The following is a 72089-nucleotide window of genomic DNA, read 5'->3' on the forward strand; positions in this document are numbered from 1 at the left end:
TGTGCACATTCAGGTTGTTCTTAATCTCAGACATTTTCTTCTTTTATGAGTTTAACAATTGCCTCTTCTCCAACTGTAGCTTTTCTCTCTGGATCTTCTTTTATTCACATGTTAGTTTGTCCAAGAGAGATTCTCCAAAACCCTATTATTTTCTCACATGATGGTCTTCTGCTTGTACTTTTGCTCTGTGTCTCTTTTTTTTTTTTTTTTTTTCCGAGATGGAGCCTTGCTCTGTAGCCTAGGCTGGAGTGCAGTGGCACGATCTCAGCTCAGGGCAACCTCTGCCTCCTGGGTTCAAGGGATTCTCCTGCCTCAGCCTCCTGAGTAGCTGGGACTACAGGCACGCGCCACCACGCCTGGCTAATTTTGTTTTTGTATTTTTAGTAGAGACGGGGTTTCACCATGTTAGCCAGGATGGTCTCGATCTCCTGACCTTGTGATCCGACCACCTCAGCCTCCCAAAGTGCTGGGATTACCGACATGATCCACCACGCCCAGCCTGCTCTGTGTTTTATGTAAGTCTGAAGTTAAGTTTAAATGTGAATTTATACTGTGTTATATAATGTTCTTTTTTGTTGTTGTTTTCTGTTTTGTTTTTTTGGCCCAGGATCTCATTCTGTTGCCCAGGCTGGTGTGCAGTGGTATGATCTCGGCTTACCACAACCTCCACCTCCCAGGTTCAAACGATTCTCCTGCCTCACCCATCCAAGTAGCTGGGATGACAGACATGTGCCATCATACCTGGCTAATTTTTGTATTTTTAGTAGAGAAGAGGTTTCACAATGTTGGCCAGGCTGGTCTTGAACTCCTGGCCTCAAGTGATCTGCCCACCTTGGCTCCCAAAATGCTGGGATTACAGGTGTGAGCCACCGTGTCTGGTCAATACAATATGATATAATGTTATTTTAATGTTGCCTCTGAAATTTCCTATAACTTGTGGAGCTACCATTGCCACCTCTGCTGCCGCTGCTGTTACAGATGCTGGGCTGGCCACCCCCTCAGAAACCACCGTACCTCGGACTTCCCTGAGGCGCGCCCATGAGACCCGGCCAACCGCTGGGTATGCACCCTGCCCACCTGCCCTGGGCTGCTGCTCACCATACCCACCCATGTGTGCACTGCTGCCTGGCATATGCCCTCTGCCTATGCGCAGGCTGCACTGGCCCACAGACATCATCACAAAACACAAGTCCAAAGAGGAAGTCATACTAAGAATTTCAAGATGGTCACAGAAGAACATTAAGCCATGCAATTACACAGGTGACGCTGCCACGAAGCCAGCCCTGTCTGGGAGCCTGGGCATACAGCAATGGTAATTTCCACTTTCCCAGCCTCTAGTCACTAGTGGTTTGAATTGAAGTGTTTAATGCACTTTGTATTGCCAAGCTAGTAAGTAATTTGTCTTATCAATCTTCGGTTACAGTCTCTCCTCCTAGAAACAATAAAGGCTTTGTACAGCTTTCTAAACCAGCAATTGCCTCTCCTCTTTCTAAACAAGTTGGCTGTCTTTCCTAGGAAACCAATGTGAACAGAGCTTTGAATAGTCACTAATGACTTAAATTAGTTGCTGGGTCTTTCTGAGTCCTTAATTTTCTCCAGGAGTTATTAGCTCAGGCATAGAGAAACACCAGACTTATCTAGCCCTTGAAATCACCATGGCCATAAATGCAGTTCATAGCGTAATTCAGAGCGCCAATTCTGAAGCAATCCTGCCTATTCAAATCCTATTCCTACGTCACCTTTCCTACTGGAAGCCTTTGGCATAAGCTATGGTTTGAATAGAGCCCCTCCAAAATTCAGGTGTTGCCAGTATGATAGTATTAAGAAGTGGGGCCTTTAATAGGTGATTAGGCCATGAGAGCTTCTTCCTCATTAACAGGATGAAGGCCTTTATAAAAGAGGCTTCACATAGCATTCTGCTAGTTCAGGCTCTTTGCCCTCTACCTTCTACCATGTGAGTATGCAGCAAGAAGGCCCTCATCAGATCCTGCCACCTTGATCTTAGACTTCCAGCCTCCATTACTGTGAGAAATACATTTCTGTTCTTAAATTACTCAGTCTGTGGTCTTGTGCTGTAGCAGCACAGATTAAAACAGCATGTTATTCACCTCTGTATACCTGTTTTCTTGTCTTTAAAATGAAGACAATAGAATATCTTCAAACATAAGGCTTGATAAGTGTTTATTACACTCCAGTTCTAAATAAATGGGGTTCAATCTTTTAGCTTACATCGGTGATGTTCCTAAGAAGACAAAAATGCTAGCTTTGACTTGCATAACTCTTTCTATTAGATGTGGAGGATGTTTACTATTGCTTTCTGAAGGGGTCTGCAAAACAGCAGAAATGGGAACCCAATTCAGCAAGGTCATTACAAATGTACAGCTGGGTGAAGGCTGCTGCAGAATCAGCTGAGGGAGGGAGGGAGGGATCGTGTGTGTGTGTGTGTGTGTGTGTGTGTGTGTGTGTGTGTGTGTGTGTGTGTGTGTGTGTGTGTGTGTGTGTAGGTAGGCAGGCATGCATGTGAAGATAAGGTTCTGAGTCTGCGTATCATCTACCCTGTGCTTACGTGAAAGAAGGCCCTGGGTTTCCCTGTATGTATCACCAACAAATACGTGCAGCTTTCATTTGATTACTGGAATTGCCTCCTCTTGTTTACCTCTCAGTTGTCAGCAGAGCTCCAGTGAGACAATACAGATAAGTAATACAGAACAGAGCACCTCCTCTTACCCACACAAGACAAACAGCAGGCATTTTTTGAGTGTTTTGTTTTGTTTTAAGTGAGATGAGGCTTTTCAAACCCACCTTATGTAATACTTGGTCATGGATTTGAAGTAGAAGCCAACAGCAAGGTTCTGTAAAAAGGAATTAGAATTTAAAAAGAAATTCACATTGAAGTTTCATCAGCTTTGCTAGTATGGACTAAAAGGTTAATTCAGGTTAATTCATCAACCCTAGATGCTAATAGAAAGGCATGTTAAAAATTGATTTCTTCCTGACAGACTTTATAAAATATATGTGTGACCTGTTACAAGGAAATCAAATTATCAAAAAAGCTGAAGTTGTAATAGTTGGTCAAATTCTCCCATGAGATTTGTGTTATAGCGTAGTATTTGCAGGTGTCTCTGACTCTCAAGGAGTGGCCTCTAGAAATGGTCATGAAACTTGTGTCCTACCCATTCCCGTCTCCACGGGCCTAAGCCTGTTCTGCCCCCATCCAGGACGAGGCCTGGCTGTCCGAGGTTGCCCCATAGAGTGCTTATCTCACTTTTTGTTGCCTTCTGCACCAGCTGTATTAACATCTGATGAAAAGCTGAACAAGGAAAAGAGAAACCACGTTGGGATTCAAACCACAGAGGGAACGTTATACACAGAACTGGTTATGCGGTGGGTAATGGAATTGCTGAGAAGCCAACCAGGGATGATAAGGAAACACTAAGAGTAGCAAACAGTGGAAAGCTACTACTTCCCCTGGACTATAGGATGACAGAGGACAGAGGATGTGTTACTGGGCTCCCAGGAGTCAGGGTCACCTGGGAGAGGCTCCAGTGAGACTGGAGGCATGAAAGAGATTCAGCGCCACATCTCAGACCAATTAAATTGGAATCCCTGCCATCAGTGGTTTTTAAAATTCCCCAAGCGATTCCAAAGTGCAGTCAAGATGGAGAGCCGCTGCTTCCAGTGCCTAAGCAGAATCTGCATTGCCAGATCAACTCTGCCCCAGACTGAGCAAACATGGGGAGAAGAGCTATGGCCATGCCATCACTCAAGGTCCAGAAGCAGGGACCAAATGCACCAATAGATCAGAAAGCCAACCTGTTCACAGGTATCTTTGAAGAAATAACCAAGAACCAGATTTGATTCATAGAACTTTTCTTCATAAGTGACTTCTTAGTAATTGCTCTATAAAAAAACTACTTTAAAGAGCCATAATTTTGCTTAATGTATATTGAAAAAAGTGATTACATGTAACACTGTATGCCACTTACAGTAAACCAGTATTATCTAGCACAATCGATGAAAAAGTCTTTTGAATATATATAAATTGACTGGAGTAGAATATCCTGCTTAATAACTCTATTAACTTGCACATATTAAGTGTGTGCTAATTATTTGTCAAATGAACTAATCATCAAAGGAAGATTCATGTACAATGTGATATTACTGTGATTTTTATTGTGTTTTAATTCCTTGAAAATTGATACTCTATGATAATACATATAATGAATCCTTTAACGAGAAACAAACATCTTCATATGGTCTTTTTAAAAAAAATGACTGAGAAGGCCTTTTAAGATTTTGTACAGCCCTGGGGTAATCACCATGAACACCAATTATCATCATGAATATTGTTAAAGAGAAGTGTGATTGGCAAAATGCCAGATAATAGAGTTCAATGGAGCCCCAGGTAACTGGAAAAACAGTTAACTCCTTTTAAAGAACTACCTGTAATAAATTCCTATGCCCTTTTCACTAGGCATTTATTCATACAAGAAATGTTTATTAGGCAGTTAATATGTGCCCTGGGGAGTAACAAGGCAAATAAGGTCATTGCCTCAGAGCACTTTATAATCAAATGGAAGGGATTAAACAATCACACAAGTCCCATAGGAGGTGGTAGGTGCTAATTCTAATGTTTAGTGAGGTTTGGGGATGACCAGGCCAGGGGACATGAGAGGAGAGGTCTGAGAACAAATACCAGTTGGGAGTAGGATGCAAAGACACTCATGGAAGAGGCAAGTGACCTAATCAAAATGGTGCTTGCTGTAAGGCTCTTGATTCGGTTACTCTTCTAACATGTTAAAAATAAGAAAAAAGCAGATAATTTTGTCATTTTTTTCAAACCAGAAAACCAATTAGGGATTATTGGAAAACTCTATGCAAAAAGTGTAAAGAGGACAATTGCAGCAAGCACCCAGATGAAGGGTGGATGCTGCAAATACCACAGTCAAAAGAAGCCATAGCATTTCACACCTGAATGTCTCCAAGGGTTGATTGGGGTAAATTAGGGAAACAGAAAGGAAGAGCCAATTAGAAGGGAAAGATAATGAATATTGCCTTTCAGATCTATCTGGTTGAAGGCTGAATAGATATCCAACAAGAGACATCCACCAGGAATGCACTGAACAATTCACAGTTTACAAAGTACTTTTACTATGATACTATGTAACCTGTATGCAAAAATAAAACACTTGTGTCACTCATATTCCAAAATATTTTGAACAGAAGTATGAATTTCTTGGTTAACACAATATCCTTAAAGGCCTTCAAAAATAGCAGTGCAAGTCACCTGTATGTACATCAAACATGTACAATTTTCACTTCACTTTCACAAAAAAAATCACAATGGCGATGATGATGTCATCCAGGCTTTTAGGTTTATGTTGAAGAAAACTAGATGCAGTGGCCATCCTGTATGTGTGTGCTGAGCCTGGCTTGGCACAGTGTAGATTCGTGCTTTGCTGTCAAGGGCTGGAGAGACAACAGAGACAATAGTCTATTTTGCAACTCTACTGCAATTGGGTTGGTAAGAGCCCCACAGTTTGCTTCATAAGCATGATAGCATTTCATTGATTCTTCTTTTTTCTCTATCTCTTTAGAGGTCACAGAAGTGGATTCAGTGTGAGAGAGAGCCAGATGATAATAATTTACCTCTGGACAATGCTTTTACATTGACAAACTACTTTCTCATACGACATTAACACCCTGAAGCTTTCAAATAGCCCTGGAAGGTGGGTGCATTACAAATGGACGCACCAAACACAGAAAAGAAATGGTAATTAAACCTAGGTCTCAGGATATCTCCAGGTGAGAAAGAGCAGGTCTACCACTGGCTCAGACAGTTTGTTCCAGAACTATTATTTTTTTCAGACTTCAACCTGCCCAACCCAGCAATCTCCCTTCAAGACTAGTTTCGTTCTTTGTTCAACATATATTTTAAAATACATTTTTAATGATAAAAGTTCCAATAAATTTAAAACATTTGCCTCCTAATTCCCATCTTGTCTGTGTTATCAGTAAACATGTGTATTATTATGTGTATTATTGTATATTATGTGTATTATCACACAGATCTATTTTTTATTTTTGTTATCTCATATTGAATATACATCACCAGAAGATGCTTGAGCATATAGGATGTTTTCAGCATAAGGCTCTGGATTTAGTTACTCTTCCAACATGTTAAAAATAAGAAAAAAAAGCAGATAATTTTGTCTTTTTTTCGTGTTTTTTATATTAAAGTTATTTCCAATTTTAAAAAGTATGGTCATTTGGACTTTGAAGTCTGTTTTAAAAATTTTAAATTGTAGTCATCTGCACCTAAAATGTCTATTTCACAGAAAACCGAACAACTGCATGTTCTCACTTCTAAGTGGGAGCTGAATGATGAGAACACATGGACACATTAGGGGAGCAACACACACTGGGGCCTGTCAGGGGTGGGGCTGGGGGAGGGAGAGCATCAGGAAGAATAGCTAATGGAGGCTGGGCTTAATACCTAGGTGATGGGTTGATCTGTGCAGCAAACCAACATGGCACACATTTACATATGTAACAAACATGCACATCCTGCATGTGTAACCCGGAACTTAAAATATTAAATAAAAGTTAAAGAAAAAATAGGTCTGTTTCAAACAATGGTTATGCATTTCAAGTGAGAATTTGTTTGTTAGGATATCGTCTCTTAATGTTTTAATTGTGTCAGCCTTAAATCAGTACCTCTTTGTCATCCATAGCACTTGCTGCATTCTGACACTTTCTATGATACCATCTCAATAACAACAGACTAATAGTTCTTTGCTCTCTGTCTCTTGTTATCCCTATTAGAACAAATTATATCCCTCAATCAACCACAGAGGGCCCTTAGCCCCTTGCTACTCAAACTGTGGTCCACAGAACAGAAGCATCATGCGCACTCTTGGGAGGTTGTTAGAAATGCAAACCCTTGGGCCCATCCTAGACCTCCAGAATCAGAATTGGCATTTGACCAAGATCCCCAGGTGACTCATATGTATGTTAAAGTCAGCGACGCACTGATTAGATCACTGGTTCTCAAGTTCAGCTTCTCATTGCAATCACCTGGGAGCTAGCGCCACCACCCCCCCCCCCCCCCCCCCCCCCCCCCCCCCAAAAACCGGCCTATTTAGTCTGAGGAATTTTTTAAAACCCAGGCGATTCGGATGTGTAACCAAGGTAGAAAAGCACTGGTCCTGATTAACTCCCTCTTTATAGACAAGAAAACAATGAGGCCCAGTGGGTTAGGTGACTTACTCTAGGTTATAAAGCAAATTTGCAAGTAGAACTAGAAAATGGAGGATCTCTATCCGGTTTAGGGCTTCCTCCATAATATAAGCGCCTGCTCCTCCCAAAACCTGGGCCCGGGACCTCTGTTGTTGTTCTTGGAAGCTGGCATATCCCCGCCTTGCCCTTCTATTCCACTTTCTCAACGCAGGCATGTTCTGACTTTCTGGACACACTTGAATTCCTTGCCTACAGTTCTCCTCTGTCCTTCGCTTTCCTCCCCTCCTCCACTGGGCCCACTCCCACAAGCCCTGAAACCATCCCCAGACTTTTCAGCCTCTTTGTACAGTACCTTCCTCGTATCCTGGAGGAACACTTCCCGAGCTTCCCCTCCAACGGTTGGCTTCTCCTTCAACAGTCCTCTTGACGCAAGCTGGAAATGCTTCACTCCTAAGCCCTGGAATTCCGACATTCCTGTTTCTAGTTCAATTGCCTGTGCGCTGGTCTTTCTCGCCTTCTTATATTCACTGGATCTGCCCTTGACTACACCCTTCTACATAGCCCCATGGTTCTCCATGAACAGGGTGTCAGAATCACTCTGGAATGATTCCTTGCCAAGCCGTGGGTGCTGCCGCCATCTTCTCCCAAAGGCACTTTCCAAAGTGTGGGCTGGGAGGGGAAAAGACCTGGTCATCTGCGTTTGGACAGCACAGCTGAGGCTCTCCCCAGGGCTGCAACCCATTAACTAATTTCTGGTTTCCCTCATCTCCTTCTCTCTGTGTGAGTGAACCCAATGCAGCCATGTTGCCAACACTGCAGCTCATTCTGTCAACCTGATGGTCATAGGAACCCCGCACTGTGTTTATTTTAGTGGATTATCAGGCCCATAACAGGTACAGTTAAAAAAAGAACATTTAAAATGGTACCAATTTGGAATAAAAGTTGTTTCAATCTCATCTTGTCTTTTACTAATAAAATATCTCTATCAGACCCATCCCTCTTCCTCTAATTATGTCTCTGTTGCGTCCTCTCTGGCTTACCACTACTGCCCCCTGTTGACTGAAATGTTGTATTTTGAAGCCTTGGGGCTACTTACCAGAGATTCACATTACTCATAATTTAAAGGGGAAAATATGGTTATAAAACCAATATGTCTTAAATGCAATACTGTGACCTTGGAACACTATAGAATTTGCCATCTAACATCTTGGCTATAAATTATCCAAAGCTTTGATTCACATGAAAAACCAACTGAAATGCCTTAGGCAAAATTTATGGTCATGTCCATAATTAGACAACAACTGGCATGATATCGAAAGGAAACTGAATTTTACAAACTGATCAATTGAGATTTTAAACAGAAAAAAAGGTCAGTCTATTCCAGCAGTTTATTAAGGGATAATGTTTCTATTGAAGATAACGTATACAAAATAAATTAGGTCATTTAACATTAATTCATTTTACCATAAAATAAACATATTGAAAAATTATACTAAAATCAGAAAGCCTACCAGAGATTTTTGAATCTCATAAAAATTAGTTAACGAGCCTTCAATTATTTACCAACCAAATAACAAATATACACATTTTAATGTTTTGTCTGTGTCATTAGATTATTTCAAAAGAGCAGATGGTACAACATATTGATACAGAAATATCTTCTGCCAAATTATCTTCAGAATTCTATCAATCCAACATTTGTAAATTTTGAATCCAAGAAGATAATTTGGTATTATTAAGTAAATGTGTGACTTCATTTTTCTAAATTTAGTTTCACTAAGAGTATTCTATGAAAATGTATATTCAAAGTCACAAATAAAATAACTAGAAGACTTCAGGATGAATCATTTTGACTGTAATAGTCCCTAGTTTTACATTATTGAGCTCTAACTATCTGATTAACAAGAAATCACATGCACATTAAGAGTAAGTAGTATGAGTCTAGGAAACGAAATAAATGTCTGGGATAGATACGCAAGGTATTGAATATTTTCTATGTTCAGCACTGTGCTAAGATAGACATTCCCATTTCAAAGATGAGGAAACTGAGGTTCACCAAGGATTGTGTTACCCAAAGCTACCCAACTGTAAGGTCATTTTGAGCCTGGTCTTGTTCTTTTTTTTTTTTTTTCTCTGCCTTTTTATCTCCATAATATGTATGTTGAAATTGTTTTCCTCTCTAACCCACTAGGTAAAAAAAAAAAGTCAGAGTTCGGGGGACTTGAGCAGTAGTCACCAAGTCTTTTCTGGTGTGCAGAAATCATGTAAAACAAGATTTCACCATATTGTAGGTGTCCTGTTGCCATTATTAGTGGCATTTCCACCCTTCGCTCAAGGTTCCCTGTGGGTTTTCTTGACCTCTTTCTCCTTGATATCAGATAATGGGTGTTTAACCACAAAGATATGAAACAAAGGCATTCCAGGAAATGTCCTGCAACCAACAAAACTCCAACAATATTTAGTGGTTATAAAAATGGAAAAATGCAATGGGTCTGAGGGGAAAAGCTACACATTCTAGGAAACTAAGTATTTGGAGATGACCTAAAGGGTTCCTCTAAAATAGTGTTTCTGTTTACAGATAAAGAACTCAGCCTGAGACAGAAAGATTACTGACTAGTTGAAAGACAGGTGGTTAAGGAAGACAAAAAGTTACAACCTTTCACTTAGTGATTTGTCTGGAGGCGATAACTTAGGACAGCAGTAAGTTTTACTGCCTCTCTACCTAGTAAGACAGGTTATCATTCCTTCCTCTGAATATATAGGATGGAGCTGTGTCATCTAACACATCGCCATTGCTGGCTGACAGTTGATCTCTATTAAACCAGTCTCTGGGCACAGGCGATGGCAGTGAGCTAATTCTGCCTATCATTTATTCCGTCATTCATTCCTACACGTATTCAATTAATCAACATTTGTTGAACAATATTATGTAAGAGATACTGTAAAAAAAATATACATACCAGACAAGATGTGGTCTCTGCCTTGCCCTCTAGAACCGAGGTCCTCCTGTCCAGGATGGCTAACATCCTCCAAATTAACATGTTCCTTTCCAAGTGCAAATTTCCAGCAGCATTGCTCAATATTAAATATTAAATGGAGATGTTATAGAACAATCTAGTTACTTAGAACCAAAATTACTTACTACAAAAAAACTAAAATATCTCAATAATGTTTATATCGATTACATGTTGAAAATATAATATTTTGGATACACTGGAAATAAAATATAGTATTAAAATTTATCTCTTCTATGCCTTTTTATTTTTTAATATGACTACTGGAAAATTTAAAATGAAATACATGGTTTGCTTGTATTGTATCTGTTGAGCAGCACTGTTATAAATAATTTAAAGGAAAACTTCCAAGGCTCTAATAGATTCTTCTTGTTATTATTTCAGAGATAGGTCTCATTCTGTTGCCCAAGTTGGAGTGCAATGGCATGAACGTAGTTCACTGCAGCCTCGACCTCCTGGGTTCAAGCGATCCTCCCACCTCAACCTCCCGAGTAGCTGGGACTACAGGTGCATACTGCCACGCCTGGCTAATTTCTAGAAGTTTTTGTAGGGACAGGTCTCAGTATGTTGCCTAGGCTGGTCTCAAATTTCTAGCCTCAAGTGATCCTCCTGCCTTGGCCTCCTACAGTGTGGGGATTACAGGCATGAGCCAACAGGACCCAGCTAGATTCTAATTGCTGACTGTGGAAGTCAAAGATAAAATGATGTGTCCCTAATGAAACTGGAAAACCGTCCTTCCAAACCAGGGCAAAATGAATGGGGGATAAAGGCTCACCTGGAATCAAAGGAATGCTGCAAATGCAGGGCGAATACAAGTGTGTAGGAAACAGCCCAGACACCTCGGGGAACCACAAGTTGGCCACTTAGCGCCCCTGTAGAATTGGCCCACAATGGAAGAAGAGGTGTAGGCATTCTGGAGAATGGTTTCTGTATTATATGTACACCAGAATTCACGAGAGGAAAGCATCAGAGAGGAAGACTAGAGTGGGAAGAACGTGGCGCCCTGAGACGCGGTGGAGGAAGGAGTGCAGTTCGCCCCACGGGGCCAGGAAGTCCCCGCCTCCAGCGCCGCCGCCTAGCCTAGCGGTCCCGGGGCTGACCCTAGAGGTGCCCTCCCTCCTCTCGTTCACCCCGAGCCACCTGCGAAGTTGTACCCGACTCAGAGTCAGCATGAGACGGGTATTAGAAGGTAGCTGGATGGTTCTCAGAGGGCGCTTCTCTTCGCTGCTTTGGCTTCTGTTTTGTCCTTTTCAGCTCTCGTGTATTTCGCTGTCTCATCTCTGAAATTCTCTCTGCTCCACACGTGGCCTAGCCTGGGTCAACCTCCGGCTACCATCTTCCAGCGGCCTGGGTCAGGCCCCTTGCAGTCACACCCATTTCTCCACTGCTCGCATCACATCTTATGTGGCTTAGTCAACTCAAGTTTTTTTAATTAAAAAAATAATTAGCTAGCAACCACTCATATGATTATGAAAGAAGGGAAAAAGTTGCAGGCAGATTTATTATTAATATAATACTTTATCAAACAGCAGAATTACTTCTCTTTGCAGTCAAGGAAATTAAAGTAAATGTGCAACACAATTATTTTTAAACAATATTTATCAACATTAATTAATAAGAAACTAACAAACAGGAATGGTTAAATAAGTTGTGATACATTCCTCTGGTGGCATACTCAACAACTATTAAAAATCATGCTTTTGAAGACTAATAATGACAAAGGAAAGTTTCATAATAAAAATTAATAAAGATACTAACTATATACAATATGATCTATGTAAAATAAAATACATAGGAAATGTTAATAGTGGCTATTTCTGGGTTCTGAGATTATAGATAATTTTAGTTTTTCTTTGCATATAGTTTCTGTGTTTTAAAAGTTTTTACAATGAACATATATTACTCTTATAATCAGAAAAATATATACATAAAATAAACTTGATTCTCTAGCATCCAATTTTAATAAGTCCAGTTTAAAATGAATACCACCAAAAGCTTAGCATTCATGAAAAAATCATACCACCTCTAAAGATGATACATTATACAGTACAGTATATTATTACACACTATGACCCTGTGTCAGTGAGGTTAGTGATGCCTGTTATGACATTGGTTTACCTTGCCTGATACAATATTGACTTACCTATAAAGCAACTCCAGTGTAATACAGAGACTTCCCTGTCTGAAAATCAGCAAGACTTATTTAAGGGGCATTAAAGGATGAAACCTAATTAGCCCTTTCTAGATATCACTAGCACGTTTCAGTGTAAAAGTTCAAAGTAAAACTAGTTCAAAGCTACTTCCACAGAAGTTAACAGCAAAAACATAAAATAAACCTCAGAGATCACGAAAACAAATCCAGTGTTATTCAGACCAGATTGCTTTTGAACCTATTAAGCATTTGTAAAACTATCAATTCAATGAATTACAGTACAGCTAAAGAATAGAAAGTAGTATCACTCTTCATAGAATGAGTGATTAGTTCATCCTTATGCTCCAGGGAAAGGTCATGTCATTCATCCCAATGTCTACTCAAAAATGGTGTATACTCAAATTAATCGTAATGTTGCACATAATAAGCACTTTTTCCTCCTTTCCTCCACCTAGAGTCACTGCGGTATACCGTATTTCACAAGTGCTTCATGCTTCCTGAAGAGCCCAATATCACAGGATGCATGTTTATTTTTCTGCAGATACTTATCAAAAGTTTCCTATGTGCAAGGCCCCCAACAAGGTACCAGTGAGACAAATCCCTCAGGGACCCAGGGTTTAGAGAGGGCCTCAAAAATCATATAAAATATACATTTCCATAATTTGCTCTCTAAGTTTGTCATTAACCAGATACATAAATCAATACTAGTATTTGATAGAAGCATTGCTTTCGAAAGGAACATTCCAGCCTAGGGCCCTCTGTCATCTCTCCTGTATCTGCCATCTTCTTTTTCACAGGAAACTAGATTTGACAGAGGGGAAGCCACTAGGCATTATTATGGCAGTTGAGAAATGGTTACTTGGTATGTAACTTTCTATTCGAACTCTTGCAATTATTATTTCCAGAAAAACATTAAATTTAGAAGTGGGTACAGATGAAAATATTCCTAATCTTGTCATTCAAATTTCTGCACAAATGTTGCATTGGTGTGGTTCCTGTTTTTCATGCTTTTACTAGTGTGTTACAGAAATTATAGTGCCTGTCAGTTTTTAATCACCCAAAAAGGAGAACAAATTCAGGCACTATTCACATTATTCAATATTTTACGATCACCTATGCCCATTTCAAAACCTCTGTCATAAGCCACAAAAACGTTTTCTGGAAGTCAGATGTATGAAATGTACAGTTCACAACACTTAGAGGTGCAAATGATTAACAGCTGATGTGTCTGCATAATTATTTCAAAACGAATGAATAGGAAAATGTTCAGAACTATTTGTAACGTCTTCTGCCTTTCTTCGAGTAGTAAAATATAAGGGAGAGAGAAACAATAAAAGCCAAAAATAGAAAAGCTATGAAAGCCACTAAAGGCTTTCGGGTGTGGAAAAAACTGCACTCAGTACACATGGTGAATTCTTCTGGACAAAATTTCTCCAGAGTTTCTGGGCCCGGGAAACCATTGCTGTCAATAATTTTCCTGTAATGTTTCATGGATGGCTTGGGCTCAAACTGATCTGCAGCAAAGCGATAGAGGCCAAACCTCGGGGCTGTGCGATCGTTAAACGAATAAGCAAAGTATCCGCAAAGATTGATACCATCCAGTATGTGGGCTGGAAAAACAAAAAGACAGAAGAGTAGTTATTACATACGTTGCACACAACACATCCCTTTTTTTTTTTTTTTTTTTTTTTTGAGATGAAGTGTCACTCTGTCACCAGGCTGGAGTGCAGTGGCACCATCTTGGCTCACTGCAGCCTTCACCTCCCGAGTTCAAGTGATTCTTCTGCCTCAGCCTCCTGAGTAGCTGAGATTACAGGTGTGCACCACTACACTTGGCTAATTTTTGTATTTTTAATAGAGACGGGGTTTCACCATGTTGGTCAGACTGGTCTTGAACTCCTGACCTCAGATGATCTGCCCGCCTCATCTTCCCAAAGTGCTGGGATTACAGGCGTGAGCCACCATGCCCGACCTTTTTTTTTTTTGGAAATAGCGTCTTGCTCTGTCTCCCAGGCCGAAGTGCAGTGGTGTGATCATGACTCACTGCAGCTGGACCTCCAAGCTCAAGCAATCCTCCTGCCTCAGTGTCTCGAGTAGCTGGAATTACTGGTGTATGCCACCATACCCAGCTAATTTTTGTGATTTTTAGTAGACACAAGGTCTCACTATGTTGCCCAGGTTGATCTCAAACTTCTAGGCTCAAGCAATCCTCCCGCCTTGGCCTCCCAAAATTCTGGGATTACAGGTGTGAGCCTCCATGCCCAGTAAGGTTAAATCTTTATGTATTCCTTTATGTACATGAAACAGTTAAGACTGCCGTGGAGCAATCCAAGATGTAAGATGAGAATCTATGCTTGCATAGATCCAGAGTAGGGGCTAGGGATTTCTGGTCTTCCACTTTTAGCTACACTCCTTTATCTTTGGAAAACTGCTAGATACCTCTTGGACTGTTTCAGTGAGGCACAAAATGGATAGCCCTCCATTCCAAGGGTAACAGTGTGTGTTGATGTTGGAGATTTCATCAAGTGTCACGCCCTCTGGTGACATAACCTTCAGGAGATTGCCACAGCTGGGACTCCTTACCTTTGAGAGCTTCGTTTATGTAATTCTGCATATAGTACACCCTCAGCTGGTCGTCCTCAGCATGCAGCCCATCGTCGATTCCGTTCGATATTATGTACATGGGGAGGTCTCCGTACTTGAACTTCAGCCAGTTGAGTACTTTGCGCAACCCCCAGGGCACCACTGCCACCTGACTGGGGGAGCTGAGCCACGTGATGTCGGTCATTTCTTGCACTTCTAGGTAATCATTGTATTTTATTGGATCTTCTTTTTCTGAGTCTACAAGGATGGTGGTATAATGGCTTAAAGCCAAAAAGTCAAAGGTACCCTGGATTAGCTTTTTTTCATCTTCAGTGAAATAAGGAAGAAGAAAATTGTTTCTTTGGTTCAGCCAGTCCCTCATCACCCATGGATAATCTCCAGAGCCGAAAATCGGCTCAGCCAGCCAGCCAATGTCAAATTCCAAAACTCTCTCGGCCACTTCTTTGTCCTTTTGGGAGAAAGGGCAGGCAGGTTCTATCCAATCGGCCTGCAAGGCTATGGATATTTTCCCATTCTGAGCATGCCTAAACTTTTCATTATACACATGCCAAGCCAGGGCATGGGCCTTCAGGAGGTTGTGGCCGGCACTGTATGTCATGTTCCTTGTATACGGCTCATTCATCGTTATCCAAAGCTTGACGTGATGGCCGAGCTCTTGAAAGCACAGTCGGGCATACTCCGCAAAGGCCAGGGCAGTGTAGGGGTTCTCCCAGGCACCCTGCCTGGCCAGGAGGCGCGGCAGTCCTTGGTTCGGGGCCACAGGCTGCCACAGGGCCACCACTGGGGTGATGTTGACACGGACAAGCTCGCTGACCATGCAGCGATAGTACTGCAGGATGGTGTGGTTTACCTGAGACTGGTTACCCAGAGGGAGAATCAGGGCCCAGTCCAGGGAGAAGCGAAAATGCGTAACGTGCATTTCCTGGAGTAAAGCGATCTGCGGCTGGATGGTGGCAAAGTCAACACAGTAGGATTTCCTCTTCTTGGTCACAACCCCATCCACTTTAATAAGCCTTTTACTGTGGTGGACATCCCACAGGTAGACATTCGCGTCGGTAAACTGAGACAGGGTGGTGTCCACCTGCAAAGGGCACAGTGACCATGAGCGTCACCTGGACAGTCCTGAGGAAGTAACTCAATGCAATTATTTTGGCAAAACTAGCCAGGAATATCAGCAAAAATAGAAGCCTTTCTAGCTAAGAATGTGACCTGTTTTTCATCAGTTGTCAGCTCCTGAGGAAGACAATACTCCACTTTCTCATATGCACACTCGCTTTACCCGTAGTTCTAACTCTCAAACCGTTTCTTTAATGTTACCCCCAAAAGTCTGGATTTGGTCACTTCAGATGACAAATGCTAATGAGTCTCTCACACTGCTGGTCGGTGTTATGTAAGCAGAGTATTTTTGGGTGTTTTTCTTTTAATATAAGAAATCACTAATGGCATGAGACTTTCAAATAAAAAAAAAAAAAAAACTAGTTGAAAAAAAGAGAAAGTTTAAAATGTGAGAGTTAGCCAGGTGCGGTGGCTCATGCCTATAATCCCAGCACTTTGGGAGGCCGAGGTGGGAGGATCACTTGAGGCCAGGAGTTGGAGACCAGCTGGGGCAACAAGTCAAAATCCCGTCTTAGCCTGGCATGGTGGCACGGGCCTGCAGTCCTAGTTACTCGGGAGGTTGAGGTGGGAGGATAACCTAAGCTGGGAGGTCAGGACTGCAGTAAGTCATGATCACATCACTCTATATCAGCCTCAGTGACGGAGCAAGACCTTCTCTCAAAAAAACAAACAAACAAAGAAAAAAAAACAAAATCAAATTTAAAAAACTGAGTAAGTAAGAAAATGAAAAGATATTTATAATTAAATTGTGCTTAAAATTACGCTCTAAATTGAGGTTTGCTATAGGGAGAGGGAGTGCTGAATAAACGTAACTCTTACCTTTTGTTGGGTTTAGGGTCAGTGACAGAATCTAACAAATGCAATCTGACTGATGGTAGAAAGTTCAAGAGAAAGGCCAGGCGCGGTGGCTCATGTCTGTAATCCCAGCACTTTGCAGGGCTGAAGTGGGCAGATCACAAGGTCAGGAGTTTGAGACCAGCCTGACCAACATAGTGAAACCCCATCTCTACCAAAAATACAAAAAGTAGCTGGGCATGGTGGTGCACACCTGTAATCCCAGCTACTCAGGAGGTTGAGGCAGAAGAATCACTTGAACTCAGGAGGCAGAGGTTGCAGTGAGCCGGGATCATGCCACTGCATTCCAGCCTGGGCGAAAGAACGAGACTCCATCTCAAAAAAGAAAGAAAGAAAGAGAGAGAGAGAGAGAGAGAGAAAAGAAAAAGAACAGAAAGTCCAAGGGAGAACGTGGAAGGAAAGAACAACATTGTCATCCACCCATAGTGGAATTTTTAACATAGTTAAAAATTTTTTCTAAATTATTCTTCTGTAACAATGATGACAATTATAGTTCTCAATCATATGTTATAAAATCCTCCCAAATAAAAATACGCATTTAGGAAAAGTTAGCAAATTATAAAATCAAAATCACAAAACCATTCCTTTTTGTGGAGGGAACGCAAACTGAAAAATCCATCTGGAAGAACTGAACCCTAAGCCCTTGTTCCCCTCTGAAATAATCCTGTTAGAACAGGTTCCTTGGTCTGATGCCCTGTATAAAAGCAAGGGTCACAAACCGTAGCAGAGTTTTTGTTGCATTTTACGGGCCTGTTGCAAATGCACTGCTATTTCTCTGGAGAGGTAAGTGTGTTTATAAAGAAAAGTCATTAAAAACAGCATGTCAAAGGGAAATTGCCTTTTCTGGAGAACCGTCCCTTGCAGAACACTCACGCATGAACTTCCCCTAATGCTGTCAGAAGTATTTTTCCACTGTGATGCACCCCACAAATCATGTTTCCTCAGCTTTGAAGAAGAGAATATTTGCACGCTCTTTTGAAGTATTCAGAGTTTGAAGGAATTTTTTGGATTATTTTTATAGAGCTCTGAGTTGACTAAACTCATAACTTTTTTTTACCGTGATTGTTCCAAAACAACAGCTTTTATTCAGTCCATCTGAAAACAAATATGAAAGACTACGGTATCATTTCTGGAGGAAAAAAAAAATGTTTCTTGAAAATATAGGACAGGCCGGGCGTGGTGGCTCACGCCTGTAATCCCAACACTTTGGGAGGCCGAGGCAGGTGGATCACGAGATCGGAAGATCAAGACCATCCTGGCTAACACGGTGAAACCCTGTCTCTACTAAAAATACAAAAAATTAGCCGGGCGTGGTGGTGATCACCTATAGTCCCAGCTACTCAGGAGGCTGAGGCAGGAGAATGGCCTGACCTCAGGAGGCGGAGCTTGCAGTGAGCTGAGATCGCACCACTGCACTCCAGCCTGGGCGACGGAGTCTGTCTCAAAAAAAAAAAAAAAAAGAAAGAAAGAAAAAGAAAACACAGGACATTTGAGGCAAAATTCCACCTAACCTCCATTAATTTGTTCACTTAGGTTTTACTAAAAAATGAAATAGTGAAGTTGGACCTTTCAGAAGGAATGGCCATTAAAACATGTATTTAGTATGCATGGGAGAAAGTTTCTCCTCACAGGGACCAATGTTAAAGAGGCTCTATGTCCTCAGTACATAGTGAGTTCGATATTTATATTAACTATGAGTATCCGTGGCTATGGAAAAACAAACCTCTCAGCCGAGAAGGTAGGTCCAAGTAAAGTGACAATCCACGTGAACAAGCCTAAGGTCAGGGTTGTGTGCTTCTTAGGACATTATTTTTCAAGTTGTTCAGGTGGAATGCATGCCTCAAACACTGCAAGTTTCAAATACTAGCCAGGAGGGAAAAGATGAAGTTCAGTGGTTTAAAAATCACTTCTCAGGATTTTAATATAATGTCTTAAAGCTGCAGAGTACTGTTTGTAAGTGAAAACACACACACCTCAGAACTGACATACAAAGAACTTATTCTGACTGTGTCAGTTAGGTTGACATACTCAACCTGTGTCCAGTTAGCTTGAGAAGGGTACTGTCAATATAACACAAAGCCTGAGATGAAAACCAGAAGAAGAAAATAGCAGTTGCAGCCTTTCCCCACCAGAGAGCTTCCAGAGAAGCTTCCATCTGCTGTGGGTTTGACAGTGACTTAATTTTGTGTTTGTTGAGTTCTGCACAGGAGGAGACTCTGCCAGGAGCAAGGGTGCGGTCCCCAAGTTGATGAGGAAAAAAGGACAGTGTGATCTGAGAGAGAGACCACTGGGGCCAATTAGTGGCTGACCTTAGGTCAGATTCTAAAACAATAGCTTCTAGAGTATAGTAGGAAAAGGAATTATCTCCCATCTCCCTTGCTATTCACTGCTATACTTACTGCTTCTGACCAGCGTTTCTCTTATCCCTCAAGGAAATAGGATGTACCCTTAAGACTTTCTCACTACTTACCAATTCCCAAAGCCAGCACACAGCCCCCGGATGAGGAAACAAGCAGGAGAAGTAGGGCTCCCTCCGACACCCCCACCTTGTTCTGCATTCGTTCCCACAATCTGCACAGCAATGCTGGCTGGGAGACTGTGCCGCATACAAAGGACTGAATCTGCCAGACTCAGGCTGCTCTCTGAGATCCACGCTCAGCAGGGAGCAGGGAAGAGCGAGCACAAGGACCAGGGACCATCCGATCTATCCCCAGTCCCAGTAAAGAGGAGGAGGAAGGAGAACTGCAGAAGTCTTCTTCCCTTTCTCCTTCTCCCCTTCTTCCTCACCAGCCTCACTTCTCCCACCTCAGATCCACTCTGAATCCCACAGTGGAATCTACTCTGAGGAGGGAAATTAGGATAAGGAGATTTCAAATAGCAGGGGGCTTGGAGAGAAGGAGAGAGTCGGAGCAGGGCAGAAAATTACACACTAAACAGGAGGGAGCTCAGAAGCTTTTCTCCTGGGCTCACATATCCTGGCATAAAAGATGATACATCCAGTCATTTTTTTTTTTCAGCGACGAAGTCTGGCTCTGTGACCCAGGCTGGAGTGCAGTGGTGCGATCTCGGCTCACTGAAAGCTCCGCCTCCCGGGTTCACACCATTCTCCTGCCTCAGCCTCCCGAATAGCTGGGACTACAGGTACCCACCACCACACCTGGTTAATTTTTTGTATTTTTAGTAGAGACGCAGTTTCACCATATTAGCAAGGATGGTCTTGATCTCCTGACGTGATCTACCCACCTCGGCCTCCCAAAGTGCTGGGATTACAGGCGTGAGCCAGTCATCTTTTAAATGGAAGGGGTGAGGGTTTAAGTCTGAGACTGCCTGTAAAATCAACTGGATGGTCTGAAAAAGAAGAATAAACCCAACCAGCAAAAAATGTATTAAGGATAGTGTTAATTTATTTCCTTATAAATAAAAGATTTCAACTTGATATTTACAAGAAAACAGCAACCCATTTCACATTCTTCCAAGCGTTTCCTTTCAAGCTGTGATCTGCAGAACCAATGAATTGGCTACCATAACCCAAACATGTCAAAGCCAACTGCTTGTCTATGAACACTGAACTCTGGCCCTGTGTTGAGGGCTGTTTTCACACTTGGGACTCTATCAGCAGCAATCCCCCAGCCTCACCCTTGTTACCACCATGCCCGCTTCACTCCATTGCATCATTTGTGCATACATTGTTTTCTCTCAGTAGATTCCTTTGCTCCTTTGAATGCAAAGGTTGCCCTTACTCATCTAAGTGTACCCTCTACCTGCACTCCCCTTAACCAAGCGACCCAAGCAACTAACACAAGGCTGTGGAGACACTAGACATCCAATAAGTGCTTACTAGAGTATCCAGTCAAATGCTGGAAAACAAGTCCCTCCAAAATTTGGGAAATTTAAAAGAATGTTAAGGGCTTACTACTGAGAAGACGCTCAATAAATATTGGTTGATCATTTTGAAGAAATTTCATATCATTTCAATGACTATTGCTAAAAAAGACATTCTGACCAGCGAATCACTGGATCTAGGGTTTACTTTCTTAGGGTATCTCTACACATTTGTGGAGCCCACAGTTGTGCCTCTGGAGGAGTCTGCCTAATGTTCCTGTCTCAGTCTCAGCAGCACCACTGAAACTCGGAGGCTTTGGAGTTCTGTGTTAGATCCTGTTCGTGAAAAAACTCAACTGCCTTAAAAAGGATCAAAAACCACAACGTGAAAAGAGAGTGTTTTATCTTTTTACTGCCGTAATCGGATCTTAAAGATTGATATGTTTTAAATTTATTTCTCTTTGCATCTAACTTAAGATGAAGATAGGAAGATTTCTGGAGAGCAGGGTGCAACATTCCAAATTGTATCCTTAGTGTGCTCATAAGGAATTGTTTTTGGCTCAAAGAACGGACAATGTGCCATGACAATCAGCCTAGGAAGGAAGCACTACTTACTAGTGATAGGGCTTGGTGAGACTGCTGATAGGTTTTGCCAGCTGACTTACTTGAATGTAGTTGTCAACAATTCCCCAAGCAAAGTCACAGGGAAATGTCCCTTCTAGGGGCTGATTTTCAGGTAAAGGAGGGAAGCCATTTTTCTCTATCAGCTTTTGGTAGAACAAGGCTGAAGACTTTGGCAACAACATCTTTTCCTGGCTTAGAAAGTCGACATAGAAGAGTCCACGCCTGATGCTGTAACCTCTGTGCCACTCGAAACCATCCATGAGGGACCACGCGGTGTACCCGATGACATCCACCCCATCTAGCTTGATGGCTGCAAAGGGAAGAGGGGACAAGAGCAACACGACCCTTCGCTGGGCACTTGCATTATGATTCAAGAGCATCTGAGCGCTCTCCTACTTAAATAAAGTGTAATGCTTCTTGTTTGGTAAGCCAATGATTTCTCTTCTTGACAAAAGACTCTAATCAAACCTATATAACTCTACAAATAAATGCCCTCAAATTAGGCCTATCAATATGTTTTTCTGGATTTCTGAGCACTTTGACAGAATAGTTCCTTATTTATAATACATGTTCTACAGGGCTGGAAAGATGTCTTGTACCACTTTCCATCCTAGACACCCAGCATTGTGTCTGATGCAATAAATAAATAAATGAAGGCTTTAAAAGCATGATCTATTTATACTGTTTTCTCTAGGAAACATGGACATTCCTTTTCCTTTAAAGTGTTTTATTCAACCAAAATAACAAGAACTGAAAAACATGTGCAGAGAGCTAGATATCCTGGGATTTATGTTCAGTTTAATCTAAAAATCTAGATTAGTAACTCTGAAAGTTAAGTAATTACAAATATTATAACCCAGTTTCTCATTGACAAATGGGTTTTTAAAAATTAATTCAAGTTCCTCAAGACCCCAAATGAGAAAGGTGTTACATGAATGCATTCCTACTATTGCCAAATTGAATGTCTCCATTAGGATTTAAAAATATAAATTCACATAGTTCATGTTAGATAATCTTAGAGATTTTTTTCCAGAAGACTTTGGCAGGAAATGAGAACTTTACCCAAAATCATACCTTTTAAGGTTTCCATGATGAACTTTTTGAGGTAATACATATATTTGGCATCATCTCTCTTAGTGGTCCCTGAGACAAACCAGCCATTTTCCACAATAAATATTTGAGGATGGTTATATTCAAGGTCAATCCAGGAAAGCAGTTGTCTCAGGCTGGGAGATTCTAATTGGCGGAATTTCATGTGAGGGTCCAAAAGTTGAAAACTCAAGGTTGGTCCAAAGGAAAGAGCAAAAAAGTCAGCAGTTCCTTTGATGAACTTTTTCTCAGGTTCAGTAAAATCAGGCAGAAGAGACGAAAGGTTATTCTTCATGCTCTCAGGATAGTCACCATCAATAAATATGGGTTTGGCAAACCAGCCTAGTACAAAGTCCATAGATTTTTGACATTCTTTGATGCTATGGTCGGTCATTCTTCGAGGACTGATCCAATGAGAGCTTAGGGCGATGGACACCTGGCCTCCCTGAGTGGGACGGAAAGAAGTATTGTAGAGATGCCAGACTTTGGCATGAGCCTATGAAAAGAAAAACCATGGCGAATTTATCTCTAGTTGTGAGGAGAAATGCAATATAATACTTGAATCCCCAACTCAAATGATAGGCTTCTCATCAAGCCTAACTTAATGACTAATAATGTAAAAATCAGCTGGAACCAATAAATTAATTCAAAGGTAGGTCATCCCACAGTGAGGTGCTACCAGGACTAGAGTTATTTCCATTGATTTTTAGCAGTCAGTGGAAAAATGTAAATTCCTTGGGTTGAGTGTGTGTTATCCACATTTTGAAAAGCTAATGAAATAAAAGAATTTGTTATAATATCTTACTATTTAATTGACTTTGGATTATGTACTTTTTAATTTACGGGTTTTGTGAAAAGAACCAATGCTACATCTGTGATCACACCAGGAATTTCTAAATAGGATTATATTTTTTATCCTGAAACTGGGAGTTTTCAAAATGACTCAGGTCATTGGAGTTAATTTACTGTTTCAGAGTCATCTCTCATAGCTAAAATTCTAACAAGCAATCTTCATTCTTCCCTAAGAAGAATCAGTACAATAAATTAGAGAACCCACTCCAGTATCTAACCTTGGCCTACCCTCCAGAACTCTGGGACAGTTCTGGTTTCCCACAGACCCAGGGTGCAAGGCACAAGCCAAGAGCAAAAAACAGCAAAATACAGCTGCAAGGAGATCAGATGTCCATTGTTAGCATGCAGCAGGAGTTTCGTACAGCAATGAAAAGGGCTTTGCATCCATAAAACCAACTTTATACTCCCATAAATTCTTACTGACTTCTAATATCTTATTTTCATTTGTTTCCTTTTTATCTACAAAGAAGAGTGAAAATTATAGGGGTTTTTTCTCCCCTGCTTGAAGTGAGTTTCTCTTTCCCTTTGAATTCCTTGATTTACTCTCCCAATTTTCCTACAAATACAAGTGTTGTTTATCAGCCTTTATTCCCCTAACATATCCTCTTTGAAAACTCCATTCTAATTCTCTGTTTGACTCCATATATTCTCCAGAATGATCATGCCAATTTTCATTCCACTCCCTGGGCCTGCAGAATCTCCTTTGTTCATTGAGCCAACTAGCCTCTTCAACATATCCTAAACATTCCTCTCTTGGTTCATTTCAGTACAGGCATCCAAGAATGGCCTCATCAACATGCTCATGGGTTCAGCCTAACATTTCAATGGAATAAGATAGTTTATGGCTAACTTTTCTTTTTAGTTTCGTGGTGAACATATCTCCTATGTTTCATTTCACAAAATGTATTTTTTCACGACCTGAAGCAGCTATCTATATGCTAAGAAGGAAACGGAGAATCAAATGTTGATCAAAAGAGTACTGGCACTTGCTTATGTGATCTAAGAAACCAGGGTCTTAATCGTGCCACATTTCTGCTAGTTTTATGATGTCTCCTATGCTTCTCCATCTTCCCCGTCACACCTCCCCAGGCCTCCCTTCCTCATTGAAAGGAAACCTCATGATGTTAACAGTTAAACAGAGGCTGGGCATGATGGCTTGATGGCTTATGCCTGTAATCCCAGCACTTTGGGAGGCCGAAATTCCAGCACATTGGGAGAATCCCTTGATACCAGGAGTTCACAACTAGCCTGTGCAAATAGTGAGACCCCACTTCTACCAAAAAATCAAAAACTTAACCAGGCATGGTGGCGTGTGCCTGTAGTCCCAGCTAGTAGGGAGGCAGAGGCAGGAGGATCACTTGAGCCCAGGATATTGAGGCTGCAGTGAGTTGTGTTCACACCACTGGACTCCAGCCCAGGTGACAGAGAAAGATACTGTCTCATAAAACAGAAACAAACAAACAAATAAACACAACAGTTAAACATAAAATCCATCAAGCAGTCCAGGCTAGTAATCAGCAATTAACCTATTGAGACCAAAAACCAGGGGACTTTCCTAATTTGACCCCATTTGAGGCCTATGAACAGTCATGTCCTAAATCTACCAGGCACCTTTCTGTAGAATAAGTGCTGAACAGGGAGTGCAAGAGTGAAAGCAAACAAAGAATGTATTAATCTCGGTCAGTTTTGCAAGAGCTGAAGTCACACAATGGAATTTTTATAACTATAGACCACTCTTCTAACCTTGAGGACTTCAACAAGGCTCAGAGGAGGAGGTTTAGAAAGGACATGCTCAATGACCTGGGCCATCGGGAAAGACACAAATGGTCTCTCATGGCAGATAAAGTTCCTGCTCAATCCCTCTTTTTTGTTTGTTTTGTTTTAAGACTGGGTCTCACTCTGTCACCCCAGCTGGAGTGAAATGGTGTGATCACGGCTCACTGCAGCCTCTACCTCCCACGGTCAAGCAATCCTCCCACTTGAACCTCCCAAGTAACTGGGACTACAGGCACCTGGCTAATTTTTTTATTTTTGGTAGAGACGAAATCTTGCTGTGTTGCCTTGGCTGGTCTTGAACTCCTGGGCTCAAGCGATCCTCAGCCTCCCACTTCAGCCTCCCAAAGTGCTGAGATTACAGGCATGAGCCACCGCATCTGGCCTCCTTCATTCTTGAGTTGGCCACATTCCTTAATCTGGGCAGGTAAACCTAACTTTCCTGTGCCTCAAAGGACTGCTGTGAGGATGGAATGAGACAACTTATATAAAACTCCTAATGTAGAGTTTGCAACAGAAGGATCTCCATCCCTTCTCTCTCTCGAGGATGAACAAACCAAAAGGAAGAATATTACAGGTGGAGGAAACAACCCCTGCTAAGGAATTCAGCCCACAGTAGTGATGTGACATACTGATAAAACTTGGGGTTTGGAGTAGAAGAGACTTAGGTTTAGATTCCCTACTCCTCTAACTACGACTACTGTGGGCCTCACTTACTGCTCTGTACAAGTAGGAATGACATCTACTGTCCTATAGGGACATTGTGAAGATTAAATGACATAATGCAAGTGAGAGTGTCTGTAGTTTTAAGTAGTTGATTATTTTACAGAGGAATAAATTTGCAACATTAGAAAGCATTTTAGATATCATTTGGATTAACTGCTCACCTCATGCCAAAACCCTGTTGAATCGTATTTGATTCCTCTTTACAGAGTCCCAGGTGGTCAGGGACTCTGACTTGGTGGTCAGCCCAGGCATGGCACTGTCTCTAAGAAATCGCTGCAACCCCATGGACCCCCCACACTGTGCTGCATGCCCCTCTTCTGGGCACCAAGAATCTCACACATGCTTCTCTCACATCATTTACTGCAGATAATGAGGCGCGTCCCACCCCTGACTGAGCTCCCTGGGGAGTTCCCTCACTCCCTCCCTGGCACACGAAGGCCCCCATTGTCTGTTAAACTGAACTGAACCAGCTTCACCACCTCTTCACGAGCCAGTACACTCCCTTTGCAGATGGTAGATTTGACAGACTAAATATTATGAGGCAGAGTGTGGGAAGGTCACTATTGAGGATGTTGCAACAACTAAGGATGATTAATAGGGAGATGGTTACATATGGTCTTGCAATGCTTTCTAATTATTCCTGGTATGTTAATCTTACAGGTTTGTTGTCTTAAGATTGAGATTTAATAAAGTTATTGACAAGGACTCAGTGAAGTTATTAACTGTATGGCCAGGAACATTCATCTAAATACTATTTTTAATAGCCAAACATTGAAAACAATTGAAATGTCTAATATTCAAATGTATTTACAATGTATGAATGTTTTAATACATGACAGTATGACTAAAGAAACACCAGTATTCAGGATAATGCAAAAGAATATCTATTAACATGTAAAAACGTTTCTAAAATACTAACTGAACAAAAAAAAAAGGTTATAAAACAGCAAGTAGAGTTCAGTAGCATTTTGATCTGGACGGATTTATAACTTGTTAAAACCTGTTTTGTGGCAGGATTGTGGGTGGTATAACTCACTTCATTTTACCTATCTATGTATTTTTTTCATTTTTTAACACAAACATGCATTGCTCTAGAAATTAAAAAAATAAAATTCAAAAAGGGAAAATGGCTCATAGCAGTTGGATGGCAGGCCCGCTTGATGGTTATTAAAAGTCTCTGCTTCGTCTAACCCTGCCTACCTGTTCTCTAACTTACCCTATGGTCTCTGCCTGAAATGCAACTCCCAGGCACACTGAACCCCACTTGAAGTTCTAAGATTCTCTAGGCTTCCATGTTTTTGTAGGTACAGCTCTCTAAGGTATGTTTTACCTATTCCCAGTTCCTTCACCCTCATCCCCACTTTGAAACTCAGCTTAGACGTCGCCACCTCCAGGAAGCGTTCCTTGATATCTTCCCTCTCCCTAGCACTGATTAAATGTCTGTTCTATGTGTTTCCATGACGGTCCTCTAGCCAAGACCTTAACCATATTTTATTGCATTTATTTAAGTGTCTGTATTGTAGGTGTTTTGAAGGCATTGAGTCTTTTATCTCTTTGTCCTCAGATTCTAGCAAAGTCTCTGCAACACAGCCAGTATTCAATAAACAGATCTAGAGGAATGAAGGCTGGCATTAAGAACCAGATCAAGGGGTCTAGGACAGAAGCAACATTTTTCTGGGCTGAACCCGGAAAACTCTCTCATAAGCTACTCTGGTTCTTATTTTGCTTCCAAAACCTTTTACTTTCAGGCACATACCATTAAAAAAATAAATTAGAAGGAATTTTATATGGCAGACCTCTGAGAATAATACCGTATTATCTCATAATGTGCTCATGATCCACTTTGGGGTATAAATCTCTCTGGTATGTGATGCCCTCCTTGCTTCCTTCTTACCTTCCATTTAGATTTTGAAACATGGAGTCTGAAAAAAATCTAGAAGAAAAATGGATCTGAAATTCCTGCTTACCAACTAGCTAGTAGCCCTAAATTTTGGAAGTCGAGGAAAATAATTTTGGAAGTCAAGGAAAATACTCTGAATTCCACAGAACATATAGACATTTTCTCTTTGGTTAAATTATAAGCTCCCTGTTATTTGCCTATTACTATCCCTCACAGAACTCAACACAAAGTTTCACACAAATAAGCTGCTTTTAAATGGTGGGTGGAAGGAAACAGGCGATGAACCTCAGGTCCACTCCAGCTTTCTGCATTGGGTCGTGTTCTAGGTATGGTTGAGGAAAATGAAACCCACGCAATACACAGCAGTATCACTGAGCTCAAAAGGCAGAAAGCAATGATGAGGACCCTGAAGCAGGTCAACATCCTAGAGAGAAGAAATCTACATACAGGAAGGGCCCAGAAGTCTACATGAGATTTCCCAAGGATCCTTGGCTGTCCATGCACAGGACAAGATTTTGTGAGGCTCAGTAAAGAAAAGCAGCCACAGGTCTGGGAGATGAATACCAAAGGTTGGGTAGGGCTGGAAAATACTGCATTTCAGAATAGCTAGAGTAGAAAAACGCAGCTGAGCACTTCAGGCATCCAGCTGAAACTCAGGAAGGTCATCACCTGAAAAGAAAGAACAAAGCTGGAATAGACCAGCTCTAACAAAGACTAAATCCACATCAAGTAAATCTGTTAATTTAACTTCTTGGCAGAACTAAATACAACACCCTTTAAAAAGAGACAGTATTGACCAGGCTCCCTATAATGTCTCACTCATAGCATACAGAGCATAATAAAAATCTACCAGATATGTGAAAAAGCAGAAAAGTGAAACCCTTAAGGGGAAAATAAAGAAGTATTCAAAATCAACAGAAGCCAAGATGTCCCAGATATTGGGATTAGCAGAGGACTTTAAAATAGCTACTATAAATATTTTCAAGGATTTCAAAGAAAAGATAGATATAATGAACAAATGGAGAATAACAACAGAGAACAACAACCGAAGAAAACATGAAAATTCTAGAACTGAAAAGCAAAACAAATAAATAAATTTTTGAATGGGATTAACAATATTAATTCTAAATGGACCATATAATAAGAATAAATAATGTAATCCCTAAAACTCACAAAAATATTAAAAGGTTTCTCTAAAAAGCCAATAAAATAAGAAAAATGAATTACCAAAAAATCTGATTTTTCCAAAAGATGCAGAAATAAAGAATGAAAAACAAATGGAACAAAAAGAAAACAAATAGCAGGACTGTAAACAGAAACCCAATCATCTCAATAAATATTCAAATACACATGGACTAAATGTTCCAAGTACAAGACAGATGCTATGAAAGTAGATTTTAGGGGATGGGCAAGGTGGCTCATGCCTGTAATCCCAGCACTTTGGGAGGCCGAGGCAGGTGGATCACGAAGTCAGGAGTTCAAGACCAGCCTGACCAATATGGTGAAACCCGTCTCTACTAAAAATACAAAAATTAGCTGGGTATGGTGGCAGGCACATCTAATCCCAGCTACTTGGGAGGCTAGGACAGGAGAATTGCTTGAACCCGGGAGGTGGAGGTTGCAGTGAGCCGAGATCACGCCACTGCACTGCAGCCTGGGTGACAGAGTGAGACTCCATCTCAAAAAAAAAAAAGAAAGTAGATTTTAGAAAAGTAAGCTTCAATTACATTCTGTGTGCAAGAAATATACTATAAATATAAAGTGATCATGTAAAAGAAAAAGAATGGAAAGAGACATATTACGCAAATAGACAGCATTAAAAAGCTGACATGGCTTTATTAATAACAAAATGGAGGCTATAAACATTACTATAATTCAACTAGAGCTAACGGACATATATATTAATAGAACATGCCATCCACCTAAAAAAGGCAGAGTATACATTTTTTTCTCAAGTGCACATGATACATTTTCCAGGACAGATCACATGTTAGGCCAGAAAATAAATCTTAATAAATTTTAAACTATTGAGATCATGAAGAGTGTTGTTTCTTACCACAATGAAATGAAACTGGAAATCAATAACAAAAGAAAAACTAGAACATTCATAAACATTCAGACACCAACAAATTAGATAAAAAAGATGACCTGGACAAATTCCTGGAAGCACACATATTACCAAAAGCGGCTAAGGAAAAAATATAAAATCTAATCTAGGTGTAAAAGAGATTGAATCAGTAATCAAAAACTTTCAAACTAAGAAAAGCTCAGGACTAGTGGCTTTAATAGTGAATTGTACCAAATATTTAAAGAATTAACACGACTCTTTTCAAGCTCTTCAAACAACAGAAAAAGAAAAAACATTTTCTAACTTAGTCTATGTGGCCAGCTTTATTTTGATACCAAAGCCAGATAAAGCCATCATAAGAAAATAACAGTCATAGCTCAATATCCCTTATGAATATAGATGCAAAAGAATGCAACCAAATACTAACAAAACAAATCAAGCAGCACATTTTAAGAATTGTATAGCACAATCAACTAGTATTTATTCCAGGAATGCAAAGATGGGTAAACATAAAAAAAAATCATTGTAATGCATCACATCAATAGAGTAAAGGGGGAGAAAACCCATATGATCATCTCAATTAATGCAGGAAAAGCATTTCACAAAAATCTGAAAGTCTTTCATAATAAAAACACTCAGAGAACTAGGACTAGAAAGGAACTTCCTTAACATGATGAAGAAAAACATTTATGGGCCGGGCGCGGTAGCTCACACCTGTAATCCCAGCACTTTGGAAGGCCGAGGTGGGTGGATCACCTGAGGTTGGGAGTTCGAGACCAGCCTGACCGACATGGAGAAACCCTGTCTCTACTAAAAATACAAAATTAGCCAGTGTGGTGGCGGGCGCCTGTAATCCCAGCTACTCGGGAAGCTGAGGCTGGAGAACCACTTGAACCTGGGAGGTGGAGGTTGTGGTGAGCCGAGATTGCGCCACTGCTCTCCAGCCTGGGTAACAAGAGCGAAACTCCGTCTCAAACAAAAAAACAAACAAACAAAATTTATGAAAATCTACAGCCAACATTACAGTGAACGGCTGAGAGCTTTCCCCCTAAGATCAGGATCAAAACGAAGATGCCTGCTTTCGTTGCTCTGTAACATTGTATTAGAAGTTCTTGCCACAGCATTTAGGAAGGACAAAACTGGCCAGGCGTGGTGGCTCACGCCTGTAATCCCAGCACTTTGGGAGGCTGAGGTGCGCAGATCACAAGGTCAGGAGATCGAGACCATCCTGGCTAACACGGTGAAACCCCGTATCTACTAAAAAACATACAAAAAATTAGCCTGGCGTGGGGGCGGGCTCCTGCAGTCCCAGCTACTCTGGAGGCTGAGGCAGGAGAATGGCGTGAAACCGGGAGGCGGAGCTTGCAGTGAGCCGAGATCAGGCCACTGCACTCCAGCCTGGGCAACAGAGCAATACTGCATCTCAAAAAAAAAAAAAAAAAAAAAAGAAAGAAAAAAAGAAAAAATGAAGGAAGAAAACTATCCAAGTTAGAAAAGAAGTAAAACTATCCCTATTCACAGATAACATGATTCTACATATGGAAAGTCCTAAAGAATCCACAAAAATCTATTGCAGAAAATAAACGATTTCAGCAAAACTACAAGGTACAAGATCAACACACAAAAGTCAGTTGTATTTCTGTACAATAGCAATGAACAGCCCAAAAAGTAAATTAAAACAATTCCATTTATAATAAATTCCAAAATAATAAAATATACATAGGAGTACATTTAAACACTCTCACCATTTCTACTTACGTTGTACTGGAGGTCCTAGCCAGTGCAGTAAGGCAAATAAAAACATAAAAGGCATGTTGATTGAAAAAGGAAAAAAAAACAACTTTGTTGTTCATTAAAAACATGATTGTCTATGTAGAAATCCTAAGGGATTAAAAAAAAAAACAGAAAAACTATTAAAATGAATAAGTGAATTTAGCGAATTGGCAGAATATAATGTCAATACAAAAATCAGCTGCATTTGGCCAGGAGTAGTAGCTCATGCATATAGTCCCAGCTACCTGGGATGCTGAGGCGAGAGGATCCCTTGAGCCCAGGAGTTCAAGGCTGCAGTGATCACGCCACTGCGCTCCAGCCTGGGTGACAAAGCCCCTGAATCACTGTTGTGATTCCCATCACCATAGACTGATTTTGGGACTTTACGTAAATGGAATCAAACAACTATGTAAATAAATGTACTCTTTGTATCTGGCTAATGATTGATAAGTTTCCAAAAATCAGTGGCTACTACACGAAGAATAGGATCTACGAGGACAAAAGGGGAGAAAGGAGACCAGCTAGACAGCTATTGCAATGGTCCAGGCAAAAGATCCATGGTGGTTTGGACCAAAAGACATAGTAACAAGTGGCTAGATTTAGGCTATCATTGAAGGCAGAATCTGTAGAACTTGTTGATGAATTGGATGTTATGTGTGGCATGTGAGGTGGGGAAAAGGAATCAAGGAACTCAAAGAAAACAAAAAATAAGGAGTTGGGGAAGGGAAGGGATCCAGTTCTGTTTAGGTCACAGGTCTGACTTTCAATGAAGATGCCTGGTACACAGCTGAGTATATGAAGCTGAAGTTGGAGAAGACATGGATGGTATCACCAATCACCCAAATATTTTTCAGGAGTAATACTGAACGGACTGCTTTTTGTTATCTATCATTCCTTAGATTTTTTAAAAATTGAAATGGAATAATTCTTAAAGGATTAATTTAATCCTACAAATAATCTTAATTAAATGGACTGAGACCAATGGTGGAAGAAACGAAATGCAGCCCATAAACAGAAAATAATTCAAATAGCTCATTTATGTCTTCTCCTTACTCAAGAAAAGGGCCTTCCAGATGTTACCTTAGTTCTGAATTAAAGGTGCACGCTTTCAAACAGGTCAAAGGATTGAAAAAATTTTAGAATGTACTAGATATTTATTTTCCTTTTCTTTCTGGCACCCTATTACCTCAACTTCAAGAAGAGTATCGGGATTACATGCCTGAGCACTTCCTTAAAAGTCACTGCTACTATGTGGTGTTTACGTAAGCATGCCAACTAGCCTGATGTTTGTGTTCACAGACCAAATTATTCCTCTTATTTCTATCGGCACTATGGTTTATAAGCTGCAGTTCCTTAAGACAGAATTTCAAACAGCCTCCCACAAAACAACCACCTAATGGAACACATAAATAATTTACCAAAAATAACTATTTACAACTTTATCCACAAAAAATAGCGTTAAAAGTTCCTTTTGTGCAGTTCCTTAAAAGTTGCTCAGGATTTAACCTATGCAAGGGGGCTCATATTTGCCTTCCCTGACACCTAGTTAGACAAATATATGTGAACAGGCAGCAGCTTGGCACCGCTACCTGCTTTGGACTTCTTAGCAAATCAAATAAGTTGCATTTCTAGCTCTGAGTACCAAGCCTTACAGCCTTCTCCAAAGTAACAGGAAGACCGATAGAATCTCATATAAATGTAAACAGCATCACTTCCCAGCCCAGTTGTTTTGCTACAGCCAGGTCAGTTTCTCATTACTCCTCATCCAGGGCTGTACCTACATTGGATGCCAACCTACTAACCCTGAAGCTGCATTCTACTTTTCCTTCATTATCCATATCCCTTTCTGCTTTCTGTTTTGGTCTTGTCTCTTCTAAGAAGCAGTTCCTAATGAACCCCACTTACTCTTAGTACTATCTTCCCCAATTATTAACTGAAAATTCTCACTTCTTCCAAATTTGGCTCAATTCCCATCTCCCCTGTGAAGTCCTGTTTGGCTCCCCAGATGCATCAAGCATTCCTTTCCCAATGCGCCCCATCCACAAGCAGGAGTAAATACCATGCTTCTTCACAGTTCTTCCTAAGTTGGTGGCTCTTCACCAAGATTGTATTATACTCTCCCGCGACAATAAAGTTGAATGGAAACAACTTGAACATCCAATAATGTGGAATTATTCATTCATTTATCCTTTCACTCAAATATTTATTAAGTAACTACTATGGGCCAGTTGTAATTCTTAAATTAGTTGAAACAACCTAAAGGGTTAACAAAAGAGATTAGTTAAAATAACCCAGGAATAAGACATTAAGTGAAATAAATTATTAGCAACTAATGATCAGTGTTGATAAATAAATTATAGTTTATTTTATGAGCAATAAATGATCACAATTGACAAATATAGCTTATTAAATTATAGATTATAGTTACCTATAGACCATGTACAGTATTACCTAATTTTGGAATCATACGTAGAGATGTAAAATAAATTTACATGCCGGGCGCAGTGGCTCACGCCTGTAATCCCAACACTTTGGGAGGCCAAGGCGGGCGGATCACGAGGTCAGGAGATCGAGACCATCCTGGCTAACACGGTGAAACTCCGTATCTACTAAAAATACAAAAAAATTAGCTGGGCGTGGTGGCGGGCGCCTGTAGTCCCAGCTACTTGGGAGGCTGAGGCAGGAGAATGGCGTGAACCCAGGAGGCAGAGCTTGCAGTGAGCTGAGATTATGCCACTGCACTCCAGCCTGGGCGACAGAGCGAGACTCCGTCTCAAAAAACAAACAAACATACATAAGACAGGATTTTAAAGCATTTGTACAGAGAGAGCAGTTATAGTCTCTATTAAGTAGGACTATGGGCATTTATTATGTTCTTCTGCTTCTCCGATTTTCTGACTTCTACGTAACAAAATATGTATTGCTTTTTAAATAAGAAAACATAAATGTTTTAAAACTGGAATTTTCAAGTTTGGAAAATTTTCTAGTTCAAATTATTTACTATGTTGTTTTTCTAAGTTGATGACGTCTCCTCTGCTTATTTAGCTATGTTTTCATTTTTTCCCCCACAGGATGGATGGCATAGATTGCTGCAACTGATTTAGTCATTCACTTCTCAATGATGATTTATTGAATTCCTAATCTCCTATTGTTATACCTTTCAGTCATTCCAATTTCTGAAAAAATATTGTTAGAAATGTTTTAAAAATTCCTGGCATACCAAAATTATCAATACTGGGAAGTCTAGTAACTGGGATTTATTTTTCACCAAATGGTCTACTTGATTAAATTATTCTCCACCAAAATGTTTTTGACCATGTTGCATTTCATCAAATCATCTGGAACTCTCCCAAAAAAACTGTGAGATCCAAATAATTAAGCCAAACAATTGGACTGTCTTTTTTAGCCTGTGCCACCTCAGGGCAGATGGGTTAGGGGAAAAGAGCCTTTAAGATATCCCCCATAGTGGAATCTGGCCAGGGCTTAGGGAGGGCAATGGAGTGTCTAAGCATGGAAACGATGATTAAAGGAAGAGATACAACAATTTACCCAAATGATAAAATGATGTTGTGAAAATGATGGTATCAACCTAATTAGGCTACAGGATTAATAGTCTGTGGCTTTTAGAACATAAGATTACAATAGACAGTATAGGGCCAGAATATGAAAAGTTTTGAATGTAAAGTTATTTGGATTTGACAGAATAGGTCATAATAGATAAGCATAAATTTCTGAGACAGTGATAACCAGTCATACGCTCAAAATCATCCATTGCAGAATGCATTAAAATGTGAACAGCTGGATGTGGAAAATTGGCATGATACTGCCAAAATGCAGATACAATTAAGGTTCTGGACAAAGGTGGTGACTACTGAAAAGCAAAACAACAGGGCAATCTGAGAAATGTTTGGAAGTGCAAATTAAGAAGAGCATGGTGCATTAGTTATACATTGCTCACATGCTCATGAAGAAATATTATTTGTGAGCTAGGTTGGGCACCACTAAACATTTCTTCCACTCTGGTCTCATCTGGCTGATCTAGGATGGTGTTGGCTGGGACAAATGGGACAGGTGGGTTCTGCCCCACGTCTCATCCTCCAGTAGACTAACTTGGGCATTTTCTCATAGCAATTGCAGAGAAGCAAGAGGCTAAGCAGAAACTAATAAGCACTTTCTGTGTTTGCCAGCATTATGATCGTTGGCTAAAGCAAGTCACATGGATAAGCCCAGAGTCAAAGAAGAAGCTGAATGGACACCTAGAGTAGAGGACACTGCAAAGTTACATGACAAAGGGCATGGATACAATGAAGAGAGGACAACATTGGGGTCTTTAATTCAATCAGTCTATATCATGTAACTGACTAGACCTAGGCATTAAAAAATAAAGTATTAAAGTTGACAGCTCACGTGTAGTACACAGCTAGACCAAAAAATGAGTCAGTCTGGAAAGGTGAAGATATTTGTTGCTTTCTGGCTGGATCTACAGATTCAAAAATCTTTGTTGGTTTTTGAAAGGTGACTAATTTGGTACATGGCATAGTTCTCATGCCAAGACATTTATTTAGTCATTTATTCAACAAATATTATCCAACACCTACTATATGTTGGATATATACGTGCTAAGAATACAGAAATGAGCAAAATCTCAAGCTTAGATGTATGCCATTACTTACTACATACTAACACTGATAGAAAAACTGACCCCCAATGTTCCCCGAGACACAGTCTAAAAGAAGATACATGATTCCTATATTAAGATCTTTTCACAAACCCCTAAACATTAGTATATTCAGTATCATAGCATTTTGCTTTCAAACCCTTGTTAAATCTTCAAGGTAAAAACGTCTCCTGCTGTATATGATTGCTAAACCTTTTATTACTCTGTCCTAAAGAACTAAGTGTGAGATTAGATCACCTTTAGAAATCACATGAAATTATGACATATGCTACTTTTGAGAAATAGTAAGATCAATCATAGGTTTATTTTATTTTGTTTGTGGTAAAATATACACAACCTAACTTCACTCTTTTAATTTTTAAGTGTACAATTTGATAATTGTTTTAGTAAGCATCTATTATGAACTATCATACTAGGTTCTAGAGATACTAAACATGCATAAGGTAAAACACCTGCTGTCATGAAATTTTTACCATTATCCACTGATTTTACATGAAATCTATAAAAATAAAAGAATACTGTTTTCTCTTCTTGTACTTCAAGTTGAATGACCCAAGCCAGGCCAATGAGATACCTTCCCTGAGATTGTTTTGCTGTAATAGAGGCATGTGACTCTCCTATATCTGGAGAGGAAGTGAATTTGGAGTTGCTGACATAGGAAGAGACTCTCTGGGATGAAAAAAGCCAAACTGACCCAAGCATAAGTGCATGTGTGTATGTCTGTGTGTGTGTGTGGTGTGGTGTGGTGTGTGTGTGGTGTGTGTGCATGTGTTTAGTGAGGGAGAAAGAGAACCCTCCTTGACAAAATGGTTACTTTCAAGTCAAATACAATTGTTAAAATCTAAAGTCCCTGGAGTTCTTCCTCAATTCTTCGTCCTTGTCATAAAGTCCCTTTTCTTCCTTAAGCTAGTTTTAGTTAGGGTTGGTCAAATATAAATATAGAGTTCCTTAATACAAATATAATAAAACTTGAGATTCTACAAGAATCCACTTATTAAAGGTAAACTCTAACAACCAGGCAAGATAAAGGCCAAGGTGGTTTTTGAAAATCATGTTGTAATTTTGGAGTTTTGTTACTTAAGATTGTTTTCTCTAGATTTTTCCAAAGTAGGTGACAATAAAGGGCTTATTTATTTGTATTTAAATAAAAACTTCCTTCAAATGAAATAAAAAAGATTCCATAACTCACCCTGGGTAAATGCATCAATACATCAGAGATTGAGCTTCTTGCTTCATTAATTTATCTGTACAGAACTAATCAACATTAGTTAAATCATTCTTTTCAATACGAAATCATGCTGCTGTGAAAATCATTCCAAGTCATTGATGCTAGGTTGTTAACAAAATATCCAGCTTGTGACCAGAATCCATCTAACCCATTAATCACAGAATTATTACTGAGACACAGAGGGGCTCCAATTCCTGGTTTTTGTATCTCTGTTTTTCTAATAGCAACAAAATGAGAACCATGAGGGAACAGGTAGGGAGGCATAGGCTAGATGAGAAAAAGAGACAAGAAGATAAGGAACTCAGATAAGTGATGTTTTCCACAAGGTCAGCAAAAGTATCCCATGGTTCATCAGTCAAATAGGATCTTTTCAGTAAACATCTGTTAGTATAATTGCCAATAATTCCACAATACCCTCATGAAACAGCTACCCTCCAATATCAACAAAACTGAGACAAGCATTTTTCTTCCGTAATGGTCACTTTTATTTTCTAAACATTCTACCTCTGCCTCCTTATCTACTTCTCCTGCTTTAAGTTATCAACAGCAGATGCCAACAGACTCTCCTTGAGACTTTCTTTAACAGGCTCATTTATAGCTCTTTGCTTCTGAAATAACTCAATTTGTCTTGCAGTAGAAAACACTTTTCACCCAAAGGAAAAGTGGCATGTGTGTGAGGATTTCTACATCATTGAACAGGATACAATTACAGGAAAACGAAATATGCTTTATGGAGTGGTGGACAGCAGAAAGTCATCGGCCTGCTCTTTCCCCCTTCTTTTCCATTTGCCTTTTTGTGGTAGCAGGTTCTACATAGTCTTAAGTCAAAGTTTTTCATAATACAAATTCCACTTGTGGAATCAACCTATGAGTAGCCTCAGCAATTTTGAAAATCAAAATAGAAGAGATTAGGAAATATCAGACTGCACTGCATGTAATAACAGTAAGTTTTTTCCGTGAAAATTTTGTTTCAATGGTGCATGTACAACATCGAAAATGCCTTTCTTACTATAGGTCAAGATAAAAAATGTGTGAAAGTCAATGGTCTAAGTGGAGGGAGATTTTCATTACAGAAGTATGTATTGAGAACCTATTGTGTGCCTGGCATGATTCTAGCACTTTGGGGTACAACAGGGAACAAATCAAAGGAAAACCTCTGCCCTCACGCAGATTCCATTTTAGCAGGAGGAGTGGTAGCCAACAACAAACATAATAAATGTAAATTATAAAGAATGTTCTAAGGCAATAAGTGCTATGGAGAAAATAGAGTGAGATAAGGGAGGCCTAGGGTGCCACGGAGAGGAGATACATTTTATTTTATTTTATTTTATTTTTTTTGGTGGCACTCACAAGAGTCTTTATTTTCGTTTCATTAAATGTGTTGTGATTTTCATCTTTTCATTTACATCTCTACAGAACAAAATCCGTTTGTGTCCCTATTAGGCAAGAATCCTTCCCATCGCTATCAGTTTTCTACAAGTTAAAAACTACCCTTACAGAATTTAAAATGCCGTAATCCATGGTAAGTAGCAAACTGAACAAAGGTGCACTGCCTTCTGCACCCCCAGAGAATCAGGATAGGAGAATGGGATTAACTAGGCAGGCCTGCCTGAGGCCTCAGCCCAGATGGACACCAATAATCCTGCCTCATTTCCAAGTCTAGGAAAATTTTCTGTACAGTCTCCCTTTGTGATCATAAATAATCTCCAAAGATTATATTTTATCACACAGAAAAACCTGGTTTCCTTGAGCTTTAGCCAGATTCATTTACAAATGTTTGTCAAGGGGTGTTAATTAACACTCTATAAGCCTCTTGGCTCTACAGTGTAGAACATATTAAATCCAAAGAAACAGCTTCTGTCTGAGGATTTCATAAGGAATCTCAGATTGCCTTTTCAAAAGAAGGCAATCTGAGGGTGTGTGTTTATCTTTTTTAAAAAACATTGCTTTTATACTAGAGGGTTTGTGTTTGTCAGTTTTTATCTTTTAAAAAAATGCTCTTATTGGTTCTTCTATTCAGAAGCTAAAAAAACAAGCACAATAAATTCATTATCAGACAGTTTCATGCACAGTACCTGTAAATTTGGTGACTTCCTGTCTCCTCGAGGCCCCCAGAAGTAGTCTTCTGCGCTGCTCGTAAAGTGGGTTGCAGGAAGTAGAGAAGACTAGTTCCGGGGGCCTCCAGGAGACAGGAAGTCACCAAATGGGGGTGGCTAGGGGTGTGCCTCCTTTGAGAAAGGAGCTTGTGACCATAGATTTAAAGAAAGTGGGGGTTGGTTCTGTGGCTATGGGTGTAGGGCAGGTTGGGAAGAACCTTCCAGGCAAGGAGAAGAGTAAGAAAAAATAATGCCCCAAGGCACAAATGCAAGACCTTCAGTGTGGCTGGATGGCGTGGGGCAGCGGGGCAGGAGTCAGAGTTGAGACAACATGTGTTGAAACACCTGTGAGAGTGTTTCCAGAACAGAGGACTGCAGCGTTAACTGCTGCTTGATCTCCTATGACGAAAGGGAAATTTTTAAAACGGCAAGGCTTAAACATGAAAAGAAAAGGAAAAAAAAAAAAAAAGCTTTTTAATCAAATTGTAAATGACATGGTTTTTCACTTTCCCATCTTCTGTATTTCTCACTGAGTAGCAGTAAACACAGGAAACAGCCACGCATAAGTTATACTGTAACTCCTCATAAGGGATCCTCTGGTTTCTTTTATTTTTCTGAAATAAATATTGTGAAGGAAGAACAAAGAGAGACCTGAATTGAAATGCACATTTTCAGGACTGCTATTTGAGCTACCGTGTAATAATTACTTCATTAAGCGAATATTTACTCAGTAGGCAAATTGAGCGGTCAAATCATAGGTACACGGAATAATTACAGTATAATTCTCAAAGTGAAAACGCCAGAAGACGGAATTTTTCTTTTTTAATGCAATGGCGATTCAGAGGAAGGAAAGATTCTTTCTTGCGGAGGGGAAATCAAGGAAGTCTTCCTGTAGGAGGTAGTTTCTAAACCTTATATTGAAAGATGTAGATCCTGGAGAGTCGGAAACTGGCATTCCAGGCAGATCACTGTGAGCTGGAAAGCCAGTGATACTGTGGCAAAATGTATTTTCTACAGAAAAGAGATGGATATCTCCCATGCCCCATGATCTTTTACGATATAACCTGGCCATTCCTCTCATTGGCGGATCTGTGGACCCTCCCCCTTGAATCTGTGGGCATGTGACTGCTCTGATAGAAATGAAGCTGTCTGATATCAAGAATAAGTAAAACGAAGAAGAAGAAGGAAAAAGAAGTCCATACCACTTCCGCCTAGTTCTCTTGGGATGCTTGCCGGGAGGGAAGCTAGCTTCCATGTACAGAGGACCACTGTACCGGGACCACTTGTGTAAGCGAGGTCAACAGAGATGCTCTGGTCCACAGCCTGCCTCAACTGCCAATCACATATGTGAGCCGTCTTGCATGCCCCACCCCGTTCAAGCTTCAGATGACTGCGGACCAGAGGAAAACTGCGTGGGTGAGCCCTTCCCTAATCCTGACCCATACGTTTGTAAACTAAATAAAATGGTTATTTAAAGCCATTAAGTCTGGGGGTATTACACAGAAATAGTAATGGGAACAGATGTATCTGGGTTAGTGTTTTTGTAATTATGTACTGATGACCCTCTCCGATGTTAGTGAAGGTTAAAGACGTTAGTGGCAAGTCACGACTAACATTCTTCTCCATTTCAGATGCTGATGTGGACGAGGATGGTCTAAGAATCTGCTAGCACACCCCCAGATGTAACCTGTGCAGTACAAGAGGCAGCCTGGAGTCATCGAATGTACACTGGGAATAGGGGTTCAGAAAACCTGAGTTTTGACCCCAGCTCTGACCCTTGTTACCCACAGGAAAGTCAGCTAAACTCTCTGGGCCTCTCAATGCATTTACCTGCCCCCAAATACAAAAAAAAAAGCACTCTAGAAATTATCAAGCATTATCCAGTGGTATGGGTTTTTTAATTACTTTAAATTAATAAATTCATTTACATAGTTTAAAATCAAATAGTATCAAAGGCTTATCATGAAAACAGTAAGCATCTCCCCCAACCCCATCTCTCACCCCGACTCCTGCTCCCCACTGGCAACCTTTTAGCTCTTTCTTCTCGTGATGCCCATCATCTTTCTAAATACTAAGCTACTGTGAAATTTAATAATTCATTAGGATAATGAGGAGTTAGCTCTTTTACATGCCCCATTTTCTTCCCTTATTTTCCCAAATGTCTGTTCTTATTTAAATCATTGTTAGTATTTACATGAAGGTTCCTATATAAATGTTCATTTTAGAGCCAAATAGGACACTATAACATTTCCCTTTTCTAAACAGCTTTTAATTTTCCCTTGAATAAATAATGACCTTATTATTAAGCTTGTGTAATATTCCATATGTGATTTTTTACTGTGTTAATGATTCTCTATCATGTTTTCTACCATAGTATCTATTCTGTTGAGTCTACTTTTTCACCCAGAGCTCTTCGTTCCCTGCTAGAACCTTCCAGCCTCCAAGTCCAGTCTGGACTAGATGCTGTCAAGAGCTGCTCTCATCCTAGGAGTTCCCTTTATTTCTTATTGATTGAAACCATACTTTTTCTATATCCTATTTCTTCCTATGTATTTACTACAATTTTGCCGGTGCATATCTTCCATTAGCTTCTTAGGAAACATGACATTGAAGGCGAGCTTTCAATATCCCTACATGTCTGTACATTCATTGAAATAGGAACTCAGTAGGCTCTTTAAAGTTAAAAGCTCATGTTCTTCAGTTCTGGGGCATTTTATTGTATTACGTCTTTACTAATTTCCTGACCTCTATTTCCTTATTCTCTCTTTCCAGAACTTCTATTAGTCTGATGTTGGATCTTTATGAATATCCTTTAAATCTTTTTCCCTTTTGAAAATATTTTCTATTTCTTTATCATCTTGTACTATTTTTACTGCATTGCTTTTACCTTACTTTTCAAACATTTTACTAAATATTTTATTTCAACTATCGTGTTATTGGTGTTGAAGAATTTTCTGATTGTTCCTGTTTCAGTTTATGTATGTGTTTAATTTCCTGCACAATTTATTTTTCCTGGTTTGCTTTTCTGTTTATTTTATTCTGTTTCATGTTGATAACTTTCCTCAAATGTCTTTCACCAGCAGTTTTGATTGTTACCCCTTGCCCTTCTATTGTTCCTGCTACTTTTTAAGGCTGGGTTCCTGATTATTGCAGGAGATAAGACTCTTGATGTGGGGAGTCTGCATGCCATTCCAAATTCACCATCTCCAAGTATGGTCTGGAAAAATAATTTGCACTTATGATCATGGAACAGCCATCAGTTACTTCGAGAGATTTTAGGAAATAAGGTGCTTGAAGAATGAAAATTTTCTCAACTTTAAAAGGGAAGACACTGTGAATTTCCGAAATAATAGACTCGAGCAAAATTAGGTAATGGTTAACAAAAATGCATCAGTACTATGGAAGGGAAGAGAACTAGGAGGCAACATGGATTCCTAGAATAAACTTACCAAACTTACCTCAGATAATTTTTATTGTATTATGTAGTGCTATGATTTAAATGCTTGCCCCTCCAAAACTCATGTTGAAATTTAATTGCCATTGTAATAGAATTAAGTGAGATCTTTAAAAGATCTCACTTTAGGCCAATTAGGCCATGAGGTCTCTGTCCTCATCAATGAGTTAATTCTGTTATCACAGAAGTGGGTTATGTATCTCAGGAATGGGTTCCTTATAAAAGGATGAGTTCAGCCTCCTTTTGTCTCTCTCTTGCCCTCTCACCTTCCACCATGGGAGAAGGCAGCAAGAAGTCCCTCACCAGATGTCAGAGCCTTGCTCTTGGACTTCCCAACCAACAGAAGCAAGAGGAAATATATTCCTCTTTTTTAAAAAATAAATTATCTAGTCTCAACTACTCTTATAGCTGTACAAAATGAACTAAGACATACAGCATATCTGGGAACACAATAGTTACCTCTGTACGTAATAATTTTGACAGTTGCTAAACATTTTTGTGACATTCTTAGGGTCAAGAAGAAAAGTAGAGTGCAAATAAGATAGTACTGTTGCCACTCAAAAAATATATTTTAAGAGTATTCATTGGTTCAATAAAAATTTACTGGTTGCTTATTAAGTGTCAGATATGGGTCAATGTTTGAAACATTGATTCATGGTACAGATTGACTTGAGAGAAGGTGACTAACAATTTCCCACAAGGTTGATTCATAACCCTATTTCTTTTTAACTTGTTATCATCAAGGGGATGAAAACTCACAAAGGCATTAATCTAAAACTTTGGAAATCCTCCAGAACTTGAATCCAAAAGAGCTCTACAGACTGGAATGCTATAAATATGTGCTATAACTAACAAAATTAATAAAGTGATGGAAAAAATATTTATGTCTTTTTAAAATTAAAAATACAAGTAATATATGTTCATGGTTTAAAATGTCAAAACAGCTTACAAGAAAAATCACAGTTCCCTGTCCTACACTGCCGTACAGTTCCCCCAGTTCTCCTCTCTAGAGGCAACCACTTTTGACCTTAAACCTTTTTCTTTTGGAATTTACATCTCCACACATCCACACTTCTGAAAGTATCCACTGACTTCCTATTATACTAGATGAGGGTTTAGCTCTCTTACACAGCCAATTTAGTTATACAACAGTTTTTGGTTTAACTGACGTTCGGTATTGACATTATTCCGCCAACATGAATATCATTCACAGCTGGACATTGTAATGTAGTAAATAAGACTATGTTTTCCTTCTTACTTTTGTTTCCTTTGAAGTTCATAATTGCATTGCTTTTTCATTTGCTCTGTTTTCTTTGGGACTGTGGATATTTCTTCCCTTAATTTCCAATAGACTCTCAGCAGAAATTTCCCCAGGGAAGTCACATTAGCCTCCAGTATTTTGGGGGGACCCACTTCTGGAATCTCCCCTGTTCTGCACTGGCTGATCTTAGTCTGCTGCACATCTGACATCATGGGTCTACAGTTCATCATCCTTTTCCTGGGTTAGACCTGCTCTTTCATAGGTCCCATGTCTTCCTCCTTGTCTTCATCATGTATGTGGAGGTAACCCTCCAATAATTTCCTGAGAAAGGGCTTATGGAAGATTTATTTTTTGGGACTTTGACTCTCATGAATGATTGGCAGTTTAGATAAGTATCAAATTCTAGGCTGGAAATAATTTTCATTCCCTTCCCTGAAGGGCACTCCTCACTAGTCTTTGTGATGCCCTAGAAATGCACTGCTCAGTGTTCCTGCTATAAGGAGCACAGTTGACTGAGGCCATCAGTTGCTACCCCTTTGGATCTACCATTGCAGTTGATCCTGAGATCATGTTTCTCATCGGCTACTCCTAGATGACTAAACATGGCAGGGGAACTAATGCAGGCCCGTTTCAGCAAGATGTGGACTCTGCCAGTGGGCAGCATTTGTTCAAGGAGTCCCCATCAGCCTGCCTGGGTTGTTCTGAGACCCACAGTGCCAACTGAAACTCTTCCCAGCCCATCCTTCTTCCTGCACACTCTCCTTCATAGTTGTTGGACACACATCATTATCCAAAGGTTCACTGCCTCCCCTAGCTCCTTCCCCTTTATCCTTTACAATTCTCTCCTCAATAAATTTCTTGTACATCTAATCCTATCCTGATATTTACTCGTTTGGGGACTCAAACTAACACAAGAGGGGTTAGAGAACCAGCTCATTCACTTTCTGGAAGGCAAAGAGAATGCCATTCTAAGTGTTGTGTAGGGGCAGATAGTCCCTTTGCATAAATGGTGCCTCAATTGCTAAATATTTCAACAGCAGTAACCTGGGAAAATATCCTGGTGGAGAATGCCATTGTAGGTGCAATGATTTAGGCATTCCCTGCCTCCAAGGAGATGGAATTGAATACTTTCTGGTATATTGTATTGAGACTCTGCAGAGAGATAATGAGAAACTGAGGGCCAACAACAAACAGTTAAAGGCTCAATATAAGAACCAGAGCCTTCTCTCCTGCAGTGGAAGAGTAGAGAAACTTAGCAGCAGGCCTAGGACCTGATAGACTAGCAGAGATTTAGGGATGTTTAAATGCTCAGCCAAGGCAGATCAGTTATGCCAAGGTCAAGGCCCTGGTTGGGGAAACCTTGGAATATCTGGAGCTTACAGAGGTGGCCCATTCTTCCCTGGTAAGAGATAGCACTTCCTTATGCTGAAGAGGCCTCGCCCCTAAGAAGCAACAGGTGCACCCCTCAGGAGCTGACCAGGCACTAACTACGATTAAATCCCAGCTTAACTCACCTGGAGACAGCTGGGCGTGATAGAGGAGAAAAGATATTCTATCCCAACATTGCTTCAAGATTGAGCATGCACTGCAGATCCTGAGGAGTAGCGCTGGGGTCCTTGACCAAGGAACTGGAACTTAACACAGGACAAGAAAGAATTCATTATCTAGGGAACACTTTCTCCAGAAGTATGTTTTCACGATACAGCAAGGACCCCAGGAGACGCGGTCAAGTTGCTGCTAGAGTGGCTCTGAGAAGCCTGTAGAAAGGAATGCCCAATGCTGAGCAGGCGGAAATGCCTGACATTGTTGCCCTAACAGCTGATAAAAGAATCAAGAAGCAGAGGGAAGCTGGCATGCAAGAACCAGTATATTCTGTGAGGTCAAACAGCCCGTCAGAGGACTTCCCAGAAGTGCTTCCCAGAAGTCCCAAGTAGGGAGACAGAGCATTCACTGCACCATCAGGAATATAATCATGGGGGTGCCAATCTCACCGAGACATTCAGTGGGGGCGCCGCTCTCCAGGCCAGGGCTGCTGGTAGCAGAGGGGTCACAGAGCTGGGCTTGTCGCCACCCACAGGGATGGTCTGATCTTGAAGTTATAGAGGCCAGATCGTGAGTGGTGCTTCACTGCCAGAAGCCAGGGAGTTGTAAAGATGGTTCATAGAGCATGGCTACATAAAAAGTGATGACGCCTTGTACAGTTCCCCGACTTAGCCAATTTTCCAAGCTATAACTCACTGACTGAAGAGGTGCCCAGGTCCCTAGGAGGCAAGACCCTGCAATACACAGAGGTTTGACTCCCCTAGTTCTTCCCATTCAATATGAAAATGCTTATTCTCCAGCTGTAGGAAATTTTCCGGAATTACTTCATTATTTCCTTTCCTTCTATGTCAGTTACCTATTGCTGTGAAATAGGCCGCCCCCAATTTAGGGAACTGAACTCATAAGAATTTATTTTTTTCCTCTTGCTTCATGTGAGTTAATGGGGCTTGGCTGGGGAAATCCAGTCTTGAGTATGCAGCTAGGGAAGGAACACTGCAAGGGAGAAGACACTGAGGGGACAAGGAAGGACAGAGGCCAGAGAGAGCCCAGTCCTGCCCATGAACTATACAGTAATCTTTACATACCTATTCATACAGCTGAGACATACCATGGGCTGCCTTTTAATAATCATACGTCAACATTTTAATAACCAATTAGTATTCCACTGTATAAGTGTACCAATATTCCTCTGATTACCTTAACACATTTAGGTGACATCCAGTTTTAAAGAATACACCACCATCTGCAGTAAACTTCCTCTTATCTTTGCACATTGAAAATGAAATTTAATGAGATTAAAAGTTTGAAAATAAACTACAAAAGATGACAGGGATGTCTGGCTTCACAGCAATTCACAAGGTGGGGGGGGAAACCTGAGAGGTTTTAGCTGGCTGCAAACTCATTTGAGTCTGTGGTAAGGGGACAGTCAAAATGGTTAATGCAATCTTGGATGGCATGAACAAAATTCAGTGCCTAACAAGAAATGTAATCACCAAAGTCTCCTATGAAAACCGGGGCACTGCTTGGTTCTGCACAGCAAATGTTAAGAGAGGCCTTGGAAATTCCCCGGCTTTCTTCTCCAGCTCTTCATCCTTTCCCACCTGACGCTTCAGGCATTCCAAAGGATCTTGTGCTGTGGTGGGAATGGCCACACTGTCTCACCTGCACTGACTTTGCAAGGGATGTTTCCTAGAAGGGCACAATGCCCTTCTCACTTTGTGTGCCCAGCAAGCCAAGCCCGGCAGCAGGACCCACTACCTATTTTTATAAATAAAGTTTTATTGAAACACAGCTGTGCCCATTCATTAACACATTGCCCATGGCTGCATTCATGCTGCAACTACAGAACTGTGTACTAGTTGCAACAGACACTGTAGGATCAGCAAAGTCTAAAACTTAGCCCTGTATAGAAAAAGTTTGCCAGCCTCTGATCTTACAAGTATTGCTTTCCCTGACTGCTCCCATACTACCTCTCAAAAATGCTAACCTATCTCTCCTTTCTTGAAATAGGTACCTAAGCAGGTACTTATTTCTCTTACTGTAATTATTTTACTGTAATTATTTGACGGCTACCTCTCCCTCTCCCCTACTAATCTGTGACATGAGGGCAGGAGTCTTACCTCATCCCTCTTTTTGTGGCAACCTGAGACCTACCACCCTAAACCCCAGCCATTCTCCTAGAGCAAGGGGCAACCCTGCAGAATCAGAGAGAAGCCTTTGCCCTCTGACAGTGCAGAGACTTGGAAATGGCAGCTCTGGCCAGCAAGGAGTAAAAAGGCCCCCAGGTGAGGAGCCCCTCACAGTCCATGCCAGGTAGACAGGAGGAAGCTGAACCTCTCGTGCAGCCCAAGCAGTGTACTTTTGGTGAGAAATGTCCACGCTATGAGTTGTGTTTGACCACAGGCAATTTCAGGGAGAATGTAGCTGAGCCCAAAGTGAGAGGCCCCTACCACTGTCCCCGCACCTGTGCAGGACTGGCATAAAGGCCTGAGGGGAACAAGGGGATACAGGTCACTGTGGAAGAACTTAGGACACTGAATAGAAGAAAAGGCAGAGGAAAGAGGACCACATGATGAGAAATCCAAAGAGAAGAGGGGACATTCGGGGAGGTGGAGCAGCATCCCCAAGAGGATCTGACAGGGCTTAGAGGCAACGGGCTTGCCTCCCATACCCCCATCCTCCCCTGCAGCTTTGCAGCCATCCTGTGGACCCTCACGAAAAGAGCCCTACAAATACTCCTCCCTTGGGAGCCAGAGCTCTGGACTCTCTACAGTGTCCGGCGCAGGGAGAACTCCAACCCCTCATCCTCAGTCCTCTACACCCATCAGCAGGACAATGGTGATGGATGATGAGACAGAGGCAGGTCCCACAGACAACCCTAAACCCTCCTCACTGTGGGGGTATGTCGACTTTCCCCTCTCCCCTCCTCCACCTTATCCTCAAACGTCAGAAGACAGAGGCACCTGTTCAAAGGTTACATTCGTATTCTCAGAATTCAACACTGCACCTGCCTGCCACGGGGTAAGCTCTCAAGAAATGTTACTAAATGTCCAGGCCCCTCCGTGTCTTCTTGGAGCAGACGTTAGCATGAAGGAGAAAAATCTAGGAAGAATGAAACATACTGGTCTTTTCAAACATGTGAACGATGTCTTGTCAAAAAGTGACTTGCTTTAATCTTTGAAATTAGGAAGGCAGAGAGACAGTCAGGGAGGAGTCCTGTGCAGCAGCAGGTTCAATATGAAAGACAAAATCAAGTGGGCAACTTGAGAGGAACTGAGTTCCTCCTGCTTCACAGGGTCAAGCAGAAGCTAACTGACCCCAGGAGAGCCACTGTAAGGAGTTCATCCTGGGGAGAAGTGTAACCTGGGATTTCCCAGATTCCTTCTGATTCTAACACTCTAATTATCAAATAAAAGTGCACTTATAGACATGGAAATAACATTTGCTTAACCATTGCATTTAAAATTCATGTATATCACTGCTTTCAGTTTGAGTATTTTATTGAGCTATAATGATACCGGTTCATGGATGATGTGACATCTGTACTTCAAACAAAAAATGTTAATAAAAAATCTATTGAAATTGGGGCCACAAAAATTTAATCAATATTCATCTTGGGTTTAGTCAATATATCAAGTTATATCAGTCATAAACTTTAGTATGTATCTTTAACCACCAAGCTAGATCCAGAAAGATACTTGATAGCATGTTTTATGTAAAATAGGTTATTCCAAAAATGATTTGATAGTTTTTGGTCAAATGCTATTGAAATAATTTCAAAGAAGAGGCAGATTAAGTAGTTAGGTGTGGCTACCGTGTCTAATGCATCTGTTTAATTCCTTCTAAACTGCTCAAGAGGACCATTTCTCAAGTATTGGCTATTATTATTGATAAATTTATAACTCACTTTTGTAGAGCTTTTTTGTTTTTTTTCAAAACATGTTGACATATATAAGGTACTTTTAATTCTCACAATATGCCTGGGAGTTAGACAATGTGGTAGAGCCTGCTGGTTATTCTAAATGATCTGTTCCCATCTGATTTCAACATAATAGAATCAGTCACTGAGCACACGGCTCCTCAGGGAACAATTATTTGCAGACTCCTTTTGACCACGTGACTGAGTTCTGCCCAAGGGACAGCGATAGGTGCAGCTTCCAGGTCAGGCACTTCAGAGGACACCTTTTCCCTCTTCCTCCCTTTCCCTGTCCACTGGATGAAACTGGGATATGTGCTCTGGAAATCAACAAAGGTCACATACATATCTGCCTAGCAAAATCTTCACTGTTCTTCATCACTCTTTAAAACTGCTTCCCAGATACTGTGTGAGAGCACACTGCAAGTGCAATATTCCATTTACAAGAAAGAAAATGGACATGTTGAAACCAGAAACATGTATTTCACCTCTCCACTCACGCCTTTATTAAAAATTGTATTTCTTTCCTCTGTGCCAAGCACTGAGATAAGCACTACAAATTGTAAAATAAATATGATAGGTAGCCTGTGCTCTTAGAGAGCCGCCACTGAGTAAATGATCCATTCTTCCTGTGGTTATTGCAAAACGAAAATATTTGAGTCAAGTCTCTGAAGGGTAAGTAAGAGTTTACCCCAAGATAAAGAGGGGAAAAAGGCATCCTTCAGGTTATCTTCGTACTCAGAATATATCAAAATAGAGCATATAAAAGTCACATTCTGCTTATCTGTTTAAATATAGACGTCAAGTATAACTTTCCATTTCTGGAGAAAATGTGGATATCAGACAATTCAATAAGCTGTGTGTTTTTAATCACCTATTATTACTTGTCCTCCCAGTAAGCATGTATTCTATTCTCCTCCTACAACTGAAATTTCCTTTATGCCTTAAAAAGAAAACATTCATCAAAAGAAAGATAACTTTTACACGAATTAATTATAATACAATTCTAGTTTAGAGCAATGATATTTTTGAGAATATAAGATAATTCAGAAGGCTTCTATGTGCAAAAGCCGTGACTACTACACATTCAGCTGGCACAGTTGAGAGTTCATTCATTTTGCACCTGAGAAGTGCACACTGACATTATTTGAATGTTTAGTAGTTTACGTTTTCCTTCTTTTCTTCAACTCAAAATAATTGGCATTGTTAAAACGCTGCTATGATTTTGAAATGATTTTATTAATTCTTTTCCTATTTTTAAATTTTTTCTTGGACTTGACCATAACCTTCAAAAAACAATGTGTTTCAAAAAGGAGTGATTCAAGCTGTTTGGGAGATATTTTCACTATTTCTGACTAAATGCACTATTGAATTCAGAGTATTCTAAAATTTAGATTAACTTTCAATCCAGCTGATTATTCTAGTTATATACAAAATACATTTTTTTGAGATGGAGATTCGCTCTTGTTGCTCAGGATGGAGTGCAATGGTGTGATCTCAGCTCACTGCAACCTCTGCCTCTTGTATTCAAATGATTCTCCTGCCTCAGCCTCCCAAGTAGCTGGGATTACAGGCACCTGCCACCACGCCTGGCAAATTTTTTGTACTTTTAGTAGAGACAGGGTTTCACCATGTTAGCCAGGCTGGTCTCGAACTCCTGATCTCGGGTGATCCACCCGCCTCACCCTCACCCTCCCAAAGTGCTGGGATTACAGGTGTGAGCCACTGTGCCCAACTCCAAATACATTTTAATGAAAAGAAAACTTCTAAAGTGTTTCTCAAAAGTGCATAGTATATATAACTTGAGCATATATACAGTAGACAAATCGTTCACACTAATTAGTTGGGGAATAAAAATTCAACCAGCTAACAAAGCCCCTTCCAATATATACTCCTAAAGCTGGCCAGGAGACTTTACCACCTCCCCTTATTCTGAAAACTTCTTTATAATACTGCACGGTGACTACAGATAGCTTTTAACTGGACATTTTCACAATGAAATCATACATTTGATGATGAACCTTAAATTTTCACTGCAGATATCAGAGTCTGCCACATTATGTTTCCCTATTTTTTCTTACTGGATTAGGATTTGGTATTCTCTGTTCCATTGGAAAGTGGCTAGAAAGACTGACAAGGAGAGAAGATTCTAGTACCATGAATTTGTAAAGGTGAAATTAGGCTATTCAGTAAACCAGAAGCTGAGCACCAAGGGAGGGCAAGATGCCATTTTCAGAGATACAGATGAAGTGAACAGGATTACCCCAGCTAGCGAAGGGGTAAAAGGGAGACAAATGGTTAATTAAAGGGAAGAGTGTGGGAGGAGGCATCCGAGCAAAGCGAAGTCCTGTGTGGGATGCCATAGAAGGAAGAGATGGCATTCAGGCATGGGGCCCAAGGGAGAGTGTGAGCTGGCTCTGGAAGAACAAGTGGGATTTGAATAAGCAAGGACTCTGTCTTGTCCACACATAATGTCACCCTGTAAAGCATCCATCATGGCACACTGCAGGGGGCAAGGCAGAAGCAAGAACCCCAGCAGCGAGGCTCTTCCCATTACCCAAGCAAGGTTGGATGGTGTCTTGCAGCTCCATCATAGTCATAGACAAGGGGAGAAGTGGTTTGATTCTGGACACATTCTGAAGGTAGGTAGAGTTGCAGGATTTGTTGATGGATTAGAAACAAGATATGAAAAAGGGGAGTAGTTAAGATTCAGGGTCCAACAACTGGAAGAGTAAAGTCACCATAACAGAGAAGAGGAAGCAGGAGTTTGATATGGGATGTGTTCGATGTGACATGCCCATTAGACATCCACGTGGAGAAGGCAGTTGTCTGTGCAAGTCTGACGGTCAGGGAAACCTGATGGAGACTCAGTAATCCAGTCATCAGGATGCGGCGGTATTCAAAGCAGTGGCCTAGAGTGAATCTAGACAGAGACCTGGGCCCTCCGCTATTTACAGGCAAGGTGAGGAAGAACAAGCAAAGGAGAGTAAAAGGGAATTGTCAGGGCGTTGAGAGGAGAGGCAAGGGAGACCCAGGACCTGAAAGTCAAATTGAGGAAATGTTCAAGAGAGAAGAAGTGATGGCTTCAACAAACGCTGCAGACAGATGGGCTGAGACCTGCGCACTGACGCTAATGCTCAACAGTGCCAAGATTAATATCTCCTAGCCCTACTTCCTTATGTGAAAGAAGCTGTCTTTTTCACAGGTTCCTTGCACAAATGTCTGCAAGAATCTCAGGCGGTGAGGGGAGTCAACGGTGGGGAATGGGAACACGTGTATTTCCAACTTGATTCTAATCCTCTTAGAACCCATATACAGAACAAAGACTTAGAGGCACTGCTGGCGCTGAACTCCCCAACGACAGTCCCTAGTGCTGATTTCGGGGGACATTAAGAACTTTCTTTCAAGAGCTGTGAAGGCTGGCTGAGCAGCTGGTCTTCAAATCCAAGAGAAAAGGTGTGCCCTCCTGGATTACACTCAAATGAGCAAAGCAGCCTGAGCTCCAAGCTCTCTGTAGAAGGCCTCTCTCTCTCTCACTTTCTCTCTCTCCTCGCTCGCTCTCTCTCTCTCTCACACACACACATACACCCCATTTTTGCCAAGGCTCACTCCAGCATGAGGAACCCACAAAGAACACCAAGACCTCCATTCTGAGCAGGGCCTCCATTATTTGTCCTGCCATTTGTTTGTTCTGCCTCATGTCCTCCCGGCCATCAGTGGTCCTCGACTCTCTAGTGGGGGTCAAGCTTCCCATCATCCCACGGGATCTCCTAAGGCCATCTGTAAATTAGTGGAAACACAGAGGGAGTGAGGGAAGGGTGCTAGCCTGTCTTTATCCTTCGCCAACATCAGATCCCGGAACAAAACTGGCCCCTAAGTCTGTGCAGCAGCAATGTCTAAGTCCCAGCTAAAATGTCCTGTTATCAAAATCTGCAGAATATATCTTATCTTCTTCAGGTAAGCTCAAATGTTTCTATCCTCCCTTCCCCCGACTCCCATATACGCACCAAGAAATGTCATTGAAAACAGAATGAAAGTATCTCATACAACAAAATTAATTCAAGATACTTTCTTTGACAATGGGAACTCAATTCTAAATAAGATACAAGAATGACTAAACACCAAACTGAAAGAAATTTGAAAGCAAAATTAATATTTTACACCAACTAACAGTTTGTTTGCAGCATCAGCAAAATCAAGCATTCACCTGTTACTAATTTCCTCTAAATACAAAGTCCACTGCATTTCTAGGAAGGATGGTTAGTGTTTGGCAAATTTTTTGTGTTAAGTGTTGAAAAATATAACTGAGAAGTTAATCAGAGGACCACGAGTGGACACAAAGATCTAAAACATGTTGATTATTTAAAACACCAGAGCACCAGAGAGCACGCAAGTCTTTATCTTATAATAAAATGATCCTATAAGTCACTATAATAACAATTGACTACTTTGTATACATGAGTTTATCCTAGGGACTCTAAAAATAGAACTTGTAGGATTTAAATCTAAAGTAAAGATTTTACAGGCATGATCTATTAGATCCTCCAGCTGACCCATTTATTCGCTTCTAGTATGAACTGATAACTTGCTTATGTTTTCTTCAAAAAGTGAGACTATTCTTCCCATAGTTTTTCTATCACCAACCATACACTGGTGGTCTTTAGGGTTTTTCAGTTCCATAAAAGGATTGAAAACGTGTAAGAATCACTGCTCTAAAGCACTCTTGTGAAAAAACATACGTAAGCATGAAATCACAAAAATCACAATGTGTTTCCAAACAAATCCAACATTCTTTTATGGCCAGTAGCAGCAAACAGGTTTTGTGGAACCGATATAACATCTAATTTAGCCATTATTACAACATTACCAGCAGCTCAGAGCACTAAGTTACCTCAATATCCCAGTAGTGCTCTGCCCATATTATCTATGACTTTAATTAAAAGTGTTTAGAAATGGTTTTCATACTGACTTTGTTCGGAATATGTGGCTGAATTCTAAATTTAAAAATAGGTCTTCCAGTAGGCCCAGAAGACATCAAAATTAGGTACCAAAAGTTGTACATTTAAACACTTTTATTAAAATGTTTATACATGTACATAAAATATTTTATTGTGATACAAAACTCTGTACAAAATGTACTAACAACGGACATGATTATAAATGAATCCCCAAAACAATGGTCCCTAAATTTGGACACTAAGGAGAAAACAATGGTACCTAAATTTGAACACTAAGGAGAAAAAAGGAGGAAGAAATACTTGAGACCACTTTACCATGGCATATAAATATTTCTTGCTGTCAAAATTAATAAAATCTTTTGCACAGGGGTGTTACAATTGATTTTATCAGGCTAACAATGTCATAAGTGAGGAACCCTTTCAACTGTAGAGAGCACTGTGGAAATACAGGTGTGGTAGAACAATCTGTATCACCCTGCAGTTGTTCCTGTGTTTCTATGACTAGCTTTGAGATTGTATGAAGTGGTCTTCACACCCCTGGTGAGTAAGTTTGGTGGAAGCAGTTCCCCACCCTACCGCAGAAGGGACCACAGTTTAAAGCTGACTTTCGGGGAGCTGTGTTTTGACATTTTCACAACAGTGTGAATTCGTGCCACAAGCAAGACAGATCTTATTGGATGAACACTGAACTCGTGACATCTCCACAGACAGGAATTCTCTCTGTGCGGCTTAAGAACAAACGTGTTTCTTTCATCCACCCTGCTCATTCTCTCCCCGTAGTTTCCCCTAGCAAATCCTCCCCGCCATCACCTCTAGGAATTCCTCTGCACCCAGAGAAAGGAGTTCCTTTCCTCACTGCTGAAACCGATTCCCACTTCCTTTCCACAGATGGACTCCAAGGGGCACTCACTTGTGTGCCCACTGAGGGATTTCTCTCCTCATTCCACACTTTCCAACGGAAGTCAGAGCTGCTCAGTTTCCCCCTGGTGACCACATACACGTGTCCAAGCGAAGCCTGTCTGGGGGAGTCTCAGTTCCCACACTTCCCCCTGGCCCCACCTGGGGCCCTCTGTCTCCCCTGCGTGGCCCTCCGCCTGGCCCCTCGCACTCACCAGGAGGAGGTTGTGCGCCACCAGGTACCCAAGCCGCGGGCTGCCCCGGATGCCGGGGGCCAGGCGCCCGGTGGCGTAGCCGTGCCAGGCCACGACGTAGGGGTTGTCGATGGTGATCCAGTACTTGACCTGGCCGCCGAAGTGGCGGAAGCAGAGCTCCGCGTAATCCCTGAAGTGGTCGGCCAGGGCGCGGTTGGCCCAGCCGCCGTAGGCGTCCTGCAGGCGCTGGGGCAGGTCCCAGTGGTACAGGGTGACCACCGGCTGCACGCCCAGCTCCCGCAGCCGCTCCAGCAGGCGCCGGTAGTAGCGGAGCCCCTCGCGGTTGGGGACGCCCGCGCTGCCATTGGGGAGCACCCGCGCCCACGAGATGGAGAAGCGGTAGTGGGTGACCCCGAGCTCGCGCAGCGCCTCCGTGTCGCGGAAGACGTTGTTGTAGCTGTCGCTGGCCACGTCCGCGGTGGCGGGCTGCGGCGGCGACGGGGCGCCCGACGGCAGATTGACGATCCGGGAGTCTCCCGGGGGTGCCAAGGGGTGGTGGGTGAACGTGTCCCAGATGGACGCACCCTTGCCGTGCTGCTGCCAGCCGCCCTCGGTCTGGTAGGCGGCGCTGCCCACGGCCCAGAGGAAGCCGTCGGGGAAGGTGCCCTGGAAGAGGCCCGCGGCCTCGGGGGCGGGAGGGCGCGCGAAGCGGGCCCAGGTCTGCGCGCCGTCGCCCGGCTCCGCGCGCAGGCGGCGGCCGCCCAGGGCCAGCAGCACCAGCAGCAGCGACAGCGACGGCGGCGGCGGCCGCGGGCGGCGCGGCGGGGCGCTGGCGGGCATGCTGTGCGGGAGCCAGGCGAAGGGGCCCCGCGCCGCGCCCCTTTATGCCCGCGCCCTGCCGCGCCCGCCCGCCCCCGGCCGGCGCGCCCACCCCCGCTCCCCCGCTGGCTCCGCTGGCAATAATTACCTGAGCCGGGCCTGCCTCCGCCCTGTCACTGGGGGCGGGGGCGCGAAGGGCCAGGGGTCCCCGGGAGGGGCGCGGCAGTGGGCAAGGTGCTACAGGCGTCGCTAGCGGACGTCGGAGAAAGGCACCTGTTTCTCCCATCTCCCGGGAGCCGCGCAGGACGTTTCGGGGACGCTCGGGTTCATTCTCTTTGCCCGCCGCGCGTCCTCCGAGATCAGCCCTGGAGCGGCTTCGTCTGGGAGAAAAGGCGCCGACCAACTAGCCCCGACTTGGGCGCGGGATCCTGCCGGGCCCTGGCGGAGCGCGCCATTGGGGAAGCACCTGCTCTCACTTTTCTCCCACTCGGAGGCCCAGAGAAGCTCCGGCTGGACATTGCTGGAGCCAATTAGGGACTGGCCGAAATCCTAGAGGGACGGCCAGGTGGGACAGCCGAGGGGGAACTTCACCGTGTGCTGAGAGAAAGGAATTCCCCCTTAGATGAGATGCTCGCCAGGAGACGGGCCCACCCGCACCCCTCTTTCGAGGAAGACAAAGTAGATTTATGGGTTGCGTGGGGACTGGGGTTTTACTCTCCCTTTTACTGTTACCTTTTAATCATTTCAAACCAGCACTCTATCTTTGATTAGATCTCCCAGAATTCCCTGGTGAACTTCAAATCACAGTTGTTGATTGTTCTCCTGAAAAACCAAACACCAAGTTTCCAATTTTGAGTAAATCTCATTCACCTTTATTATCCTTTGGCATCTGTGTTAGCTTTCGGCTCTGACTTAGCAGGTAATCTGTGCAAAGTTGTGCGCACAGCCCTGCTGGAGCGGGAGGTCCCTGGGTCCCACATTTGCCATCTGAGCTGTGGAGGGAAAGGGGAGGGGGGATTTAGCCGGAACACCCATTCCCATCCTCTACAATACAATGGAGCCATGACGTTTTTCCTGTTGCCAAAGAGCCCTTTTGACAGAAATTGCAGAGCCACGATGTCCATTTGGATGTGGGTAGATAGGATTGTGGATAACCGAGATACAGTTGGTGGAGACTGAGAAGGTCTAGGCTCCACCTTTGTGATTTGGGGCAGGAAACCTCTGTAACCCTAAGTTTCCCCGTCTATAAAATCGGGGTGTCCTGTCTGCCCTGCCGCCTCAGAGGCTTGTAAAGTGCAATGAAAAACTGCACAAAGGTGACTCAAAGATAGAAAGCCCAGACAAGTGAAGGCTCTTGCTAACATCCCTACCTTCCTATCCAGTAAGTCGTGCCTCAGTTTCCTCATCCCTACACGTGTGTTGAATGACTAAGATCGTCACAGAGGTGCATCCATTCTCCCAGCGATCTATGTTCCCCGCATTATTTCGTACAAATTTAAAGGCAATAAAATTTTAAATGTTGCAGATGAAGGCGCTTTTGTTAACTCCCCTAAAATATAAGCACAAATTTATTCCAGTATTTTATGAAATATTCCCAACTCCAGCTAGCATATATTATCATGATTAGTAAGATTAAGTCTTCAGATTGAAACAGGCTTACTGCCATTTTGTTAAATGTGGTATTTACATTTTTTCAATAAATACAAAATAGCAAACCATGACACTTCAGCAATTTTAAAAAATTACAGCACGCAACCTCACTGTCACGCTCTCTTCCAGCTAGATTTTAAAAGCTACATCTACATGGAGTTCACATTCCCCTTCTAGAACTGAAGATTGGAGTGTTTGTTGGGTTGTAGCTTGTCAAGTTTCAATTAGAAATGCTTCATGGGTCTCATGGAAAATCGCTTAAGCTAAGTATTCATTTATTGATGTATGGTCTGTTTGCTCAGGGCAGATTTTATCTATTGCTATTTTTACTTGACCAGCAGCATTTTTTAAAATTTTAAAGCAGTGATTAAAAAGCAGGACCAAGTTAACTAAATGTTACACATTTGAAATTTGTCTTACCACATAGACACATGCATCTCATAGTTTTAAGCATTCAAAGACATGTTCCCAGATGATTGTTCATTTAACCCAACAGTAAAGATTATATGATGATTAAACTTTATTTCCAGAACTTTCTGTTTATTAAAGTTCTGTTCATGGTTATTAAGTTCTGGGTTCCACAAGTGTGAGTAACTGTTAGTGCTGCTTTTTTTTTTTTTTTTTTTTGAGACGGAGTCTCACTCTGTCGCCCAGGCTGGAGTGCAGAGTTGCTCACTGCAACCTCCGCCTCCTGGGTTCAAGCAATTCTCCTGTCTCAGCTCCCCCAAGTAGCTGGGATTATAGTGGCGTGCCACCACACCTGGCTAAATTTTGTATTTTTAGTAGAGACGGGGTTTCACCATGCTGGCCAGGCTGGTCTCGAACTCCTGACCTCCTGTGATCCACCCACCTCGGCTTCCCAAAATGCTGGGATTGCAGGCATGAGCCACTGTGCCTGGCCTTCTTATTTATTTTGGCTTTATTTTGGTTTTTATTTTTTACAACCGCCTTCAAACATCTGAAACTTGGGTTTCAAATGCAAATAAGAGATTAATTACTTGCTGTGCTTTGAACATGAAGGTGAAGTTATTGATGCATCAAAGAAAAGGACATTGTAAATTTATTTACTGGCTTTCATTTTGGTGACAATTTCAACACTAAAAGTGGTCAAACAATCTGATCAACTTTTCCTCCATTCTCCACATTCCTTCATCCCATGCCTTCACACCTGTTCTTTTTCCTATTGTGTTCCCAGGACTGTGGGAGCCTTTTAACACCAATGGAACAGAAGGAGATGCACTGATTCACATGCGCCCAAACACAACACCAATCCTACAAGCTCTCAGCTCACTGGTCGCAGACATTCATCTTCTACGGGCAGAGTTTTATTTCACTGAGCTACAACTATGGGCAAGGTAACAATGAGCTGTGTGGAGACTTCAAAACATAGAGGACAACCTCTGAACTCAAAGACAACATCTAATTAAAGAAAGGATAAAGAAAGATGAAAATAAATAAGTTGTTTGATTATGCTGTGTTAACAAATGACCCATAGAATAATTGTTAGAGAAATTCAAAAGAAGAAGAAATTACTTCATTTTGAGTTCCTTGGAAAAGTTTTACAGAGAAAAAAATGACAATATCTGGGGTTTAAAGAGTAAAACTCGCACAAAGACCTGGAGGGAAGGAATCAAGAGATGCAAACACTGAAGAAAAAAAAAATGTTCACAGTGTATTTGTGGTGAAAAGAAAGGGTTTTTGTGTGCAAGGAAATAATGGACTGAAATGTGGTAGTCCTGGCACCTAGAATCGCGCTGAGCAAAAAACAAGCGTTTGTTTAATGAGTAAATGAAAGTAGAGTTTCATTTGTCCAGTTAACAAAATACACAAGTATTCCCTGCCCTCCTCTTTTTAAAATTAATTAATTAATTAATTATTTTACTGACAAAAATATATATATTTTCATGTACAGCATGTTGCTTTAAAATATGTACACATTTGTGCAGTGGCTAAATCAAGCTAATAAGCATATGTATTACCTCACATACATATCTTTTTTGTGGTAAGAAGACTTAAAATCTGGCCACGTGCGGTGGCTCACGCCTGTAATCCCAGTACTTTCGGAGGCCAAGGCAGGCAGATCACCTAAGGTCAGGAGTTCAAGACCAGCCTGACCAACATGGTGAAACCTCTGTCCCTACTAAAAATACAAAAATTAACCGACATGGTGGTGGGTACCTGTAACCCCAGCTACCCAGGAGGCTGAGGCAGGAGAATCGCTTGAACCCAGGAGGCAGAGGTAGCAGTGAGCCAAGATCACGCCACTGCACTCCAGCTTGGGCAACAGAGCAAGACTATGTTTCAAGGAAAGGAAAGGAGAGGAGAGGAGAGCAGAGGACAGGAGAGGGGAGGGAAGGGGAGGGGAGGAAGAAGGAAGAAGGAAGGAAGGAAGAAACAAGGAAAGAAAGAAAGCAAGAAAGAAAGAAAGAAAGAAAGAGAGAAGAATACGTAAAATCAACTCTATTAGAGATTTTCAAAAATACAATATATTGTTATTAACTACAGTCACCATGTAGCACTATAGATCTCTTGGCTTATTCCTCCATCTAACTGAAATTTTGCATCCTTCAAGCAATATCTCCCCAGCCCTCCACTCCTACATCTCATCTTTTGGCAACCATCATTCTCCTCTCTGCTTCTGTGAGTTCAACTTTTTCAGATTTCACATATAACTGAGATCATGTAGTATTTGTCTTTCTGTGCCTGTATCAGGGAAAACTCCCACCCCCGACATTCAACGTGGGTTCTTTACTATTTCCCTAAGCGTCAGCTAGTCTGAGAAAAAAGGGAAAGAGTACAAAAGAGAGAAATTTTAAAGCTGGGTGTCCGGGGGAGACATCACATGTCAGCAGGTTCCATGATGCTCCCTGAACCATAAAACCAGCAAGTTTTTATTAGAAATTTTCAAAAGGGGAGGGAGTGTACGAATGGGGTGTGGGTCACAGAGATCACATGCTTCACAAGGTAATAAAATATCACAAAGCAAATGGAGGCAGGGCGAGATCACAGGACCACAGGACAGGGCAAAATTAAAATTGCTAATGAAGTTTTGGGCACACATTGTCATTGATAACATCTTATCAGGAGACAGGGTTTGAGAGCAGACAACCTGTCTGACCAAAATTTATTAGGCGGAAATTTCCTCATCCTAATAAGCCTGGAAGTGCTACAGGAGACCAGGGCTTATTTCATCCCTTCATCTTTGACTGTAAAAGACAGCAGCCGCCAAAGGGGCCATTTCAGAGGCCTACCCTCAGGGGTCATTCTCTTTCTCAGGGATGTTCCTTGCTGAGAAAAAGAATTCAGCAATATTTCTCCTATTTGCTTTTGAAAGAAGAGAAATATGGCTCTGTTCTGCCTGGCTCACTGGAAGTCAGAGTTTAAGGTTATCTCCCTTGTTCCCTGAACATTGCTGTTATCCTGTTCCTTTTTCAAGGTGCCCAGACTTCATATTGTTCAAGCACACATGCTCTACAAACAATTTGTCCAGTTAACGCAATCATCAAAGGGTCCTGAGGTGACATACATCCTCCTCAGCTTACGAAGATGATGGGATTAAGAGATTAAAGTAAAGACAGGCATAGGAAATCACAAGGATATTGATTGGGGAAGTGATAAGTGTCCATGAAATTTTCACAATTTATGTTCAGAGATTGCAGTGAAGACAGGCACAAGAAATTATAAAAGTATTAATTTGGGGAACTAATAAATATCCATGAAATCTTCACAATTTATGTTCTTCTGCCATGGCTTCAGCCGGTTCCTCCGTTCAGGGTCCCTGACTTCCTGCAACAGCCTAGCTTATTTCTCTTAACATAATGTCCTCCAGGTTCATCCATGTCATCACAAGTGACAGAATTTCCTTTTTTTGTAAGGCTGACTATTCCATAGTAGATATATGCCACATTTTCTTTATCCATTTGTTTGTTCATGGATACTTAGATTGAATCATTATCTTGGTTATTGTGAATGGTGATACGGTAAACACAGCAATGCACATATTCCTTAGGCATACTGATTTCATTTCCTTTGGATATATACCCATAATAGGAATTAGGAATGCTGAGTCATACGGTGATTCTTTTTTTTTTTTTTTTTTCTAGACATGATACCACTCTGTCCCCCAGGCTGGAGTGCAATGGCACAATCTCGAATCACTGCAGTCTCAAGTCCCTGGTGCTCAAGCAATCCTCCCACCTCAGTCTCCCCAAGTAGCTGAGACTACAGGCATGTACCACCATGCCTGGCTATTTTTTCTATTTTTTGTAGAGACGAGGTTTTGCCATATTGCCTGGGCTGATCTCAAACTCCTGGGCTCAAGCAATCTGTCCACATTGACTTCCCAAAGTGCTGGGATTACAGGCATGAGCCACCATGCCCTACCATAGTGGTTCTATTTTTAAATATTTGGATGAACCTCTATATTGTTTTTTGTAATGGCTAAATTAATTTACATTCCCACCAATGGCATACAAGGATTTTCTTTTTTCTTTATCTTGTCAACACTTGTTATCTTTCTTTTTTTTTTATATATATAATAACCATTGTACTTAGGGTGAGGTGATATCTCATTGTGGTTTAATATGCATTCCCCTGATGACTAGTGATGTTGAGCATTGTTTTCATAGATTTGGCCATTTCTCCTTTTGAGAAATGTCTACTCAGATCCTTTGCCCATACTTTAATTGGGTTCTTTGCTTTCTTGCTATTGAGTTGTTTGAGTTGCTTATATATTTTGGATATTAAACCCCTTATCAGATGTATGGTTTGCAATTCTGTAGGCTGTCTCTTCAATCTATTGACTTTTCCTCGGCTGTGCTTTTCCTCCTCTTCTACCCATCTCCCTGCTTGTTACTCTGCTACAGCCACATTGGCCTCCTAGTTGTCCTTGGAACACGCCAAACTTATTCCTAGCTTTGGCACCTTTGACTTGCCCTGCCCCATCTCTGGAATGCTCTTCGTGGAACCATTTGCCTCTCCTCAGTCTGCTCCCAGACAAAAAGCATATCCTTAACCTTCTCTGATCTCTCTGTCTAAAGTAGTTACCCCAGTTCTTCTCAACTACAGTACCCTGTTTAGTTTTCTCATAGAGCTTATGACTGTCTCAAATTATCTTGTTCATTTATTTATTTCCTTTATCCCCCATAAGAACGTAAACTCCATAATAATGGGCATATGGCCTTTTATTTGAGAAATCTCCAGTACCTAAGGGATGGTACCCATCCACTGTAGGTGCTCTATACGTATTTGTGGAATGAAGGAACGGATGAATGAACCCATTGGTAGGAGATGGATTGCTCTACTTCAGGGCCAAAACAAAATGTTGAGGATTCTAAAGCCACAACCTGTCTTAGGAAAAGAGTCTGTGATTGATTAGTAATGTCTGCTCTGAGCACAGAAAGGGAAAGTGGTCACAACAGCATATTTGACATCCTACATGGAACTATGGTAGGCCATGGCCTGAGCCTACTGTACTGAAAAACTTCAGGAAGAACTGATGTTACAACAATAAGCAGAACACAAAACTGTGTAACTGTGGAATAGCTTACTTGCCAACATTCCCCACTTCTCCCAGTACCCCTCTAATAAGCCCAAAAGGATTAAGAAGGATTAACACTGGAGTTCTGAGCTTTTCTGATCTAGCAAATTCCTCATTCCACAGAGATATCCAGAACTACCAAATACCAGGCACACCTTTGTGAAGGACTAGGGAGGCATCAGGGAGCCACTTCCACCTACTGGTATCCTTGTTCTTCTTATTTGCAAGCAAGAGAAATGTGGAAGTGATTTACATTCCAAGATTTGAAGTCCCAACCTGTAAGAGCCCAGCTCAACTCAGGAGCCACTGAGGGCTTTTAAGTAGTGAAGTTACAATGTCAAATTGCAGTATGCCTCAACTTATTTTAAGACAGAGCCAATATTAATTAATGAATCTATTGATTTGGCAGTGACAGGCAGGATTAATTAAAAGAGGAGATGCTAGAACCTGAAAGACCACTTTGAAAGCAACTACAGTACCTGGATAATATAAGAAAGGCTTATACCTAGCATGGTGAAAATTGTAAAGAAAAGGAAGGGAAAGATGTAAGGCAATTCAAAAAAAGACTAATTGAACATGAGAGAGAAGAGCAGATGAAAGACTAAAAGGTGATTTTAATGTTTTGAGCTTAATCAAAAATAAAAATAAGACTCTCTCTATATATATTTAAGTACATTCAGAAGTATAACTAATTTGAGCAACAGATAAATTCAGTGTTAAATATGTTGAATTTGAGTGTCACTCATTATAAGTGAAAATATTAACCGTATAATAGAACAATAGAATCGAAGCCAGGAGGCAGTTACAGTCTGGGAATTTGGACCAGAAACATTGATACGAGGCTAGTGGATAAGATGAGGGTATTAAAAAAGAAACAACTAAAAGTCAAGGGCTGAGCCTTGGCATATGTCTCCATTGAGTTGGATGGGTGGGGTAGAGGAAGAAAGGAGTCCAAACGAAGTGAGCCCACAGAGGAGTTCCAGAAGTCACAGGATGAAGTGTTTTTCAAACTTAGGAGATGAGTATTTTTAAAAGAGGAGATGATGAAACTTGTTGAGAAAAGACAACTGACCTAGAAGTTAGTTCATTTGGTGACTTTGGAGACAGATTTTTAGTTGTAATGGGGACTAAAGCCAGATTACAATGTAAGTCATTAATGAGAGTCTGTGGGTGGCAAGAAAACAAAGGCCACAGATGTACACTTCTCTGAGAAGTTTGCCAGTGGAAGGAGTGAGAAAGAATGTCACTTGTGGGGTTAGCAGAGTTCAGAGAAAATTTTTTCAAGATGGGGAACTCTGCACATATTTTTGTGCTGAGAAGGAAAGGTTAAGGAAAATGAGAATTGGGAGTTTCAAGGGGAAGATGAAGCAAAATAGCCTAACTAGCACCAGCTGTGATCTAAAGTAGCTGATTGTAGACTTTTAGTGTCCCAAGATATTAAACCTGGAACCAGTAAGAAGACCAGAAAAACAAGAGGATGCAGCTGGAATGCTGTCATGGTGCAGAAGGAAACATACGCCAGTGCATCAGGGATGGTGGACAAGAAGCTACTAAAAAGGCCACAAAAAGGAGGTCCAAAAAGACATTAAGAAAATTGCAAATAGGTTCTCAGGAAGATACAGTTCTGCAGAGCTCCCTGTCGCTAAAGTAGACTGTGGAGCCACTAGATTCAATTCTTGTTGCTTCTGCAATCTGGGAAATCTGACTGTTCCTGGGTGGCTGCATCTATTCCAAGTGGAGCAGGAAGCCAAGAGCTTGGATCCTGCACTCGCCATCACCTGCCATGTCCTCCTAAGTAATACCCCTGCCTCATAGCCTGGTGCTGATTTGGACACTAATTAAACATGCCCTAACACAAGGCTTCTCTCTAGATGCTGGGAATAGGCTCATCAGGGACATGGGGCATTGAATTCCTGGAGTCAAGATGTTTCTATTCCCTTTGTCTCTCAAAAAGTTCCCCAAATACAATGAGGAGAATAACAGATACATCTATTTTCAATGAAACTGAGAGGGGTTAGCATATGGAAAGGAAATGAATATGAATTGCTGGTGAGTTAGCTGAGGAACATATGAATGAGAAGCAAGATGATTTACCTGACATCCCTCCAGAAAGAATCAAGATCTGAGATACTAAGACAAGAAAGGAAGAGATGGAGGCCTTAAAAATAGGAGTTGGGCAAAGTAAATACCCAAGTCTCCAATACAGAGAAAGAGAAATGCCAAATTCAGACTCACTAAAAGACTGAGATCCAATCATAGGACTATAGAATGATTCCCATTTCCCCACAACTTATCACTCCCCACCCAACCACCACATCAGTAGGGCTTCTGTATAACAACAGGGAAATATAGCTAAAGCTTCAGATCCTATTTAAGAAGAAGTCTCTAGGGAAGCCCAAAAACAAAAGGAGAGACAAAAACAATAAAGGCAATTTTAGCATCTGATTCCATAGCTATAATAAACAAATACAGCCTAACTCCTAGCCAGATAAACGTAAAGCCTCACACTTTTAGGCTTGTCTACCTAGTTCTTTTTATCTGATACATCATATCTAACCTTTAGCCAAAAATTACAAAGCATGCTAAAAGGCCAAAAAATAAAGAAGTAACTCAGTGTGAAGAGAAAATACAAGCATCAGAACCAGACTCAAAAATATGGTTTTTACTTAAAAAAATAGGTAAGCACTTCTCCAGGGGAGGAATAAGTTGTGTGATAAAGGAAATGTTAGTTTAACACACTACTTGGCTCAGCTGTGAATGAAATCTATATACTTATGCTTAATATGAATGTAATAGACACTTCTGATTATAACTCTATTGGGCAGTTGCATGAACGATTCAAGAGAACATGATGCATGCATTCTATTTTAAAACGTGAAGGTGAAATGTCGAATGAAAAAAATAGCTAAAAGAGTTGAAAGGGTTAAAACCAAAGGCGTGATTATTTTTGAATTCACCTTTCAACATTGTTTGACTTTTTAACTTGGGTGTAAGTTAAAGGAAGTACATGTCAATAAGTCTTAGTTCAAAGTACAGAAGGATTATATCTTCCTAAAAGGAGAAAGAAAGAGAGGTGGAAGAGCTACAGACAGATTCAGCAGCACAGATGAAGGTATAGGCAAATATATTTTGAGGTGAGAGGCTGACTGGGGTTGAGGCAAATGACAGGAAACTTAAAACTAATGATTTATATTTTCTCGTAGAATAAAAGATTAAGTCAACTGCTGAAAGTAAGCAAGCTGAGTGAGTATGAAGAAAGCAAAAGAGCCTATAGTGAATTTCCTGAATAGTCAACAAAAGGGTATTGAAGCAGCACTGAACAGCAGGATTGAAGCTGCACAGCATGCCTTGTTGAAGTAACTGTCTATATAAACCATATTTATTTCAAATACTTTAAGCAATATTTCAAGTTGTCTATGTGCTGGTGTTTAAAACCCACAATTTTGGGACCTATTTCTAACTCAGATAACAGAAGAGCTATACTTTTCTTTCATATAATACAAAGGTAAATTTGCTGTTTCTTTGAATATGGTCAGTCTCTTTTGTTGATTAAGGACTAAGGTCAACGGTTCAGAATTTGGATGGCCCAATTAGCATCTGTTCAGCTCATTCTCACAGATAGCCATTCTTGCTGACCGCAGGCTTGAAATTGGTGTCCTGAGTCATCAGGGTCACTGGTTGGAAGAGCGTGTGAATTAATTAGTTGGACTGTATCACTAGCATAGAAAATAGCACAAAACACATCCCTCTGCAAATGTGACTAATAAAACTTGGGTGTTAGGTTCTGAACCCCTGACCAAGCGTCAGCAGAGCTGCCTACAAATCCTCACCCCTATGGTATTGATATGGTGCCTGTGCCATTTTTGTCATCTCTCCCTAAAGAGAGACGCTGAAGATCTTATTTTTTCAGCAAGAACCTCCTATGTGGCCCAGCGTTTTGATCTTTACAATTTGCTTCCTAACCTGTGGATCTTGTTGATTCTGGCTTGGTGAAGAGTTTCTTCTGCCTCTTGTCTGCTATCCTCATCTCCTAAACCTTGGCCCTTCATTCATTTCTCTCCTGACATCCTTCTTCTGAGAACTCAACTACTCCTGGTTTCAACTGTGAGAGTGATTCATACATTTAAATCTTTCCAGGCACGACCTCATCTCATACCTTCAGTGCCTGCCTGGTGTCTCTGCTGGTAAATTTCAAGGCTGCATCTGAAAGTCTGTATGTTTACATTGGCAAAGCACACCATCAAAGAATTAACACGAGAACAATCAGATAAAGTATAAATATGAAAAATATTCAGCACCATTAGTGATAAAAGAAGTGAAAATTGTGCAACAGTAGTTCAGAAAATAGTGGAAAGAAAAATGAAGGAGGAGAGTATACCGATGTAATCAAAGCAATCTATTCCTGAAATAAGAATAATGAAAAAGCAGTAAAATATATTAGAATGTACAAAAACAACTCGAGATACACATGGTAATTTAACATAAGCTAAAATGTGGGGAAAGACTGATTTTTTTTTAAGACTGGGGAAAATGGTCATTCCTTCTGAAAAAAAGAAGGTTAAATTCCAAATTCACATCATACTAACAACATGTTTCTAATAAGTAACAAAAATGTTTAAATGCATTAAATACTAGAAAAATACAGGAGAATATTTTTATAATCTTACAGTAAAGAATGCCTCTCCCAGCATGAAGCAAAACCAGATAACATAAAGGAAAAGGCTGACAACGTTAACTGTAATTAAAGATACTATTAATAGAATTAAACACAAGTGACAGACAGGGAAGAAAATATTTGTGAAGGGCTAGTATGTAAAACCTATAAAGAGTTCCTGTAATTAAAAGATGAAACACAATCCACAGTCTGTGAAAATCATCAAAAGATACCAACAGGCAAGTCACAAAGAAAAAATCAAAAATGTCCAACAGACACAAGCGAAAAAGAACTACCCAACTGATAAAGAACAAAAGAAAAAATTTTAAAGAGAGAGATAACATTTTTTTTTCCAAAAATGGAAACATTTTTTAACATTTAGTGTTAGAGTACCGAAAAATGTGCCTTTATATAATAGTGGTGAAAATGTTAACCTGACAACTTTGATGGAGAGTAATTCATCATTATGTGGAGAAAATACACATACCCATGCATTATGTTTCAGAAATTCTACTTCAAGGACTGTCCTACAACAGTTGTAGCAAATTTCTAAGGATATTTGTGCACAAATGCCCACTGTATCATTGTTTGTAATAACAAACAACAGGGAAATCTCCAATGTCTATCAATAGAGGAAAAATTCAATAAATTATGTTACAAATTTAGCTTTTCCCCCAAAAAATCTCCTAGTTGAAATATAGCAAAAGCTTATCTCTGAGGCATGGAAATAGAGGGGAGAATTTGCTTCCTCTTCCTTTAATGTTTACTTTATAAATACTAACTCCTCGTCCCTTACCCCTAAGGAGAAAAAGAAAAAGAAATAGAAAGAAAAATGTGGGCCAAATAATCACATTGGGATTAACTCAGTTTTGTAGTCCCAGAGGGGGCAGATGTCAACAAAGATTGATGCTATCTGCATGAAAACAATCGCTGGTCTCACTAACTTTTCTTTTCCAGCTCTGTCTCCCAGAGGAGGTATTTAGTGTAATATGTAGGGAAATTCCAAACTGGAGCCCATAGTCTTACAAAGGCAATGTCAAAAAAGAAAAAATAGAGTTAAGGAGTAGATGCAAGTCACAGAGCCAGGGAAGGAAGGGGAAAGAGAAGCCAGGTTTCAGTAAACATTTCCAGTGCACATCCAGTCCCTCTTGGTAACTATGGCATCCAGCACTTGGAGGCAACAAGAGGGAGTGGCTTCCTGTTCCTGGAAGCTCAGCCCCCACTGTGTTTTGAAAAGCATCCCAACAGTGCTATGAGAAACCTAATATAAATTAGTAAACAAATCCCTTTTCTGCTACGGCAGCCAGAGTGGGTTCTTTCATTTGTGTCTAACAGTGACCAATATACTGACCATATGGTTCTATCCAGCCTGGTACCCCAACTTAATAAAAACAGCATTTCAGGCCTAGAAGAAAGCTTAGGAGTTGTATGATCTGAACTCCCACCCATGTAGGATTCTTCTCTAAACCCCTTAGCCCTCTGCCTAAACATTTCCCATAACGGGGAAACCACTGCCTGGTAAAGAGTCCGTACCATTGTTGGACAGTTACAACAGATCAAATATGATTCCTTCTCTAGAATTTGCTTCATGGTACCACCCACTAGAAGGTCTTAGTTCTGTCCCCAGGAGCCATAGCAAGCATCTAGCTCAGAGGGGTATTTCATGTGGTTTGAAAGAAGCACGTGTCAGTCCCTCACTCTGAAAAGTGCTCAGTGTGTATTGGAAGAATACATAAATGAATGTGTGTCATCTCCCCTTAGGTGCTGTAGCAACTACGATATGATTGAGCTTGTAATTGCACCTTCTTATAAAACCCATTCTTCCAATTCTCCTCCTCCAACTTAGGAATCCTGAAGCACTGACACCCAGCCCTGCTCTCCAGGGCTGCAGGGATCTAGAGGTCTGCACAGCACCCTTGGGGAAGGTTGCCCCTGGAGATGGTGTTAGTGGATTTTAACAATCAGTGCCAAGAGGGTAATATAGTGGCAAGGGCTGCAAGGTGTTTTGAAATTTGAGACACCTGAAAAGCAGAAATAGGGAGTACAGTGGGAGCTGTTATTAGCTCATGCTGTACAGCAAACTGATGGAAGTGGAGGTGGAGGGTGCTGTACAACCCAGATCCTCTGGGAACATTAACCACTAGAATGCCAGGTGTGAAGACAGTCTGTCCTGAACTAGAATTAAATTTGCAGCAATCAGGACAAAGCCTCAAATTTATTTACTATTCCAATGGGTAGAAGCAAAGGGTTTGTTCATTCATTCATTCAACAAATATTTACTGATCACCTATTGTAGTGGGCAGATGAATGCCCTATTATCTCCCAAAAGATGTCCACCCTCTGGAATCTGTGGATATGGCAAAAGGTAGAAAGGGACGTTGCAGATGTGATTGAATTAGGGATCCGGAGAAAGGGAGATTGTTCTGCATTATCTGAATGAGTCCAGGGTAATCACAGGGGTCCTTAGAAAGAACGCGGCAGGAGAGTCAGAGCTAGAGACAAAGACGTGATCATGGTAGCAGAAGTCGTAGTGATGTGCAGCCACCAGCCAAGGAATGTGGGCAGACTCAAGAGGTGGAAAAAGCAAGACGACCAACTTTTCCTGAGAGCTTCAAGAAGAAACGCAGCCATGCCCAGGGATTTTAGCCCAGTGAAGCTGAGTTTCAGGTTTCTGACCTCTAGAACAGTAAGATAATAGATTCGTGTTGTTTTGGACACTAAGTTCCTGGTAAATGTTATAGTGCTTAGAGGAAACTCATTACATCTGCTGTGTGCCAGGCATAGTACTGAACATTTGGCATAGAGCAGTGAACAAAATAAACAAAGTTCCTACCCTCATGTCATTTACATTCTATTGAAAAGGAGACAAAAATAAACAATGGGCATATTAACTCATTTATTTAATATTTAGTATGTTGGAGGTGATATGTGCTATAGGGGAAAATGGAGCCAGGACAGAGAGGACTATTGAGGGCTAAGGGGGAGCAGATGCACTTTTAACCAGGGCAGCCAGCATGGGCTTCATTGAGAAGAGAGCATTTCAGCAGAGACCTTAAGGAGATGAGAGAGTGAACCATGAAGACATACACTAGACAGAAGGGCAGCAAGTGCACGAGGCCTCCATTCAGAGTTGCCTGACACCTCGAAGATGGACCAGGAGGCGGTGGAGGCCAGAAGAGAACGTGGGCTCTCACTGAGTGCAATGGGAAGCCGCTGGAGGGCTGCGCAGAGGAGCACCCTGAGCGCAGGTCCCTTCCTTCCTTCCTTCCTTCCTTCCTTCCTTCCTTCCTTCCTTCCTTCCTTCCTTCCTTCCTTTCTTGACAGAGTCTCACTCTGCTCACTCTGTCACCCAGGCTAGAGTGCAGCGGCATGGTCTCGGCTCACTACAAGAGCTCAGGTCCTTTCTAAAGGATTCCTTTGTCTGCTGTGTTGTGAAGATGGGAGGTGGGGGTGGGGAACAGGGCAGTAGCCATGGAAGTGGTGAGAAGAGGCCCAATTCTGGATTATTTGGAAAGCAGAACCAAAGGAGTTTCTGATAGATTAGATGTGGGAGTGAGAACGAGGAGTAAAGGATGACTCCCGAGTTCAATTAGGAG

General features: G+C 41.2%; 1 protein-coding gene across 1 annotated transcript; it reads right to left on the reverse strand.

The window, feature by feature from the left end:
- Positions 1-11735: 11735 nt before the first annotated feature.
- Positions 11736-56671, reverse strand: KL (klotho). Its single transcript, XM_023208805.2, has 5 exons — positions 55853-56671; positions 22501-23011; positions 21468-21736; positions 14989-16090; positions 11736-14015 (listed from the first exon to the last, which is right to left on the reverse strand). Exons 1-5 carry the CDS (start codon positions 56669-56671, stop codon positions 13678-13680), a joined length of 3039 nt encoding a protein of 1012 aa, XP_023064573.2. The 3' UTR covers positions 11736-13677.
- Between the last annotated feature and the right edge of the window lie 15418 nt (positions 56672-72089).

The sequence above is a fragment of the Piliocolobus tephrosceles genome, chromosome X (assembly GCF_002776525.5).
Source record: "Piliocolobus tephrosceles isolate RC106 chromosome X, ASM277652v3, whole genome shotgun sequence".
NCBI classification, from domain to species: Eukaryota; Metazoa; Chordata; class Mammalia; order Primates; family Cercopithecidae; genus Piliocolobus; species Piliocolobus tephrosceles.

What these genes read in the sequence shown, in the direction of transcription:
- KL (XM_023208805.2), bottom strand. Translation starts at nt 56,671, where the DNA reads ATGCCCGCCAGCGCCCCGCCGCGCCGCCCGCGGCCGCCGCCGCCGTCG. An exon ending in TGGCGCACAACCTCCTCCTG is followed by an intron (nt 23,012 to 55,852) that starts GTGAGTGCGAGG and finishes TTCTTTTCATAG; the next exon opens with GCTCATGCCAAAGTCTGGCA. An exon ending in CATCATGGAAACCTTAAAAG is followed by an intron (nt 21,737 to 22,500) that starts GTATGATTTTGG and finishes TTCCCTTTGCAG; the next exon opens with CCATCAAGCTAGATGGGGTG.